Source organism: Hemibagrus wyckioides, linkage group LG29 (assembly GCF_019097595.1).
Source record: "Hemibagrus wyckioides isolate EC202008001 linkage group LG29, SWU_Hwy_1.0, whole genome shotgun sequence".
NCBI classification, from domain to species: Eukaryota; Metazoa; Chordata; class Actinopteri; order Siluriformes; family Bagridae; genus Hemibagrus; species Hemibagrus wyckioides.
In genome coordinates, this window is record NC_080738.1 from 18,151,221 (window position 1) to 18,219,995 (window position 68,775).

The following is a 68,775-nucleotide window of genomic DNA, read 5'->3' on the forward strand; positions in this document are numbered from 1 at the left end:
TCCAGGGTTCCCGAGGGTTCTTCAGCATTCCTCTGTCTTTCTTAAGGATTTTAATAGAAACTTAGTATTGGTGAAATCTATCATTTCCTGCCCTTAGCTTGATATATATATATATATATATATACACACACACTATATTGCCAAAAGTATTCGCTCACCTGCCTTGACTCGCATATGAACTTAAGTGACATCCCATTCCTAATCCATAGGGTTCAATATGATGTCGGTCCACCCTTTGCAGCTATAACAGCTTCAACTCTTCTGGGAAGGCTGTCCACAAGGTTTAGGAGTGTGTTTATGGGAATTTTTGACCATTCTTCCAGAAGCGCATTTGTGAGGTCACACACTGATGTTGGACGAGAAGGCCTGGCTCTCAGTCTCCGCTCTAATTCATCCCAAAGGTGTTCTATCGGGTTGAGGTCAGGACTCTGTGCAGGCCAGTCAAGTTCATCCACACCAGACTCTGTCATCCAAGTCTTTATGGACCTTGCTTTGGTCACTGGTGTACAGTCATGTTGGAAGAGGAAGGGGTCATCCCCAAACTGTTCCCACAAAGTTGGGAGCATGGAATTGTCCAAAATGTCTTGGTATGCTGAAGCATTCAGAGTTCCTTTCACTGGAACTAAGGGGCCAAGCCCAGCTCCTGAAAAACAACCCCACACCATAATCCACCCTCCACCAAACTTTACACTTGGCACAATGCAGTCAGACAAGTACCATTCTCCTGGCCACCGCCAAACCCAGACTCGTCCATCAGATTGCCAGATGGAGAAGCGCGATTCGTCACTCTAGAGAACGTGTCTCCACTGCTCTAGAGTCCAGTGGCGGCGTGCTTTACACCACTGCATCCGACGCTTTGCATTGCACTTGGTGATGTATGGCTTGGATGCAGCTGCTCGGCCATGGAAACCCATTCCATGAAGCTCTCTGCGCACTGTTCTTGATCTAATCTGAAGGCCACATGAAGTTTGGAGGTCTGTAGCGATTGACTCTGCAGAAAGTTGGCGACTTCTTCGCACTATGCGCCTCAGCATCCGCTGACCCCGCTCCGTCAGTTTACGTGGTCTACCACTTCGTGGCTGAGTTGCTGTCGTTACCAAACACATCCTATCACAGTTCCACGCTGGAATTCACTGAGCTCCTGAGAGCGACCCATTCTTTCACAAATGTTTGTAAAAACAGTCTGCATGCCTAGGTGCTTGATTTTATACACCTGTGGCCATGGAAGTGATTGGAACACCTGATTCTGATTATTTGGATGGGTGAGCGAATACTTTTGGCAATATAGTGTATATATATATATATATATATATATATATATATATATATATATATATATATATATATATATATATATATACACACACATACACACACATAAATATTATATATATATATATATATATATATATATATATATATATATATATATATATATATATATATATATAAAATATATACTTGTATATATATAAAAATATACTTGGTCTGTATTTTCTAGTTTTGGGTCCTTTTATTTATTTATTTTTTTATTTTTTTGCTTCTTGCCATTTTAAAGTGAGCTTCAGTTTGAGCCTGTGCAAAATTAAATATTACTCATAATTTTTTACTGTTATGTTTATGATAAGGACAGACTGTTCTGATTAAATTGCTCTTTAAGCTTTGGTCATTTTGTCTAAGAGCATACCTGCTAGCTCACAGAGACGATAAACTAAAACTGGGGTTTGATGAAGCTCACAGTTCTCCTGATCCCAGGCTGCAAAAGATGGGTCAAGGTTTCTTCTCCAAAACAGTGGATTTCCTTCAACACTTATCTTCATTTTGCTCATCCAGGTCTGAGATCTACACAAACACAACTGATCTGAATAGTGAAAAACCAAAGAAATCTTGTTATGCAACAATCAGACATCAGTCATGACTTTCAAGCAGTTTTAAACTTCTCCTTGTCCAACAATCTATAGATTTAACTCAAATACAGAAGTAATAATAATAATAATAATAATAGTGATGAGGAAGCTGAGTGCAGCCAGAACGCTCAGCGTTTCATCCTTTATCATCACTGAGCTCATTTAAACACCATCTATTTCACACCTTCAGTGACGTTCCATTAAAAACTGGAAGTAGAACGGCAATTACCGCCAAAATGAGTTTAATTTCTACGGTAGTTACATTTCTCCTGCACTGTCGCAGGTTTTATGCTTCTTGCAAGAAAAAAAAAACACAGAAAAGTAGCAGTGAGAGGAAAAAGAAGTTTGAAGTGATGTAGGCGTAATAACCCTGATTCATTAGAGCTGTCGAGTTTCCTGACTAAAACCACGGCGTGTTGTGTTTAAAGGCCACTTAAGTCAAATGTAAACAAAATGAAGAGTTTATATTAAAAAACTTAATATTTATAAATGTTTTACTGTAAATATCTACTGATAAAATATTATATAAATTAATATGTTGCCAGTTTAACCTCTTTATGTACCTGTTGTATATATGGAAGCTGTTTTGATGTTTATTGATTAAGTACGTTACTTAAAATTCTCTTTTTTTTTTTTTTTAATAATAAACTCATACAGGAAACCTCAGAGATACGGGACCCAGAGGCTTCGGCTGACATTCCTGCAGTTCGGAGCTGTATTTGTGCCAGAACTTTATGAGGTTATGAACTTCTGGTTGCTGTGGTGCTTAAAACCCACCAGAGACGGAGGAGTATCTCCAGCCGATGCGCTACACTGAAGCTCTCTGAGCTGGAAAACAAATAAAGCCTCACGTTCCACTGGCAAAGTTAATTATGCTAATTCCTTTAGCGCCGATTAGGAAGTCAGTGATGCTGCTGGCTGCAGGGAAAACGCTGATAACGCAGAGATGTGACGAGGAAGAGAACCAGGAACACACTCGTGCTCCGTAACCAAACAGGTTTACTCAAAAGACAAGAAGTTGTTGTTGTGAAGAAGACGCCATTTTGGAGAAATTGCACTTCATGTCTTTAGACACATTTCAAATACGGCACGTGATGTCAGTCAGATGAATTCTGTAGCAGACGAAAGGCTGAAGGTTGGAGTTAAACCTCCAGGAAGGAAAATAAACGTGGTATGATGAAGCTCTGAGATAAAGAACGTCTAAAGATGAGAACTTTTAAAGTGTTTATCATCAATGCTAACATTAGATTCCACGCTAGAGCTAACTACAGCTCAGATATTGTTTTTTGCAAATTTGATAAAAACCTGCAACCTCACAAAACGTAGCTGGATTGTAGAATTATCGTAACTAGAATTACGTGAATAATTAGTAGCGGCTGTGAGGACGCAAAATGTCCTGTGAGTGAACTGACAAATATTTTTGGTGAATATAATAAAAGAAGCCAAAAATACTAAAACACATTATTGATAAAAAATTTGAAAATCATTTGGTGAAATGTCTTAAAATGTCTTAAAATGTCCATTTTTTTCCCAATATTCCACTGAGTTAAAGTCAAAAAGATTTTAAATAAATAAGTAAATAAATAAATTAAAAAAAAACATAAGATGCTAATAAAATCAAAGCATGTCTAAGCTATTCATATAGCTTAAGGGAAAAAAACGAACAGAAGCCAAACACATCACAAATGAGATGAACAAAAATAAATTTATTTAAAAAAAAAAATAAAAAATAAAAATTTCCACAGGTTCTAGCAGGAACCGTCTGTGGAAGTGTTCCAGAAAACCCTTGAGAAATATTTCCTCTAGAACAAAACTTACCTGAGAGCCGATGCACTGAAGACGTGAAAAAGAGCAGAATTCTGAAGTCTGATCACAAACTTAAGATTTTTTAAGGACAAATGTAATTAAAGAGTGACATCATGAATTAATTGGTTGAAAAAAATGTATATATACTTTTTAAATCTCATCATTTATTAAAAAGTGATAATATTTTCCTCTCATTATTATTAATCATTAAATTTAAATAAATAATTTTCTAAGACCCAATGAGTGACTACTCATTACTGACTTTATTTTAATAAAAATAAAATATTGCAATAAATTAATATCTGTTTTTTTATATTCCTTGATTATTTTTGGCTCATCAGGAATAAAAGCGTTCCTCTCTGGATTATCATCTCCAGTTGCTCTGAATCGCTGGAGTAAGAGACACACAAATTTATCTGTAGAGAAAAAAAACCCATAAAGACGTAGTTGCATGCGACTCCGGATGAAAACGGCTTCTGATTATTAAACTCCTTTTTGCATTTTTCAGGTTTATGATCATCAGAATCCCTGAAATGTAACGATTAAAGGTTGAGTAAGGGTTTATTCTGACCGAGCTGTGGAGCTTGGTCTGATTGTTTTGACCATAATTTAATCTTTTTTTTTTTCCTTATTATTTCTTGAACTGCACAATTTTTGTATGCAAATCAGCCATTTTATTTATTTATTAATCAATTTATTTATTTGTGAGGAAAGCCAGGGATGATCTGGGATTTCTGTATCAAACATTTAATTATTTACTTTTAGTTTATTTTGTTTTAACTGAACATTTGTTTTTTGTTTTTTTTTCCTTTTGGAGCACATTTTATTTACTTATTTTATTTATTTATTCTCCATTTTCATGCACTTGTCGTCATCTCACACACAATTACTTTTTTTTAAAAAAAAAATCATAATTAGCAGGTTTTCTTCATCTTTAAATGACTTTAATCAGATTTTGTGGAAGCACAGCGCTCCTGTAAGAGATGGAGGCGTGACTGATTTCAGTTTCCTTCTTCAACCACAATGAGGTTTTAAAATCACATTTTAATTCACTTTTATCTTCCGCGGACAAAAGGACAGAAAGCGTTTGGTTCTCACGCTGGTATGAAAATGCCACATCGCTTCATGATTACAGGCCGTTATTTTCCCGTTCCGTAGGAATCGAAGCTTTTCCTCGCGTCTTTCGGTGCAGAAAGGCAACAATAAAACGGCGTGAACGTCGCGGACGTCTGATTGCTATCATAGCTCCGCAAATTTGATTTTCAGATGTTCAGAATTTTTTTCTGCTGACATTTTGATGAGTGGTTTTCTAAAACACGCTTGGCAAAGATCAAACCGGAGCTTTCATTCCTCAGCAGAGGAAAAGAAAAGAAAAAAATGGGAGGGAGGAAAAAAAAAGAAAAGAATAGTGAATGCATGTCATTAAGAGAGGAAAATCGAGACAGTTTATGGCAGCGCAGCATGTCAGAATTAATAAACACGTATGTGAGAGCGCAGAGGCATTCTAAAAGCCTCCAACACACGGGGCAGGAGGCGGCCATTTTCAATAACACACTCCAAATTGGTTGGAATTGAGAGTGAGCGTGAGTGACGCCGCTAAATGGCCTTGTGAGCTGACAAATAAGTTCAGAGACAGGTTCGGAATTGGATAAAAACACAGGCGCTACGGGAAAGCGTCCCGGAGTGATTAAAGCAGCACTAGTTTGTGTTTTCCGGCCATTTAAATTGCGACTGTTTCTGAAGAGATTTTTTGAGCACCGTAAATATATCATGGGGCCGCGAGGAAACGGGAACGGAGAGACAAAAAGATTCACGACTCGGGGGACGAGGAAGAAGAGAGAACTCGACACACACACAAGGCAAAGGAAGAAAACTCGGAACACGGAGCAGGAGGAGGAAAGAGAGTTATATTATATTTCAGACTGTGCAGAATGGTGTGATGAGAGACGAGGTGGAGGTGAAGATGGAGGTGATACACACCGTACACGCCCCGCCCCTCTCCCCCTGTGCTCACCTGTACATCAACGGATTTAACTTCACACAGGGACTTATTATGACTGTCACGGCTCGCTGTGTGATTAGGAACATTCTGGACATTTTTTTTTCCAGAATTCGGAATATCATGGCTGGAAAAAAATATAATAAAAGACTGGTGCGGCTTCGACGTGGCTCATCCGGCTTCTTGTTCACGTTACAGCATCCTCCTCTTCTCGAATTCCTGTGGAGGAAAGAAAATATAAGAGAAACAGAAACTCAAATCAACTAAAGTTTCAATCTGACATTTTCTTGCAAGTCAGGTTTATATCAATGCCCTCGTTTAATACGGTATGGTTTCTATAGCAACAGCTCAGTCACAGGGTCTCGTCCAGCGAGTGGTCCACAAAAACAGTTTAAGAATAGAAACACGTGTAAGGAGAGGTCTGCTTAACATTTTTTGAAACAGAACTATAAAAATTACGACTCTAATAAAAACAGAAGTCTATATTTTTTGGTAAAAGAGCATTCGCTCGTCTCAGTCGTTGATTACTTTCCTGCTGAGGCACATCCTGCTATCAGCTTCTCCAATTTTCCAAAGAGCGAGTTTTGCTGGTGAGTTCAGGTATTTATTTATTTATTTATTTTTTAACCCTGACTGCCGTTTTAGCAGAAAAAGCAGAAATGTCACGTTTTCCAGCTCTCTACACATTTCACTGTAATAACAGCTTTAATAAAAACTACAGCACAGCGTAAATTTTATAACAAAGTGCTGAAGTTAATACAGAAAATCACAGACCTTTTTTTGTGGCTTGAGGTTCGAGTACAGGATGAGTCTTATGGATTTAGAGCTGTACATTTTTATCACCAGGGGGAAAGCAAAAAAAATGAAAGTGGTACTCTCATAGAACATCAGTTATAAAACTGAACCTCCATCCCTGAGGTACACCCAGGATGAAAGCGAGACTCTGCTGGTTTAATGTGTTTGATTCCCGAACATGAGTGGAAGCACAGAGACAGAGAGAGAGAGAGAGAGATGACTGGAAACCATTAAGCTGCAGTGCAGTTATTTACATAGTCAATTTAGTAAGAGTAACAGCTGCGGGGCGAGCCGAGACGCTTCTGAAAACACATTTTCCCCAACTGGCTCGGGCGGAATTGTGCATTTCGGTCGAGAATTCCCTTATGCAAATGCCATTTATCAGGACAGGAGAGTACGCTGCATAGAAAATGGAGAAAATGGAGAGGACGTCTGGGGTTCTACTGCCATCTAGTGGACGTCCGAGAAACGGACAGAGCCACGGTGAAGGAGTTCTGGAGCAGAATTCAAAGCTGAAGTGGGAGTACGTGGGTTACAGTGTGTGTGTGTGTGTGTGTGTGTGCGCGTGTGTGTGTGTGTGTGTGCGCGTGTGTGTGTGTGTGTGTGTGTGTGCGTGGAGAGAGGTCAGAGATAAAGTGTGTTATTACTGCAAGCACAGAGATTCAGAGAGAGAGTCAAAAAGGGAATCATAGCAAGTCAGTGCGCGTGTGCGTGAGACAAACACCTAATTAAGATGAATCTAACAGAACGCATTGGTAATTCATTCCGGTTATTAGCACATGCCCATGTTTTGCGGAGATTAACCCGGCCAATGAGATTAAGAGAGATCTATGAACACGACGAGGCGCTAAATAAATAAGCGGGAAAGCGGTTTTCATCACCGCTCGCAATGTTTACAAATCAGAAGCCGGAGAGAAGTGGAGAAATCGAGCGAGACGCTATCGACACGCTGGAACTCACGGGCCGCTCATAACGAAAAGCGCGGGATGATGAATGGGTTTAATACACGCCTTCTCTTTTTCATCCTTCTTGTTAAAAGAGTAAAAGATGAGATAAAGATGTCCCCCCCCCCCCGAGGCTTCTCTTTTTCCGTTTTCCTCAAAACTCAACATTCACCGTCTGAAGCTGCTCCATCGCTTAACTGCTGGGGACTTCACCCGGGTTTTTACACCCAGGCTTTTATTTCATTATTTCAAAAAGATTTTTTTTTTTAAACTGAGTGAAAACAGATAGATAGATGGATAGATGGATAGATGGATGGATAGATAGATAGATAGATAGATAGATAGATAGATAGATAGATAGATAGATAGATAGATAGATTTAAATAAATAATAAAAATAAAATCTGTGCTTTTGGAAATCTGTGAGGGGAAAAACCTCTGGGGGAAATAAATAAAATAAATAACAGAAATAACAAGAACAGTAATAATAATAATAAAGTCTGGAAATAATTGTTACTTTCAAAAATCTGAATTTTGACTAGAAATAAAAGGTCCATAATTTTCTGGAAATTTTAATATTATGACTTGTGTTGGGAGTCTGGAGTTTGTAGATGATGTTAATGAAGTGTGTTAATGTTCAGTCCCATCTCACCTTGAAGATGGTGCTTCCCAGCTGGGCGGGGGACATGCTGACCACCACGCCGGCCGACTGCAGGGCGGCAATCTTCTCTTTAGCCCCGCCCTTTCCTCCTGCGATGATGGCACCAGCGTGACCCATCCTCCTGCCGGGTGGTGCCGTGAGACCGGCGATGAATGACACCACTGGTTTAGCGTTGGCACCCTACACACACACACACACACACACACACACACACACACACACACACACATCAATTAGGAATAGAGGATGTAATTATTTGAACTCCTGCGTGTTCTTGATATACAGACCCGAGATCTGAGTGGAAACTGAACTGGACGAGAATATCTGAGCGACTGAAAATGAAACCTGAATAAAGAGACGGATCCTCCGCAGCGATTCGGCTTCATCTTTTCTTTTCTTAAGCGTTTTTAAACACAGATAGCATTTCTCCATTATTCTTGCGAGAGGCTATTGAGCATAATACCTCTCCAGGCACTCGAGATCCAATCTAAACGCCGTAAATCTGCGGAGAAACCTTGATTGATTGCCATACGAGGCCAAATTGCTTTTTCCACTGTTCGAAAACTCATCGGAATCTCTTCGCTCAAAAATTCCATCGCTGAAGTAAAAATACGAGACTGAACAATGTGTGTTGGACAGCGCGAGCCGATAGCGCCTTCGGTCCGGGGGTAATTAGTCACATCCGAGCTGATTAGCTGCTGGTCTGCGTTTGTGCTGCTGACGGATCGTTACGTTTGACGGTCGATCTATTGTTTTCCTCTAACGGCCAACGTTCCATTCGCCATTCACGTGGTGGAGTGAGACGTGAGCTCAGGCCTTAGAGAAGCTTGATGAGAAGATCCATTTCCAAGAAACTAGTTCCTGATTCATCTCCAAGCTCTGAAAACTGATTTCTCTGATCGTAATTACGACTTTTGGTGGTGCTCCTGTGCGTAAGACTCGTAAATACAATCTATCTGGGATGACCGTCAGCACAAAGCCTTCTACAGAAATCTAACATCTTCCTCAAATCAGACGCGGAGTCTCGGGTTCGTTTTCCCACCTAATTTTCCAGCAAGTCAATCTAAACAGGTGGAGAATTAATGAGACCCCCACCGGTGGTTCCTCAGCACACACAGGGAGCTCAATTAGCATTAAAATTCCAGCCTTTTGTTCTCTTTAGCAGCTAATCAGAATTGCTTTAATTATAAAACACAGAGGCGAGGTGTTCTCCTTCTCCTCCTCCACCTCGCCACCAGAGGACCGCTCGCACCGCCTCACTTTAATCTGCCCAAGATTAACATCGTAACCAATTACAGGGCGTGTGCACCGAGCGCCGAGGGAACGTCTGCAACAAAACACTGCCGAGTTTCGCTCCTTTCTTCTTTTAAACAGCGTCTGTTGTTCGAGTCGCTCCACTCAACCGAGTCTTGTTTGGAAAATGAATTACAACAGGTTTTAAGGAGAACAACCAGGAGTGTGAAGGAGCAGGATTAAAGACGACTCATGTGGAGGAGAAGCACATAGACGATAATAACGCTACGAGCGCCCACGGCTTTCCTTACAATAAACAAAAAAAAAAGAAAAAAAAAGAGGCAGAGACGTTATATCAACAAAGCTTTATTCAGATCGGGGATACGAGAACCTCCTGACGAGACGGGAAAATAGCACCTCGCGTTCTGGCGAAGAATAAAGACGTCATACAGAGACGGAGCGAGCGACAACACACACACCTGTCTTTGTTAAGTTTTCAACAAAAAAATAAAAAATGTCAAACTCCAGCGAAAGAATCGCTGGCCAAAAAGGCTTCAGAAGGAATAAATAAGTAATAAATGAATGAATAAATAAATAAATGGACAAACTTGTTTTTTTTTCCTTGTTAAACTGTCACAAAGACACTTCTCCAAACACCATACCAGAAAGAGAAAAAAAAAAAAAAACTATTAGTCAATTCAGAGCCATTTCATTCACATAAAGTCCTCCAAAAAGTTTTGAGAGCAAACATCTTCATAGACTTCAGCAATATTTACAGCAGCCTCATCGTTACACCATGCTGGAGAAAGCTGGAAGGAAGGAGGAGAAGGAAAAAAAAAAAAAACCTGACTGTGATTAAACCGTTACTATAGAAACGATAACATAACTTCAGACCAATCAGAATCCAGAATTCAATACGTTTTATTCCCAGTCCCTCACATCAGCAGGCAGGTTTCCTTTCCGCAAACGAATTATTACCCAACAGCCAGAAAGGCATGATCAGTGGAACTTAACGTTAACGCTAACGAGGACACGTCAAACCGATCGCTCTTCACTTCCTCCACATCTGCGAGCCGTCCTGCGGTAACGAGCTTCAGAAACTAAACGCCACGTAGGTGTGAAAGGGTTTGGAGCGTTCCGAGTGGAGCCTGGAGTTATTCTGCTATTGAAAGGACATCATTCTCCTGCTCGGGTGTTTGACAGACTCAATAATTAACGACAAAGAAGCACTAATGCACTTTTCTCCATTTCCTTTTCTTACGCTGAAGCAGAAAAGGCAGAATGGTGGGAGTTCTGACAGGAGAGAAGTCCATCACCTGGGGACATGTTCTTCGTGTTAAAGAGCTTCGTTTGCATAACAGTGACGGAGTCTGGAATCCGACGGCTTTAAACTTCTCATGAAAGAAAAGTTGATGAAACTTTAAAGGCATTCTTTACCTGAGCTCCATTACAGTCAGAGGAGGTGGAGTTTAGAGTGGGTGGGGTTTAGAGACACAAACATAAAATTGTCTAAAGCGTTCCTCTGAGTTCACTCTGAGCTCTTGATGGAACTTCTACACAGAACTGAGAGGAACTGCTCTCATAAACCACAGAGTTACCAAGAAACAAGGGAACAAAGCAAGAAAGACAAGAAAGAAACCGAATAAAATCAAATAAAAACAGAAATTGGAAGAATGGAAGAAAATATTGGAGAGAGAGAGAAGAAAGAAAGAAAGAAAGAAAGAAAGAAAGAAAGAAAGAAAGAAAGAAAGAACTGAGAGGGGAAAAACAGAAATTGGAAGAGAGAGAAGAAGAGAAGAGAAGAGAGAGAGAGAAGAGAAGGAGGAGTGAGAGAGAGAAGAGAAGGAGGAGTGAGAGAGAGAAGAGAAGGAGTGAGAGAGAGAAGAGAAGGAGGAGTGAGAGAGAGAAGAAAGAAAGAAAGAAAGAAAGAACAGAAACCAGGAGGAAGAAAGGAAATATAGAAGAGAAAAGAAAAGAAGAGAAGAATAAGGGAAACAAAGAAAAAGATAAAGGCACAAAGAAATAAAGACAAAAAACCCCCAAAACAAATAAAAGCAGAAATCTCAGAAGAAAGGAAAGAGTGAAGAAAGAGACAGGAAATATATAGAGAGAGAGACAGAAAGAAGAGAACAGTATGAAGAACAGAAGCAGCGTCCCAGAGAGTTTTATTAATTTGAAGGAGGAATCTCAGGAGGGTTCGAGGAAGCGGTTGTGTGGAAGCTCCAGACGTCAGTGACGTGAAGTTAAGACACATGAGGAGGATAGAGTGGAAGCCGAGTCGGGTCAGAGGTCAGGTCTATGGAGCGGAGCGTCTCCTTGGCGCTGAACAGAGGTCAGAGAGGAAGCGGAAGCTGGAGGTGAACTCTTCATCCTCAGAAACCCTGCGGTGCACAAGACTTCTGGCCTTTAGAAGAATAACGGATCCCGAGGTGGATCTCGCACCGCTTCACTTCTCAAACACGTGTCGGTTTATTCTGAAACACGGGGAACGTCTCGGCGCTGCGCTCGGAGCTCGCCGCCTTTAAATTCAGACTGTGGTTCGAATAAATTTACTCCGTTCTGTGTGGAGATCGATTTAAAGGTCAGACTGCAGCCACTGAATAAAACCTTAAATCCACACGTCAAACTCCATTACTAAGAAACTCTTATTCAGCAGTTATTAATCATTAATTAACACTAATTACTCAACAGGGGATTTGCTGTGGAGCTCCACCCCCTCCTCTCCTCACACTCACTCTATAGCTCGACTTTTCCTTCATTATCACTCTCTTTATTCCGTTTAAACTGGAACAGCACCGCTTTCTACAAGGAGCAAAAGTTTTGGCACCTTAAATCACCACAATGTTTTCTGCAATTTATATTTTAGTTTTTAGAAAGAGAGAGAAAGAGAAAGAAAGCTAAAAATAAGAGAAATGTAAATGTATAAGAAAAATACAAAAAACAGAACAGAAAATTAAAAGAAAGAAAGAAAGAAAGAAAGAAAGAAAGAAAGAAAATAAATAGGAAAAGGCAGAAGAGAGACAGAGAGAGAGAGAGAGAGAGAGAGAGAAATAAAAAAAGAGATGTTCGAGTGTCTCTCTGTAAGAAGAATATTAAGAGTAATTCAGTGTCTCGTCTTCGTTAAGGTGTATTAAATGACTGATAGATATTTCAGCCAATAAGAGCTCACGCTTCATCAGAGACTCTGGTGTGGACATCTGACCGCTGACCGCTGAACAGGAGAGGCGTGGTGAGTGTGTTGTGTTGCGTTGCTGAGACTCACAGTGTTGTGTTGCGTTGCTGAGACTCACAGTGTTGTGTTGCGTTGCTGAGACTCACAGTGTTGTGTTGCGTTGCTGAGACTCACAGTGTTGTGTTGCGTTGCTGAGACTCACAGTGTTGTGTTGCGTTGCTGAGACTCACAGTGTTGTGTTGCGTTGCTGAGACTCACAGTGTTGTGTTGCGTTGCTGAGACTCACAGTGTTGTGTTGCGTTGCTGAGACTCACAGTGTTGCGTTGCGTTGCTGAGACTCACAGTGTTGCGTTGCGTTGCTGAGACTCACAGTGTTGCGTTGCTGAGACTCACAGTGTTGTGTTGCGTTGCTGAGACTCACAGTGTTGCGTTGCTGAGACTCTGTTTTGATGAATGCAGTGTGTTGTGTTGCTGAGACTCACAGTGTTGTGTTGCTGAGACTCAGTGTTTTGGTGAATGCAGTGTGTTGTGTTGCTGAGACTCAGTGTTTTGATGAATGCAGTGTGTTGTGCTGCTGAGACTCAGTGTTGTGTTGCTGAGACTCACAGTGTTGTGTTGTTTCAGGAACTCGGCAGCGTTCTCCTCAGCGTTTCCTCCGATCTCTCCGATCAGGATGATCCCCTCAGTTTTGGGGTCCTGCAGAAACACCTCCAGACAGTCGATGAAGTCGGTGCCGTTAAACGGATCTCCACCGATTCCTGCAGTTAAACAGAGACTTTCAAATAAACAGAAATAAAGTGTGTGAAATAAAGTGGAGTGAAGGAGTGTGAGCTGCTGCGTACCGACACACAGAGACTGGCCGAGTCCCACCTGCGTCGTCTGGTGCACCGCTTCGTACGTCAGAGTACCGGACCTCGACACGATGCCTGGACACACACAATAATACAAGAGTTATTTTGTTTTTAAGAGAGAGTTTTGTGTTGAAGGCCATGTTGTGTGGAGTTAAACTCACCGATTCTTCCTTTCTTGTGAATGTGTCCGGGCATGATCCCGATCTTACACTCTCCAGGCTGTGAATCGGGTCAGAAAGATATTCAGAACAGCGTGGAATTAGACTTAAAGACGTGATCTCAGATCATTCATCAGATTCTGACTCTAACACTGTGGAGAACTTTACAGGAACCATCAGAGGAGACGTGTCTGATTTTACAAATCACACAAAAATGTTTTTATTGCAGCCTGAATTAGTATAGACAGAAAGAAAGAAAGAAAGAAAGAAAGAAAGAAAGAAAGAAAGAAAGAAAGAAAGAAAGAAAGAAAGAAAGAAACAGAGGGAGAAAGCGAGACAGGCTAACAGACTAAGAGTGAGACAGAGGGAGAGACAGGCAGAGAGAGAGAGAGAGAGAGAGAGAGAGAGAGAGAGAGAGAGACACAGAGACACAGACTGAGAGACTCAACCACAAGGTGGCATTGCAGCTCTTACATTAATGACCCCGGGGCAGTTGGGGCCGATGAGGCGGGTGATGTTCTGGCGCAGGAGCTTGTGTTTGACCCGCACCATGTCCTGCTGTGGGATTCCCTCCGTGATACACACTGCCAGCGGGATCTCAGCGTCGATGGCCTCGATGATGGCGGCCGCCGCAAATGGAGGAGGAACATAGATCACCGTGGCATCGGCTCCTGTTCCCGCCTTCGCCTGGAGATGCAGAACAAACACCTCAAACACACGCTAATCCACGCTGACCCGCTGTAAGTCGCGTTAGCTTCGTTGTCACGGCTACAACACACACACACACACACACCCCATTACCTCCTTCACTGAGTTGAACACCGGCAACCCCAGGTGAGTTTTCCCGCCTTTTCCAGGAGACACACCTCCGACTAACTTGGAGCCATAATCCAGAGCCTGCTGACTGTGGAAGGTTCCCTGCAGACAGGAAACAGAAGTAACACGTGAGGCTCTAGCGGTTTTTACCTTGCGCCCATTTAGCACGAGAATCATAATTTTATTCCTCTTCTCTGAGTGGATTATAAAGCCGCAGCGTGGCTAATCTTTAGCGCTCCTGTGTCGTGTGTGTTAATCATTACAAGTTCAGCTTGTGTCAGGCGAAGTGTGCAGCTCATAAACCTACAGCTGTAATCACTCGTCCTCAAGGACGGAAAAATAAATAAGCAAGGAAAGAAAGAAAGAAAGAACGAAAGGAGAGAGAGAGAGAGGGAGAGAGAGAAGGAGAGGGAGAGAGAGAGAGAGAGAGAGAGAGAGAGAAAAGGAGAGAGAGAGAGAGAGAGAGAGAGAGAGAGAGAGAGAGAGAAAAGGAGAGAGAGAGAGAGAGAGAGAGAGAGAGAGAGAGAAAAGGAGAGAGAGAGAGAGAGAGAGAAAAGGAGAGAGAGAGAGAGAAAAGGAGAGAGAGAGAGAGAGATAGAGAGAAGGAGAGAGAGAGAGAAGGTGTGGGAAGTCATCACTTTCTCATCCCCCCTCATTTAGAGTTGCTAACGCTGCCGATTTTCCTGAACGTCTCCCGCCTTAATGACGCCGCCGCAGACCTGAGCGATGGTCCGCTAACGGAGGAGACGAGCGACACCAGTGACACCAGAACCGTCGCTCATCTGCCTTCTAATTATCCTGAGTGCCCGTTAGAGCTTCATCTAATAACCTTCTATAATGGACACAGAGAGAGAGAGAGACACACACAGACAGAGACAAAGACAGAAGGGGGGGAGACACAGAGAGGAGAGAGAGAGAGAGAGAGAGGAGAGAGACCGAGAGAGAGAGGTATATATATTTGCACTGTTTATATTCAGGAGTTCTTCAGCACCCCCTGCTGGTGGTTTTCTGTAAACTCTCCTGATTCATTAGCAGATTTTGTACAGGATCTGATCTCTACACTCTCAAACTTCTAACATTTATAAAATCACATTCTCCAGCTGCATGACATTATTTATAAATAAATCTGAATAAACTCTAAAGTGTGCTCTCTAGATTTATTTTATGAAACTTGAACCGAAACGTTTTAATTTTATAATTAATAAAAGACTGAATTATACTGAATCACATTAGTGTTGTGCGTTTGATTCTCCGCCTCTCATAATCCTGTAGTGGGTCTTATACACAGTGACATATTTAATTGTGTGTATGTGAGTGTGTGTGTAAATATATTATATATATGTCCAGTGAGGGAAAAAATGATTTGATCCCCTGCTGATTTTGTACGTTTGCCCACTGACAAAGAAATGATCAGTCTGTAATTTTAATGGTAGGTGTATTTGAACTGTGAGAGAAAAACGCAGAAAAACGCATTTCAGAAAAGTTCTACATTGATTTGCATTTTAATGAGTGAAATAAGTATTTGATCCCCTATCAATCAGAAAGATTTCTGTCTCCCAGGTGTCTTTTATACAGGTAAGGAGCTGAGATTACAGTAGGAGCACTCTCGGGGAGTGCTCTTAATCTCAGCTCATTAACTGTATGAAAGACACCTGTCCACAGAAGGAAGCAATCAATCAGATTCCAAACTCTCCATCATGGCCAAGACCAAAGAGCTGTCCATGGATGTCAGGGACAAGATTGTAGACCTACACAAGGCTGGAATGAGCTACAAGACCATCGCCAAGCAGCTTGGTGAGAAGGTGACAACAGTTGGTGCCATTATTCCTAAATGGAAGAAACACAAAAGGACTGTCAATCTTCCTCGGTCTGGGGCTCCATGCAAGATCTCACCTCATGGAGTTTCAATGATCATGAGAACGGCGAGGAATCAGCCCAGAATTACACTGGAGGATTTTGTCAATGATCTCAAGGCAGCTCAAGTCACCAAGAAAACAATTGGTAACACACTACGCCATGAAAGACTGAAATCCTGTAGCGCCCGCAAGGTCCCCCTGCTAAAGAAAGCACATGTACAGGACCATCTGAAGTTTACCAGTGAACATCTGAATGATTCAGAGGAGAACTGGGTGAAAGTGTTGTGGTCAAATGAGACCAAAATCCAGCTCTTTGGCATCAACTCAACTCGCCGTGTTTGGAGGAGGAGGAATGCTGCCTATGACTCCAAGAAGACCATCCCCACCATCAAACATGGAGGTGGAAACATTATGCTTTGGGGGTGTTTTTCTGCTAAGGGGACAGGACAACTGCACCGCATCAAAGGGACGATGGACGGAGCCATGTACCGTCAAATCTTGAGTGAGAACCTCCTTCCCTCAGCCAGGGCATTGAAAATGGGTCGTGGATGCAAAGAGGAGTGGGCGCAAATTCCTTGAGATGTGAGATGTGTGCAAACCTGGTGGCCAACTACAAGAAATGTCTGACGTCTGTGATTGACAACAAGGGTTTGCCACCAAGTACTAAGTCATGTTTTGCAAAGGGGTCAAATACTTATTTCACTCAATAAAATGCAAATCAATGTAGAACTTTTATGAAATGTGTTTTTCTGGATTTTTTTTGTTGTTATTCTGTCTCTCACTGTTCAGATAAACCTACCATTAAAATTACAGACTGATCATTTCTGTGTCAGTGGGCAAACGTACAAAATCAGCAGGGGATCAAATCATTTTTCTCCCTGACTGTGTGTGTGTGTGTATATATATATATATATATATATATAAATAAATAAAAGTGTGTGTTTTGAACCTGTTTCCCTGTGAAGCCCTGACAGATGACTTTAGTGTCCTTGTTGATGTAGAGACTTTTCCGTGTGGCCGTGTAACAGCGCCGGACTCCAACCTGCTGCTGCTGCACTGTACACACACACACACACACAGTAAGTAAGTAAGTAAGTAAATAAATATATGTATATTCTTAAAAAGTAATAGTAATAATAATGATAAATATGAAAAAGAAAAAAATAATAATTAAGAAAGAAAGAAACTACTACTAACAAGAACAATAAAAAAACAAAAACTAACAGTAATAATGATAAAAACAATAAAAATAAATAAAAGCAAATAATAATAATAATAATAATAAGAAAGAAAGAAAGAAAGAAAGAAAGAAAGAAAGAAAGAAACTACTACTATTACTATTAATAGGTCTGCAACTCTACCCGGGGTTAAAGGTTAAACCTTGTCACCGGCGCACTGGTCAGTTTACTGTACAATTCAGGACAATCTCTAACAATAAAAACATTTCTAAAAAAAATAAATAATAACTGATTAAAATAACGTGTCGCTAAAGATCTGGTTCAAATCTAAACAACTCTTTATACTAAAATAAATAAATAAATAAATAAATAAATAAATAGCCAGGCTTTTGAGCAGATTTAATATTATTTAAAATAAATAAACTAATAATATTCTCCTGTGTGACTGGATTATTTTTTTTTTATTTTTCTAATCAATAAGTAAACATTTTATACTGAACATAAAAAAAATACAAAAAAACATTAGTCTTAATTTTTTTAATCAATTAATTAACAATAATTCAATTAATTAATAAATGTATTTCTCTTATGCATGTTTGATAATCAATTAATTAATTTATATCTTCTTATTTTAAGAATAATTTTCTGCTTGGTTGAAATTTCTGTATTTTTTTAATATTTAAAATAAATTTAATTAAGCTAAAAATAAGTACATTAACAAAAACAACAACAACAACAATAATAATAATAATATCTTAGATAAGAAGATTTTTTACTGATTTGTTAAATGAATAATAAAATATTTTGCTGTTAATTATTTGTGAGTTTCTAAGCCGCTCTGTGAAAATGTAATCAGCGCACTTTCTTGGTGTGTGTGTGTGTGAGAGAGTGAGTGAGTGTGTGTGTGTGTGTGTGTGTGTGTGAGTGTGTGAGAGTGAGTGTGTGAGAGTGAGTGTGTGTGTGTGTGTGTGTGTGTGTGAGAGAGTGAGTGAGTGTGTGTGTGTGTGTGTGTGAGAGAGTGAGTGAGTGTGTGTGTGTGTGTGTGAGTGTGTGTGTATATGAGTGTGTGTGTGTGTGTGTGTGGGTGTGTCAGAGGAATAAAATCACCTGGAGCTTGAGCTGCTGCAAGAAAATCCTAAGAGAAACTTATACTGATAAGAGAAACTTCAAGCCCAAAGTCCAGAAAGTTACACAAGAGTCCCGAAGACTTTTCATAATAAGAGCCTTTATTTATTTATTTACTAATATTTTTATTTAAAAAGTATTTTCATTCACTATATTAGTCTTTTTTGTATATATTCCTACTTCTAGTTTTATGTATTAATATATTTATACTTAAACACAAAGATATAAAACAAAAAAAATCATTTTATACTTTTTTTTTTATTTAACTCAAATGATAATGATTAAGAATTAATAACAGTAATCTATTTGATATAGTAGATGGGCTTGATCCCAAATACCTCGCTGCTCCCTACACTTGTGCACGAGCCCCTCACTTCAGCTGCTACATTCCTGAGCCCTATCCAGTGCACTAGCTGAAAACACGAGCCGGTTCGACACTCTGCCTTTCAAGCTAGCAAAAAATGACAGTAAATCGCTAGCTAGTAATGAGTTAGCTGGCTAATGATTGATAATACGTATTTTAAAATAATGACATTAATTAAGCATGTAAGAAAATGTGCATTTAAAAGCAGTTTATAAGAAAAAAAGGATAAAATCTCAGCAGTAAAGGTGAAAGTTCACCAGTTCACCGTGGCCCAAGTAGCGCTTAGCCGGTTAGCAGGTCAGGCTAACAGAAGTTATGCTAATCGTGTAGCTGCGCGGACTTTCTGAAATAAATGACGGCGAGGATCAGGAATAAAACCCAAAGCTGAACTGCTGCAGAAGTGTAATAAACATGTTATAAACTTACACAGGAGCCGCGCGAGCAGTCTGCAGTGAGACATCCTGGGTCACTCAGCAATGACACACACGCACACACACACACACATATATACACACACACTACTACACACTCTCACACACACGCACGAGTGTCTTTTCAAGTGCCTGATCCGTTTGCTGTTTCTTTTCCCACCCGTTTTCGTACGTAGCCAAGCCTTTTCCATTACGGTTGCCAGTGGAAATAATTTCGCACAATTAACGGATCCTTCATCCTGTGAGAGCTTTTTTTTTTTCTTTTTCTTTTTGTTATAATTATAATTTGTTTATTTAATTATAATGTCCGCTTTTTGTAAACTGGATCATATCTATATTTTATTATAGTTTAATTTAACTCAGCCCAACTTTATAAAAAAAGATAGAAGATATTTTAAAACACAATAAATAAATATTTTATTTACTACAATTTCCATATCTCTTCCTTTTTCGCCTCTTCCTTCCTTCCTGACAGACAGACAGACTGATTGATTGATTGATTGATTGATTGATTGGTTGATTGATAGATAGATAGATAGATAGATAGATAGATAGATAGATAGATAGATAGATAGATAGATAGATAGATACTTTATTAATCCCAAGATACAACACGTACAAAAATATATAATATACATCAGAATCAGAAAGAGCTTAATTGCCAAGTATGTTTGCGCATACAAGGAATTTGTTTTAGTGTCACAAGCTCCAGTGCACAGAGACAACAACAATACACAGAAAATAAAAAATAAAATAAGAAATAGAAATACACATTGAAATAGAAAAATAAAATAAATTACAAACAGAACAGAATAGAGTAAGATAAGATGTACCAGGATGTAGGGTGCTAACAAATAAATATAATGTTATTTCACATTTTTTTTTAGAGTAAGATGAGATGTAGGAATGTAGTGTGATAACAAATAAATATAGGGTATTGCACATATTTTCATTGCACCGTGGGGGGAACATTTAACTGTTCATGAGGTAGATTGCTTGGGGGAAGAAACTGTTCTTTTGCCTGGCTGTCCTAGTATTTGGTGCTCTGGAGTGCCGGCCAGATGGCAAAAGTTCAAAAAGGAGATGGTTTGGATGTGAGGGGTCCAGAGTGATTTTCTGAGCTCTTTTCCACACATTGGATGTATACAGTTCTTGAAGGGTGGGCAGGGGAGCACCAATAATCCTTTCAGCCATCCGAACTGTTCTCTGTAGTCTTCTGATGTCTGATTTTGTAGCTGAGCCAAACCAGACAGTTATAGAAGTGCACAGGACAGACTCAGTGATGGCTGAGTAGAACTGTTTTAGCAGCTCCTGTGACAGGAACTTCCTCAGCTGCTGAATATCAATCTATATATTTATATAATTAATCTGAAGAATTATATATTATAATTTTATGATGAGATGATATTTTCACAACAAACAGCTTCTTGGTCCAATTTAATCAGATTTAATTAAAATTATAATGTAATTATTATTGTTATGAATCTTTAACTAAATCTTATGGTGAATGAGTTTATCTAAGGTTCATTTTAAAATGATAATATTATTTCTTTGTTAGTAAATAAATCACATTAACCAAAAGCTAACTGTAACTGCAACAAAACATGATACAAGAGGTTTCTACAGTTTAACTGCTGAAAAGATTTTGGATAAAACGATAATAATAATAATAATAATAATAATAATAACGACTTCTTGACACCTTTTATAATACATATTATGCAGATTAGTTTTAATCCAATCAGCGCGAAGCCACTCACGTTCTCTCAGCCAATCCTAGCACAGAAGGCGGGATTTGTCTGAATACGGGTGTTAAATAAAATACGCTTCAATATTAACGTTCCTTGTTACAGACGTGTTTAATTCCGTCTTATAGTCTTTATTAAACATTATTAAGCTATTTTTGTTTTGGATAAATTATAGAAAACTGTGTAAATAAACTAAGAAATTATCGATACAGGAGCTCTGAAAAAGACCCAAAAAGCGCAAAGGATTGTGGATAATGAAGGCCAATGACGGTTAAATATGATTTTTAGCTGAATTATTCATGGAAAACATTTACTTTACGGCAAAAAAACTGCTTCGTGTTCTTTTAAAATGAACGGAACATTATATTGATTCAGCACTATTTTCTCTAGAACTAAAAGCAATCAAATCTCTAAGGATTTGTACTCTTTTAATATATTTTTTTTAAATAGAAATGAACTAAATGTCGCCGCCTCGTGTACAAACGTGTGTACTGCATGCTTCATGTTCGTAAGCGTGTATATAACATGCGAGGTTTGTTAATTAAATAAAACAAATATTGGAAACATTCAGAAAAAAATCGCAGAGATTTATAGAAAGTTGGAAAAAAAAGACAATTAATGTCCATAAAACAGCTAGATATATTTTAATACATCTTAATATATTTTTATATATCTTGGTTGCCAGTTCTGGGTGAAAACTGTAAAAGTATAGTTAAAGTATATTTACTTTAAAATGTATGACATGATTTTATAATACATATCATAATATAAACCCTATTAAATTACAAATAACATAATCAAATAAATAAAAAAAATCAACATCAAAAACAAATGTTATTATTAAAATTAAAATCGAACTAAAATGTATTTTGCTTTTAATTATAGACGTTATATCGATACAGTTTATTTTACTCTAAAGTATAAAATATATAAAATTGTTTAATTTTGAATACGTTTTAAAATATAAATATATTTAGATAAAGGGTTATTCACGCGCACCTGGCAACCAGACCCTGACACGATGACAAAAAAAAGGTGGGGCTTACCAGATAATCTAAACCAATCAGCATCGACCAGCTCTGTGGCCTCTGATTGGTTGGCGGTTTTTCCGTCGTGTCCGCGACACTGGTCGATTCTCTAACGGAGTTTGCGCTCGCGCGTCCAGTCCGTGTGGCAGGAGATACGCGAAAAGCGCGAGCTGCGTGGCGGAACTGACGTCATGACGTAGAAAGTGACAGGAAGCGTCTCGCTGTTAGGTGTGAATTTAAAAGTGGACACGCAAAGAAAGTCCTTCAAGATGGTTTTAGAGACGATTTCCAAAATTATTAAAGTGCAGCTTCCGGCATATCTGAAGAAGTTACCGCTGCCGGACACCATCGGAGGATTCGCGAGACTCACAGGTGAGAGTGTCTGTGTGCATCATGATGGGGTTTTGTTTTCACTTCAACTAAAACTTTCAGCTCCATTTTACCTTCAGCTCAAAAACATGTAGAGGAAATAAATCTCCTTTCCTCTCTTTCCTCTGCATGCATTTTATTAAGAACATTAAAACGCTGTTTTCTTCCCCCTCTTTGTTTACTCTTTACAGTGATCTTTAATGTGTGCAAGCAGAAATATGCAAATGAGGCGACAGCTTATTAAATATTCATAGTCGCGGATTTGCATATCGCATCGCTGTTTTCAGAAACTTTGCTTCGCTTCACTTTACTTTTATTATTATTATTTTTATCTCGTTGCGTTTTAAAGGTGGAGTAGACATTTTAAAAATATTTGTTATTGGACCGAAGACTTCGAAAGTGTGTGGAATAGGATAATAATCAAATAGCGGTATGCAAATGAAGGCAGGATCGCGCTAGAAAGTGGGCGGGGCTTGTGCTGAATTTCAAATGAGGGTCAAACATTTATCTTTCTTTATAGACCCTCGACTTGATCACAGTGTATTTATTGTGTGAATGTTATCGGAGACTACTTTTCTGGATTGACCTGTGTGTGTGTTCAGTGTCAGAGTGGCTCCGCCTCCTCCCCCTGCTCGGGATACTGGCTCTGCTGGGTTACCTGACCATCAGGCCTTTCTTGCCCAAGAAGAAGAAACAGAGAGACTGCCTCATCAACCTGAAGATCCAGAAGGAGAACCCGAAAGTGGTGAATGAGATCGATATCGAAGACCTGAGGAGCACCAACGTCTGCTACTGCCGCTGCTGGAGATCCAAAACGGTGAGAGAGAGAGAGAGAGCGCACTCGAGTACAGTAATCATCTGGGGAGCAAATCTGTAGAGAATCAAATTCACACTAAACTGCTTCATACATCATCAGTTCCCTTTAGAACGATTTGTCTTTATAAAGTTTTGGGTTTTTCTTTGTATTATATAATAAATCTGATCCTGAGGCATGAAGCTACATGAGATCTCAGACTGTGATGTCACAAAGTAATCACCAAGAACCAACCACAGTCACCATGCAGATCCTTCGAGGCTCTGCGGCGCATGAACACTTTTATTTACAGAAACTACATGCTCAACTAGCTAGCCGTGTAACTTCGCTAATTTTAGCGAGGAACAGTCAGTGGAGGTCGTGGGAACGAAAGAGTTTCTAATAAATCCTAAATGAGGAAGTTTTCTGCTCCGAAGCAGTGCTGATGATTTGCATGTCAGCAGCGCAGAAGACTGTTAAGTTTCCTCTTCTAGCTGAACAGCCTGCGACTGAAATAAACAGAAATTCCCCTTCCACAGAGTTCGGGTTCATCATCTATAATGACATGAAAGACATTGATTTGTTTATTATTAGCTGTGTATTTCTGATTTTTCTGGGGTTTTTTTTCTGTTTCAGTTTCCTGTTTGCGATAAATCACACATAAAGCACAACGAGCTGACGGGAGACAACGTCGGGCCTCTGATCCTCAAGAAGAAAATTCTATAATCCCCTGATAATTTTATTCCAGTGGGAGCTTTTGCTTCTTTTAAAAAATTTTTTTTCATGTTTACCTTTGTAGAAAATGATTGTCTTTCTCTACAGTGAGCCTGTTGTATAGTGTTTGGGAGGGATGTTTAGACTTTTTTTTTGCCATTGTGTCACTTGTATACGAAATATTAATAATTTGTGCCTTAGATTTCATCTTGTTCTGCTTTAAGATATTTCTGTTCTTGTTAACTTGCTGTGTTCAATAGAACTGGACCACAACTTTCAGTGGAATCACATTGCCATAAACTAAGAAAAACTGTGCTGATCATCAGGAAATCGTTAGTGTTTTTGTTAAACAGTGGACCGAGATCGCATTAGGGGGGAAAAACTAATAAATTAAAATACAAAAATAAACTTTACTCTGTGTTGTGTTTTGTTTACTTTCTTGCTCACATGCTCATGCTAAAGATAATTGCATTAATAAATCTATTTAAACATGATCTGTACTTCATAACTAGATGATAAACTCCAACATTTTTTGGTGCCTTTATTTCAAGTGTTAAGCGATGACACTTTCCTCTTCTGCTGCTACACGACTTCTGCTTCTGCTGTGTAGTGAAGACGCTCATACGAGTCTAACGCTCAGACTTCCTCATAATTTCAGCCACACAAGTCATCCTTTTTTCTTTCTTTCTGTTTTTCTCTTGATTTCCTGTTTATTTTCCGTCAATCCTGTCTTTCTTCCTTTTTTTTTTTTCTCATCCGTCCAATAAACCCTGTGTGAAAGCTTCAAACGCAGCAGGTAAGACGTGTGGATACATCAAGGTGAGAGACAGAAACACATCCAGGTTTGTTGCTCGGCATGTAAAAGAGGGAACAATAGCACTGTGGTGGTGATGGAGGTAAAATACAGCTCCTCATTTGACTCTGATTTACATTCTGTGATGACTTTTAAATAACAAAACGGGGTTTTATGTCTCTATGGCATCAACATGTGGGCTTAAAGAACATCAAACACACACACACACACACAAGATGTTTATCTGTTGATCTTTTTGATAGTTGTAGATCTGATAGAATTGTATGTTACTCTGTAGTGTGCAGATGGTCTGTAAGTCCCAAACGACTCCTTGTTGGACATGTAGTGCACTATGTAGTGTGTGATACTACATGAAATACACTTAGAGAGAGAGAACAAAGCCTCAGTGTTATCTTAATCGACTCTCAACATGTACAAGCACCACAGAGCATGTAGACGCCTATATAAAAAGTAAATTGGGGAAGTGGTGGCTCAAGCAGTTAATGCTCTGGGTCACTGATCAGAAGGGGTTGCATCCCTGAGTAAGGCCCTTAACCCTCCATGGGTGCCGTATCACGGCTGACCCTGAGCTCTGACTCCAGCTTCCTAATAAACTGGGATATGCAAAAACATTTCTGCATTTCATTGGCTCTGTACATGCTCTCTGCACAAAGACAATGAAGTTGAATGTTTGGTTGCATATCCCTCACCTGCGATAACTGCTTTAAGTTGGAGACACACACATCATCAACCTGCTACATCTCTTCTGTAGCTTTTTCCCGGTTTTGTATCGCAGCTTCTTTCAGTTGTTGTGTGTGTTTTTTCCCCGTCTCCTGATCAGGAGGGGAAACAGTTTGGTTAAGGTCAAAGGCTTTTATTTTTAACTCATTCTCCAGAGGTGAAACCTATTAACTGTTTAAGCAATCAATCAAACATGACACACCTGAGCAACAAGAAGCACCTGTCGGTCACATGTATTACTCACACTGTTTCTGATCATCTGAAAAGTGGGTGGGTTCAAACAAAGCTGCGATGTCTAAAATTGTTTAACAAATTTAGATGGAAAGGTCAGGAAATGATCTACGTCTTATATGAACATTTGATCTCAAACTAAATGTCTTCTGTGTTTAACAAACAAACAAATAAAAAAAAACGTATAAGAATTACACCTGCTGACTGAAGACTGAGTGTTTTGTTTGTAGAACAATCCTCCGGTTCCAGTTCATAAATTGCGCTCTGGTTCCACCTGGTGGTCAGAGTGTGAATTGCACATTAAAGCATTAAAAACGGTGCTGATGAGCTTTTACTCCAGAATGGAGTGCATTAGCAAAAGGATTAAAGTACAAAACTGCTTCTGGTGAATTTTATTGGTATTTTTATTTTTAGCTTAATGAAGTACACAGATTAGGAATATTAATGTTGTTTATCCAACTTCTATTATTCAGTTGTTATTTAATAAATAGCGAACATTACTGACCAATTAAAGGAATTATTTTTTAAATAATTTTGTATTGAATTATGTGAGTCTCTTCACAGCTGAATACATCACGAAGGTATACTGCTCTTGATCATCCATTATTCTGGAGTTTTCTTCCTGTAAGACACAGCAGTATATTTCAGTATCTGAATCAGAGACTTTATCACTCCTGTGAAACAATCAGATTTTTTTTCTTTAATAAATTTCACATCATGATCATTTTCAACAGTTTGATTTGGATGTTTACCTTTTTAACTCTCTCTGCACTGTGAGCTGTAATTTTCACCTCAGTGTAAGTCAGTTCCTCAAGTTTCCTTACAAGCTAAAGACAGAAAAATCAGATTAATTCTTCTAAACATAGTAAACCAGTAAACTATCCTAAACTCACAGAAACAGAAAGAAGAAGCATTTTCTTGCCTTGATGTTTTTCCTTTTCAGCCAAACCCACACAGGCATGGATATTATTACTAACAGGAAAACTCCAGCTGATATCAGGGCAGGAAGCAGTGAAAGAGAATGATCAGTTTTTCCTGTGAATATTATGATATAATGATAAATGTTTATTCTTAAACATATAACTACAATACACAATATTTATGATTATATTTAGGCTAAAAACCCTGAAATCAGTGAAATATGAATCCTCTATGTACTTTGTCATGTCATTACACTACAGGAAGTTTACACACAGGCATTTCAGTTATAAACAATATTTCTGACCAATCAGATCACTCCATCATCAATATTCATTATTTTTTCCCTAACTAGAGCAAAGTGATGAGAGTTTGGAGTCACTGACGTACCTGAGTTGTGATAACAGAGCTGTGTGGTGTTGAGAGAAGTTGTTTTATAGCTGACAGGGTTTGCAGACACACAGATGTAAGTGTTAGTGTTCTTGTCATGGTGTTGTATTTGAAGTGAGAGATTGAGGGGAACACTGAGATCTGTGTTATTGGTGATGGAGATTCTCTCATTCTCTCTGTACCAGGATAAATTCACATCTTCTCCATTCTCCACAGTGCACAGGAGGAAACACGGCTCTGTGGAAATCGCACTTCGGTTTCCTCTTTGATTTCTTATTACTGGAGCTGATACTGGAGCTAAGAAACAGAAACAGATTAAATACTTTAGTCATGTGAAGCAGAAAGAAAGCCACTGTTTGATTATACAACAGAAACAACAGCTTCTTATCTGCTCAGACATTTAAACAACATGTCATCAGCAGAATTCTCACTCAGTGTAGAAGATCATTTTCCAGGATTATTCCACAGCTGGATTCCCAGTTTATTCCTCATGACTCCTAGGTGTCCCAGTGTAATTATGAAGTTAGGAGACTGAACATGGACAGGAAGGCAAAATGAAACACTTTTACTCACCATAAACACTGACACTGAAAGTCCTAGATGAAAAACGTCCAGTAAGAACTTGGAATAAATAAACTCCAGAATCAGTTCTGCTGATGTTCCTGATGGTTAAAGCTCCACTGATTCTGTCCAGCTGCAGTCGCTCTTTAAATCTCTCACTGATTTCTGTAACAGTTTCTCCTTTAAACACCTGACTGAACAATATTGTTTCCTCTGCTTTCTCAGGTCCATAAATCCACTGAATCTTAGCATCACTCTGAATTCCAGTTATCCCAGTATGGAGAGTTATAGTGGTTCCTTCCACTTCCTGCAGTGTGACCGTCTCGTCTCCAGCTTCACACAGTAAACCTGCATCACAGATTCAGCTTCATCATTTCACTCACAAACTATACTGTGATCTGTGATTGTGAAGGAAAAACACAAACTTACAGCACAGCAGGAGAAGAAGAGTCCTGAGAGTCCTGATTTCTGTTAAAATATTCAGCAGCATGTTTCCGTTTCTCCTCAACATCATTATCAGTGAAGAATGTTGTGTTCAGTGCAGTTCTGTTGCTGCTCTACATTCATCAGAGTGCTGGGTGGAAGTCCTGTCTCAGTGTGTTCAGTTTCTACACGCTCACTACACACTTTCCTCTCACCAATGACACGTGTGTTTGATATGAAGCGACTTTTTCAAATGTATTTAGTGAAGATAAAATTTAAAATTATCTGCTCTTTGTTTGATTAAATTACATTTACAGGAGAGACAGTAATTTTAGTAAAGTTCATTAGAACCAAAACTGAACTGAGTAAAAGTTTGTACACCCTCAGGTAGCCATGCTGTTACATGTTTTACTCTTACAATTTATGAGCCACTTCACAGGCTTTGTGTAAAAATATTAAGTGATGATTTTGTAGTGTAGTCGTCCATCACCACTTCCCCTTTACTGTGTGAGAGACAGAGTTGAACACTGAGAACCAACCACAAACCTCTACACCAACTAGGACAACTGTCACTGTTTTGTTATTTTCTTTTCTCTGCTAATAGTTTTGTGTGTATTTGGAGGCTGTTCATTACAAACACATGGACAGTGAATACTAGTCAGTATTTATATAAAACATTTAGGTACAAATCAGTCCTATATTTAGGCTTAAACGTGTATCTCTGTTGAATTAGTTATACAGTAAACATTACTGCAAAGCAGCTTTACAGAAATCCTGATCTAGTCAAGATTCCAAATGAACAAGTCAGAGGTGATCGTGGTGAGGGAAAACTCCCTGAGACAACATGAGGAAGAACCTTCAGAGGAACCAGACTGAAAAAGGAAAGCATCCTCTTCAGGGTGACATCAGACAGTGATTCCTCTTCTACAGCTGTATGGTATAAAGTCAAACAGCACTGAGTGTTGAAAGGATGGTCATTATGAGTATCAGGGTTTTTATGATTCCAAGTGTTTTAATTTTTAATCTTCAGTCTCCAAGTGAATTTATTATATATACTGAATAAGGTTTTTCCAGTGACTTTGGTATAAACTGTTTCTAATAAGTGCAGACTTTAGTCCAGCCAAGTGGTTCACTGCTGTCCAGTTAATAAAGAAATCAGTAAAATCAACTAAGTTTTCCTCTTTAAATTAATTTTACTGGAGTTGATACTGAAGCTAAGAAACAGAAATGCTTTATTCGTGTACAGCAGGATGGATGTGTTTTTTAAATTATGCAACAGAATTAGTTATCAGAAATTCCAGTCAAAAATAATTTTCCAAGATTCTTCTATCGGTCATATTCCCAGTAGTTTACGTTTTGGACTGAACATAGACAGTGTAAGAGATCCACTGTAGGAGGCATATTAGAATTTATATGCAGAGTTTATTAAATTAATCACAAGCAGGCAATCCGAACAGGAAATGAGAATCAAAAGGTAGAATCAGCCAGAGGTCAGTACATGGGTAAACAGTCAGCGTGGCTAACAAATCCACGAATCCATGAAGAGGAAAACAAATGAATACACATTAATGCAATACAGACAATAAAGAAGGCTTGCTAAGCAAAGAAACTGAGAATACTTCACAACATGGTGAATGTGAGCATCACTTAAATATCTAATAAACAGGAAGCCTGCCCCATTGACCAAATTCTTGACGTCCCACCAGTGCATTGGTAGTTCAGAATCTGCCGTACTGTAAAAGCCGGGGCTCTGACCATGAGAAGGGGAGGGGTTGGGTCGCCAGGGGGCACCAAAGGTCTACAAAGAACTGGCTTCAGTCTAGGGACACAGAATGTGGAGTTGATTTTCATGGAGCAGGGAAGCTACAGGCGGTATGCCAAGGGATTCATCTGCTGCAAGATCTTAAGAGGCCAAATATACCGTGGTGCCAATTTCTTGGACTCCACTCGCAGGGGCAGATCTTTGGTCACCAGCCAGACCTTCTGGCCCTGACGGGATGTGGGTGCTGTGCACCTTTTGTGGTTCATAGTGTGGGTGCTCCTCTGAGTGGCTGCCTGGAGGGCCGGTTTGACCCTCTGCCAGACTCTACAACAACGATCCACCATTTGTTCTGCAACTGGGACCCCTAGCTCCCCATCCTGCTCGGCAAACATGAAAAGAGTAGGCGAACTCACACTCAAAAAGCGACATGCCAAAAGTCGAATGCCATAGTGGGCTATGGGCATACTTAACCCACATCAGGTTTTTGACCCATGTTTCAGGATTGGAGGAGGACAGGCAATGAAGGGAGCATACCAAGTCCCGTTTCAGCCTCTCTGGCCATTTGACTCTGAACCAGTTAGAAAATTAAGGACCCCGATTGCGGCCCCCCACATTATAGTTCTCTCTGGCTGAGTCAGTCCATGAGAAATATGCACAGGGATGCAGCTCCTTTGTAGGCTCTGATTGTTGGTACAGGATAGCCCCTACTCCTATGTTGGAGGCATCAACCTCCATTATGAACTGCTTCTCTGGATCAGGCATCTGAAGCACTGAGGCCAGTTCTTCATAACCCTGATGCCCCGAGTGTAACCCTGATGCATAACCCTGCAGGGCAAATGGGTGTGTGCCCCCCTGAGGCAACACTAGGGGCACTGGGACCCCCAGACTGAAACCAACCCCGTGGCCCAATTTGTGCGGGGTTATGCTGATGCAGCCAGGGAAAGCCCAGGACGAGACATAGCTCAGGAGCTGGGTCACATAAAGCGACACATGTTCTGTATGGCACCCAGTGCATAGTGTAAGTGGAGCCATCTGCATAGTTAAATAAATCTGAAGTTAACATCTCAGTGGTTTACTTTAAACAGTGAATCTTTATAACTAAAAAATAAAAAAGAATAAAATAAGTATGTATTGAATTATGTGAGCCTCTTCACAGCTGAATACATCACAAAGGTATACTGCTCTTGATCGTCCATTGTTCTGGAGCTTTCTTCCTGTAAGACACAGCAGTATATTTCAGTAACTGAATTAGAGACTTTATTACTCCTGTGAAACAAATCTGATTTTTCTTTAATAAATTTCACATCATGATCATTTTCAACAGTTTGATTTAGATGTTTACCTTTTTAACTCTCTCTCCACTGTGAGCTGTAATTTTCACCTCAGTGTAAGTCAGTTCCTCGAGTTTCTTTGGACGCTAGAGACAAACATCAGATTAATTCTTCTAAACATGGCAAACAAGTAAACTATCCTAAACTCACAGAAACAGAAACAAGAAGAATTTTCTTGCCTTATTGTTTTTTCTTTTTAGCCAAACCCACACAGGCATGGATATTATTACTAATATTAAAACTTCAGCTGATATCAGGACCGGAAGCAGCGAACGAGAATGAGCATTTTCACCTGTAAAGATTATGATATAATCATCAATGTAGAAAAATATATATTGTGAAAACCCAATATTCACTGACGTACCTGAGTTGTGATAACAGAGCTGTGTGATGCTGAGAGAAGTTGTTTTATAGCTGACAGGGTTTGCAGACACACAGATGTAAGTGTTAGTGTTCTTGTCAAGGTGTTGTATTTGAAGTGAGAGATTGAGGGGAACACTGAGATCTGTGTTATTGGTGATGGAGATTCTCTCATTCTCTCTGTACCAGGATAAATTCACATCTTCTCCATTCTCCACAGAGCACAGGAAGAAACATGGCTCTGTGGAAAACACACTTCGGTTTCCTCTTTGATTTATTATTACTGGAGCTGATACTGGATCTAAGAAACAGAAACAGATTAAATACTTTAGTCATGTAAAGCAGAATAAAAGCCACTGATTATACAACAGAAACAACAGCTTCTTATCTGCTCAGACATTTAAACAGCATGTCATCAGCAGAATTCTCACTCAGTGTAGAAGATCATTTTCCAGGATTACTCCACAGCAGGATTCCTAGATTTCCCAGTGTAATCATGAAGTTATGAGACTGAACATGGACATGAAGGATACATGAAACACTTTTACTCACCATAAACAATGACACTGAAAGTCCTAGATGAGAGATGTTCAGCAAGGACATTAAGGACAAGTAATAAATAAACTCCAGAATCAGTTCTGCTGATGTTCCTGATGGTTAAAGCTCCACTTTTTCTGTCCAGCTGCAGTCGATCTTTAAGTCTCTCATTAATTTCTGTAAAAGTTTCTCCTTTAAAGACATGACTAATGAATATGTTTTCTTCTGCTTTCTCAGGTCCATAGAAATACAGAATGTTAGCATCACTCTGAATTCCAGTTATCCCAGTATGGAGAGTTATAGTGGTTCCTTCCACTTCCTGCAGTGTGACCGTCTCTTCTCCAGCTTCACACAGTAAACCTGCATCACAGATTCAGCTTCAGCTTAATCATTTCACTCACACACTATACTGTGATCTGTGATTGTGAAGGAAAAACACAAACTTACAGCACAGCAGGAGAAGAAGAGTCCTGAGAGTCCTGATTTCTGTTAAAATATTCAGCAGCATGTTTCCGTTTCTCCTCAACGTCATTATCAGTGAAGAATGTTGTGTTCAGTGCAGTTCTGTTGCTGCTCTACATGACCTTCCCTTACTGTTAGCTTAGCGTCTTTACCGTCCCACATCCATCAGAGCGCTGGGCGGAAGTCCTGTCTCAGTGTGTTCAGTCTCTACACGCTCACTACACACTTTCCTCTGACCAATCAGTCATGAGTTTGATATCAAACAAATTTTTTTAGATTGATTTATTGGAAATTCATGTTAAAATTCTCTTCTGTAGTAGGAAATTTCAGTAACTAAATCCTGAAGAGTAAACTGGACAAAGCATAAGTCAATATAAATTCATTCTGAATATAATGTCATCATAAGATATTATCAGTGAGTATGATATAGTTTTAGAATTTGCTTATGGAAATTAATTATTAAGATTAAGAAGAAACAACATTAATAATTAGTTTTGTTTGCAGAAAGTCATTATCTTTTTGGTCCTTTGAATACTTCACAGGCCTTGTGTAAAAATATTAAGTGATGATTTTGCAGAGTAGTCGTCCATCACCAATTCCCCTTTACTGTGTGAGAGATGGAGAGCTGAACACTGAGAACCACAAACCTCTACACCAACTAGGACAACTGTCACTGTTTCGTCATTTCCTTTCTCTGCTAATAGTTTTGTATGTATTTGCAAGTTGTTCATTACAAACACGTGGGGTACATGTGAATCTGTGTCTAATTATCTAAACACTGTACAGGTAAAATGAAGAAAAAACAGACTGAAAGGGAATCCATCCACTTCTGGATGACACCAAACAGTGCAAATAAATCATGAAGGTTTATTCAGGTCCATGAAGGGTGCCAATAATTCTGAACAATACACAATGTGTGCAGCTTAACAAAACCCACAGTTCAATTCCATGTTCTAATTTCAGTTTGCTTTATTTTCAGCATAGATAATATTATATATATCAGTTTAGGCTGTGAAATATGAACCATGAATCTTTAAATGTGTTTTTGACTAAACTGGACAAATGACTCTTTTACTTCAAAGATTCATTTAAAAAGATTCAGTTGTATGGTTACAGCGCGTGACTAGAAATTTCTGTAAGATTCTTACCAGAAGGTCGCGAATAAAATGTCTGAATGTCTGATCATGATTTTGTTTATGCTCTGCTTCCACCTTGTGGTCATACTCTGTATTGCACATAAAGCATTAAAAAAACATTTTTATTGTGTAATAAAGTAATCAAATATTAATAGAATATAAACTTTTATATACAATAACAACAAGAGTGACATTAATTTAGCTAACCATAAAGTCACTAATCATGATTATATAGTGAGAGTGTGACATGACGAGACAAACACACAACAATATTAGTTCATACAAGATTCAGAAAATAGAATCTGAAATATAATTCCTCTCTAATGGTTATTAAACATAACGAACACCATGTAAAGTTATAAATGTCTCACAATACATACTGAGTATTTACGACCAAATTAATAAATCATTTAAAGTTCTTTTTGAAAAATAATTATGTATTGAATTATGTGAGTTTCTTCACAGCTGAATACATCACGAAGGTATACTGCTCTTGATCATCCATTATTCTGGAGTTTTCTTCCTGTAAGACACAGCAGTATATTTCAGTATCTGAATCAGAGACTTTATCACTCCGGTGAAACAAATCTGATTTTTTTCTTTAATAAATTTCACATCATGATCATTTTCAACAGTTTGATTTGGATGTTTACCTTTTTAACTCTCTCTCCACTGTGAGCTGTAATTTTCACCTCAGTGTAAGTCAGTTCCTCAAGTTTCCTTACAAGCTAAAGACAGAAAAATCAGATTAATTGTCATGAACATGGGAAATGTAAAAACTAAACTAAACACTGGAACAGAAAGATTCATTTTCTTGCCTTGATGTTTTTCCTTTTCAGCCAAACCCACACAAATCCTGTTAGTATTAGTAGCAGGAAAACTCCAGCTGATATCAGGACAGGAAGCAGTGAAGGAGAATGATCGTTTTCTCCTGTGAATATTATGATATTATTATAAATGTTGATTCTTAAACATATAACTACAATACACAATAATTATAATGATATTTAGGCTACAATCCCTGAAATCAGTGAAATATGAATCCTCTATGTACTTTGTCATGTTATGGTTGATATAAATGTCACTGAATGATGTCATTACACTACAGGAAGTTTACACACAGACACTTCAGATATCAACAATATTCCTGACCAATCAGATCACTCCATCATGAATATTCATTATTCTTTTCCTAACTAGAGCAGAGTGATGAGAGTTTGGAGTCACTGACGTACCTGAGGTGTGATAACAGAGCTGTGTGATGCTGAGAGAAGTTGTTTTATAGCTGACAGGGTTTGCAGACACACAGATGTAAGTGGTAGTGTTCTCGTCATGGTGTTGTATTTGAAGTGAGAGATTGAGGGGAACACTGAGATCTGTGTTATTGGTGATGGAGATTCTCTCATTCTCTCTGTACCAGGATAAATTCACATCTTCTCCATTCTCCACAGAGCACAGGTGGAAACACGGCTCTGTGGAAAACACACTTCGCTTTCCTCTTTGATTTCTTATTACTGGAGCTGATACTGGAGCTAAGAAACAGAAACAGATTAAATACTTTAGTCATGTGAGGCAGACTGGTTGCTATTTTTTTATTATGTAATATTATTTCTAATTAGAAAATTTAGTCAAAAATCATTTTGCAGAATTCTTCCATTGACCGTATTCCGAGAAGTTTATACTTTATGACTCCAAGGTGTCTGAACTCTGATTGAACATAAGGACTGATCATGGACCTGAAGGAGACATGAAACACTTTTACTCACCATAAACACTGACACTGAAAGTCCTAGATGAGACACGTCCAGCAATAACATGTAATAAATAAACTCCAGAATCGTTTCTGCTGATGTTCCTGATGGTTAAAGCTCCACTGATTCTGTCCAGCTGCAGTCGCTCTTTAACTCTCTCACTGATTTCTGTAACAGTTTCTCCTTTAAACACCTGACTATTCAATATCTTTTCCTCTGCTTTCTCAGGTCCATAAAACCACACAATCTGAGCATCACTCTGAATTCCAGTTATCCCAGTATGGAGAGTTATAGTGGTTCCTTCCACTTCCTGCAGTGTGACCGTCTCGTCTCCAGCTTCACACAGTAAACCTGCATCACAGATTCAGCTTAATCATTTCACTCACAAACTATACTGTGATCTGTGATTGTGAAGGAAAAACATAAACTTACAGCACAGCAGGAGAAGAAGAGTCCTGAGAGTCCTGATTTCTGTTAAAATATTCAGCAGCATGTTTCCGTTTCTCCTCAACGTCATTATCAGTGAAGAATGTTGTGTTCAGTGCAGTTCTGTTGCTGCTCTACACGACCTTCCCTTACTGTTAGCTTAGCGTCCCACATTCATCAGAGCTCTAGGTGGAAGTCCTGTCTCAGTGTGTTCAGTCTCTATCCGCTCACTACACACTTTCCTCTCACCAATGAGACATGAGTTTGATATGAAACAACTTTTTCAGATGTATTTAGTGGAGATAAAGTTTAAAATTACATTTATAAGATCTGGAGTAAAAGCATCTAGAACAATTTCAGTACAAACAGTTCATTAGAGCTGAAGACCCTCAGGTAGCTCTTCTATTCCATACTTCATTCTTATATGTGACAGTTTTCACTGCTATTTTTGTCGATCTGAATCTGGACATTTATTATTTAAAAAAGATTAATTTGAGTCATAGCAATAACAGTTTAATTTGGACAGAATGATTAAGACTTCACAGGCCTTGTGTAAATACATTAAGTGATGATTTTGCAGTGCAGTCATCCATCACCACTTCCTCTTCACTGTGTGAGAGATGGAGAGCTGAACACTGAGAACCAACCACAAACCTCAACACCAACTAGGGCAACTGTCACAGTTTTGTCATTTCCTTTTTCTGCTAATAACCTGCTTTACATGCCACTGATTGCTCCTCCTTAGGAGACAATTCTGTGGCAGCCCACTCTTCATCATCATACACATCAAGCTCCTCAGAGTCTGATGCAGACAATAACAACATTTCATTCAGATCAGAAGAAATAACAGCGCGAGCTCCCAAAGCGGAAGCAGAGATGTAGGAGTCAGGAGTTTCGTGTTCCATTTCCTCCAACTCAACATGTGATCCCTATGACTGAAGTCGACATGCTACTTTGGGCAGATGTGGGACCTGAGCCATGAGGTGCAGAGCAGAGCTTACAGAAAAGAAAATGCTTACAATTATCACGATCGGCTTTCTTTAAGAGCCGTGGTCATAATGGTCACCAAAACAAACAAAACAAAGAGAATGTGTGTCATTTGCTGTGTTATAGCGTGGACACAGATACACACTTCTTTAAAGTTTTTTAGAAGACATAATAAATGCATAGTATTTTATATCTAACTCTTTTCCCAATCTTTGACAGACAAGACAGACAGACACCAAATCATAGACAGAGTGCTTCCTGAAGACAAAGAAGCTGGAGTGATGTTATGTAGATGATCCTACATGGACTTGCAGGCACCCATTATTTGATCACATGACCCCCACAGAGCTTCAGACACTGCTTATGCAAAGAGGCAGCATTGAGTTCCCTCGAAAGGAAACTGTTTCTAATAAGTGAAGGCTTTAGTCCATCCAAGTGGTACACTGCTGTCCAGTTAATAAAGAAATCAGGAAACCCAACTTTGTTTTTCTCCTTGATTGATAGTATTCCCATAATTTTACATCTAATGACTCCTAGGTGTCTGACCTCTGATTGAAGTTTTGGAATGAACATAGATATGAAGGAGACATGAAACACTTTTACTCACCATAAACACTGACACTGAAAGTCCTAGATGAGAGATGTTCAGTGATGACTTGTAATAAATAAACTCCAGAATCAGTTCTGCTGATGTTCCTGATGGTTAAAGCTCCACTGATTCTGTCCAGCTGTAGTCTCTCTTTAAATCTCTCACTGATTTCTGTAACAGTTTCTCCTTTAAACACCTGACTGTTCAATATCTTTTTCTCCGCTTTCTCAGGTCCATAAAACCAAACAATATGAGCATCACTCTGAATTCCAGTTATCCCAGTATGGAGAGTTATAGTGGTTCCTTCCACTTCCTGCAGTGTGACCGTCTCATCTCCAGCTTCACACAATAAACCTGCATCACAGATTCAGCTTAATCATTTCACTCACAAACTATACTGTGATCTGTGATTGTGAAGGAAAAACACAAACTTACAGCACAGCAGGAGAAGAAGAGTCCTGAGAGTCCTGATTTCTGTTAAAATATTCAGCAGCATGTTTCCGTTTCTCCTCAACGTCATTATCAGTGAAGAATGTTGTGTTCAGTGCAGTTCTGTTGCTGCTCTACACGACCTTCCCTTACTGTTAGCTTAGTGTCTTTACTGTATCACATTCATCAGAGCGCTGGGTGGAAGTCCTGTCTCAGTGTGTTCAGTCTCTATATACGCTCACTACACACTTTCCTCTCATCAATGAGACTTTTGTTTGATATGAAATGACTTTTTCAGATTTGTTTATTGGAAATAAGTGTTAAAATTCTCTTCTGTAGTAGAAAATTTCAGTAACTAAATCCTAAAGACTGAACTGGACTAATCATGATTCACTATAAAATCATTCTGAATATAATGTTATCATAAGATATTATTAGTGAGTATAATATAGTTTTAGATGAATTTGCTTCTGGACAATAATTATTAAGATTATGAAGTAACAACATTAATAATTAGTTTTTTTTGCATGAACTCATTATTTATTCTGGTCCTTTGAATACTTCACAGGCTTTGTGTAAAAACATTAAGTGATGATTTTGCACTGTAGTCGTCCATCACCACTTCCCCTTTACTGTGTGAGGGACAGAGTGTTGAACACTGAGAACCACAAACCTCTACACCAACTAGGACAACTGTCACTGTTTTCACATTTCCTTTCTCTGCTAATATTTTTGTGTGTATTTGCAGGTTGTTCATTACAAACACGTGGGGTACATGTGAATCTGTGTCTAATTATCTAAACACTGTACAGGTAAAAAAAGAAAAAAAAAACAGACTGAAAGAGAATCCATCCACTTCTGGATGACACCAAACAGTGCAAATAAATCATAAAGGTTTATTTAATTTCATTAAGGGTGCCAATAATTCTAAGATTCATTTAAAAAGATTCGGTTGTTTGATTACAGCTCGTGACTAGAAATTTCTGGAAGATTCTTAACAGAAGGTTGCAACTAAAATGTCTGGATTTCTGATCCTGATTTTCTTTATGCTCTGCTTCCACCTTGTGGTCAAACTCTGTATTGCACATGAAGCACTAAAACGCTGTTAACGTGCTTTTGCCACAGACAGACTGAGTATATTTCTGCAATAACTGTCAAAAGTTTTTAAAAAAACATTTTTATAATGTAATAAAGTAAACAAATACAGAATATTAACTTTTATCACACAATAACAACAAGAGTGACATTAATTTAGCTAACCATAAAGTCACTAATCATGATTATATAGTGAGAGTGTGACATGACGAGACAAACACACAACAATATTAGTTCATACAAGATTCAGAAAATAGACTCTGAAATATAATTCCTTTCTAATGGTTATTAAACATAACGAACACCATGTAAAAATATAAATGTCTCACAATACACACTGAGTATTTACGACCAAATTAATAAATCATTTAAAGTTCTTTATAAAAAATAATTATGTATTGAATTATGTGAGTTTCTTCACAGCTGAATACATCACGAAGGTATACTGCTCTTGATCATCCATTATTCTGGAGTTTTCTTCCTGTAAGACACAGCAGTATATTTCAGTATCTGAATCAGAGACTTTATCACTCCTGTGAAATAAATCTGATTTTTTTCTTTAATAAATTTCACATCATGATCATTTTCAACAGTTTGATTTGGATGTTTACCTTTTTAACTCTCTCTGCACTGTGAGCTGTAATTTTCACCTCAGTGTAAGTCAGTTCCTCAAGTTTCCTTACAAGCTAAAGACAAAAAATCAGATTAATTCTTAAACATAAGAAATGTAAAAACTAAACTAAACACTGGAACAGAAAGATTCATTTTCTTGCCTTGATGTTTTTTCTTTTCAGCCAAACCCACACAAATCCTGTTAGTATTAGTAGCAGGAAAACTCCAGCTGATATCAGGGCAGGAAGCAGTGAAGGAGAATGATCGTTTTTTCCTGTGAATATTATGATATTATAAATGTTGATTCTTAAACATATAACTACAATACACAATAATTATAATTATATTTAGGCTAAAATCCCTGAAATCAGTGAAATATGAATCCTCTATGTACTTTGTCATGTTATGGTTGATATAAATGTCACTGAATGATGTCATTACACTACAGGAAGTTTACACACAGACACTTCAGTTATCAACAATATTCCTGACCAATCAGATCACTCCATCATGAATATTCATTATTCTTTTCCTAACTAGAGCAAAGTGATGAGAGTTTGGAGTCACTGACGTACCTGAGTTGTGATAACAGAGCTGTGTGATGCTGAGAGAAGTTGTTTTATAGCTGACAGGGTTTGCAGACACACAGATGTAAGTGTTAGTGTTCTCGTCATGGTGTTGTATTTGAAGTGAGAGATTGAGGGGAACACTGAGATCTGTGTTATTGGTGATGGAGATTCTCTCATTCTCTCTGTACCAGGATAAATTCACATCTTCTCCATTCTCCACAGAGCACAGGAGGAAACACGGCTCTGTGGAAAACACACTTCGGTTTCCTCTTTGATTTCTTATTACTGGAGCTGATACTGGAGCTAAGAAACAGAAACAGATTAAATACTTTAGTCATGTGAAGCAGACTGGTTGCTATTTTTTTATTATGTAATATTATTTCTAATTAGAAAATTTAGTCAAAAATCATTTTGCAGAATTCTTCCATTGACCGTATTCCGAGAAGATTATACTTTATGACTCCAAGGTGTCTGAACTCTGATTGAACATAGGGACGGATCATGGACACGAAGAAGACATGAAACACTTTTACTCACCATAAACACTGACACTGAAAGTCCTAGATGAGAAACGTCCAGTAAGAACTTGTAATAAATAAACTCCAGAATCAGTTCTGCTGATGTTCCTGATGGTTAAAGCTCCACTGATTCTGTCCAGCTGCAGTCTCTCTTTAAATCTCTCACTGATTTCTGTAACAGTTTCTCCTTTAAACACCTGACTGTTCAATATCTTTTCCTCTGCTTTCTTAGGTCCATAAAGCCACAGAACCTGAGCATCACTCTGAATTCCAGTTATCCCAGTATGGAGAGTTATAGTGGTTCCTTCCACTTCCTGCAGTGTGACCGTCTCGTCTCCAGCTTCACACAGTAAACCTGCATCACAGATTCAGCTTCAGCTTCATCATTTCACTCACACACTATACTGTGATCTGTGATTGTGAAGGAAAAACACAAACTTACAGCACAGCAGGAGAAGAAGAGTCCTGAGAGTCCTGATTTCTGTTAAAATATTCAGGAGCATGTTTCCGTTTCTCCTCAACGTCATTATCAGTGAAGAATGTTGTGTTCAGTGCAGTTCTGTTGCTGCGCTATACGACCTTCCCTTACTGTTAGCTTAGTGTCTTTAATGTTCCTCATTGTACAGCCACAGAGGCGGAAGTCCTGTATCACTGTCTTCAGTTTTTTTTCAAATAGATTTAATGGAGACATTAAGATTAGATTGGGCAGAATCGTGTGCAAAAAAATATTAAGTGATGATTTTGCAGTGTAGTCGTCCATCACCACTTCCCCTTTACTGTGTGAGAGACAGAGAACTGAACACTGAGAACCACAAACCTCTACACCAACTAGAACAACAACAGTTTAATCTAAATTAAATGTACACTAGTTAAACAATGCACAGGACAAATGGTAAATGTACATTATCATTTTATTATTACATCTACTACATAATCCAGAATAAACCAAAAGAGACAGTGGTAAGAAAAATAAAAAATTTCCCTGAAGTGAAATGAAAAAGAAACTGAGAGAAGAAAAGAAGAAACCAGGAAGAACCAGACTGGCACCAGTTCGTGTGATTAGTTTTTAGTCATTATTTTTCTGTGCTATAAAGTAAAAAAAAAAAACTATAAAATTAAACAGGGCTGAGTGAAATTAACAGCCTAACTAGCTAAGTAACAAAATCTTCCATGCACCGACACCATTCACCTTAAAGAGCTGCAGTTTCTATGTTCCCGTTTTTCTTTGTACAAATGCCAAATAGACCGTAACCTGATGTAATGAAACATGAAACCTACATCAGTGTTTTTCCTGCAGTAATTTGTAGCACAACTTTTAGTAGTTTAATTATATTTACTAATAAATTTATTATTACCAAATACTTCCAATAATACCAAATAAGTTGTAATATGTGAACTGACTAGTTTTTAGATCTGTAAAGTACAGAAACATTTCATCTGATTTGTGTCTTTATTTTTTAGAAAAATTTGAGGAACTGACTTACGCTGACGTGAATATTAAAGCTCACACTGCAGAGAGAGATAAAGAGGTAAACTTCTGAAGAAAAGGATTTGGTATAAAAATCACAGGAGTGATAAAGTGATAAAGTCTCCCCCTGATTCAGATACTGAAATCTACTGCTGTGTCTTACAGGAAGAAAACTCCACAGTAACGGATGGTGAAGTGGAGAGAGACTCTGTGATGTATTAATTCAACACATCACTGAATCCTTCTTGTACTACTATTTTTGTAACAACAACAACAACAACAACAAAACAATAATAATAATCCTAAATGTCTGAAGGAGCGATGCAGAAGGTCTTTTCTCCCTACTGCTATTAGACTTTACAATCAGAGCTGCTCTCAGTGAACCGGTCACCATAATACACACTGTTCATATTGATTTTTATACTGTGTTCTAACTGTGTAATAACCTGTCATCATAATACACACTGTTGTATGTGATATTCTTAAACTGTGTAATTAAAATCCAGTTCAATACAAGAGTGCAATAACAACAATTTAAGATGTGCAATAACCAAGTGCAATTGTTTGTGTTTTTGTGAAATTATTATTATTGTTATTCTTATTTTTCTTCTGTATTTATATAGATTTCTTTATCTTTCTGCTTCATATTTGCATTTTCTTTCTTTTGTTGCTGCTGTAACGTGGAAATTTCCCCACTGTGGGACGAATAAAGGTTTACCTTATCTTATCTTAATAATAATAATAATAATAATAATAATAATAATAATAATAATAATAATAATAATAATAATAATAATAATGAGGACACTGAGACATGTGAATCCAGCCGACCTCATGTTTTTGCACTGCTGCTAATGCTGTGTCACAGGGCAGAGTAACACACTCGAAGGAAAACTCTATCTGCCCTCTTCTCATGCTCATAGGCACGTGATTGGCTAGTGCTGTTGTGAATGACCGGGAACAGAGTATCCTCCTCCCACCCCGAAAACACGTCCAGATTTCTCTTGCACTGGACATCCTGATGATGAAGGTTAGGACTGATGAAGTTGAAGATGTTTTAATCACTGAACACTTTATAACTTACATGATACAAGGAATGACTTCAGATACAAGAGACCTAAACTTCTATTTATTTATTTATTTATTTAAATTCTATTTTTAATCACGTTTAAGGTTTATCTCTCATGTTGTCTCAGGGAGTTTTTCCTTGCCACCGTTGTTAAGTGTGGCAACGTTAAGTGTATATCCAGACTTTAATGTAAAGCTGCTATGGATATAAATCCAGATTGTTGTGTAATTTATATGGTTCATGCTTGTAGTGTACTGCCCAAATAAAGATCATGTGGAGTAATATGCAGTAATGTCTATACAATAAATACAAAAATCCTTTAAAAACAAGAATGGCATGGTCCACACAGGCCAATGATCAGAGCTCTGAGTGGAGCAGTGATGAGGATGGAGAGAGTTGTACTGTGTATTAGACTCCATATGAAGTGTTTATTAAAGGAATCACAAGCAGACAATCCAAACTCAAAACATGAATCGAAAGGTAGAATCAGGCAGAGGTCAAAACACGAGCAAACAGTCACCATGCCTAAAAAATCCAAGAAACCAGGAAGCGAAAAACAGGTCAATATACAAATGAGGCAATATAGACAATAAAGAAGGATTGCTACGCGAGGAAACTGAGAACACTTCTCAATATGGTGAACATGTGCATGACTTATCTTACAAACAGGAAGTGAACTTTGACATGTGAATGGGTTCAATATTCAGGGCAATGGATACCTCTGGTGTGAGGATGGGTGATGCGAGGGGAGCAAAGGTACAGACATGAAAGACTTTGACATGACGAGACAAACACACAACAATATTAGTTCATACAAGATTCAGAAAATAGACTCTGAAATATAATTCCTTTCTAATGGTTATTAAACATAACGAACACGAATGTAAAGATATAAATGTCTCACAATACACACTGAGTATTTACGACCAAATTAATAAATCATTTAAAGTTCTTTTTGAAAAATAATTATGTATTGAATTATGTGAGTTTCTTCACAGCTGAATACATCACGAAGGTATACTGCTCTTGATCATCCATTATTCTGGAGTTTTCTTCCTGTAAGACACAGCAGTATATTTCAGTATCTGAATCAGAGACTTTATCACTCCTGTGAAATAAATCTGATTTTTTTCTTTAATAAATTTCACATCATGATCATTTTCAACAGTTTGATTTGGATGTTTACCTTTTTAACTCTCTCTGCACTGTGAGCTGTAATTTTCACCTCAGTGTAAGTCAGTTCCTCAAGTTTCCTTACAAGCTAAAGACAAAAAATCAGATTAATTCTTAAACATAAGAAATGTAAAAACTAAACTAAACACTGGAACAGAAAGATGCATTTTCTTGCCTTGATGTTTTTTCTTTTCAGCCAAACCCACACAAATCCTGTTAGTATTAGTAGCAGGAAAACTCCAGCTGATATCAGGACAGGAAGCAGTGAAGGAGAATGATCGTTTTTTCCTGTGAATATTATGATATTATTATAAATGTTGATTCTTAAACATATAACTACAATACACAATAATTATAATGATATTTAGGCTACAATCCCTGAAATCAGTGAAATATGAATCCTCTATGTACTTTGTCATGTTATGGTTGATATAAATGTCACTGAATGATGTCATTACACTACAGGAAGTTTACACACAGGCATTTCAGTTATAAACAATATTTCTGACCAATCAGATCACTCCATCATGAATATTCATTATTCTTTTCCTAACTAGAGCAGAGTAATGAGAGTTTGGAGTCACTGACGTACCTGAGTTGTGATAACAGAGCTGTGTGATGCTGAGAGAAGTTGTTTTATAGCTGACAGGGTTTGCAGACACACAGATGTAAGTGTTAGTGTTCTTGTCATGGTGTTGTATTTGAAGTGAGAGATTGAGGGGAACACTGAGATCTGTGTTATTGGTGATGGAGATTCTCTCATTCTCTCTGTACCAGGATAACTTCACATCTTCTCCATTCTCCACAGTGCACAGGAGGAAACACGGCTCTGTGGAAAACACACTTCGCTTTCCTCTTTGATTTCTTATTACTGGAGCTGATACTGGAGCTAAGAAACAGAAACAGATTAAATACTTTATTCATGTGAAGCAGAATGAAAGCCACTGTTTGATTATACAACAGAAACAACAGCTTCTTATCTGCTCAGACATTTAAACAACATGTCATCAGCAGAATTCTCACTCAGTGTAGAAGATCATTTTCCAGTATTATTCCACAGCTGGATTCCCAGTTTATTCCTCATGACTCCTAGGTGTTCCAGTGTAATTATGAAGTTATCAGACTGAACATGGACATGAAGGAGACATGAAACACTTTTACTCACCATAAACACTGACACTGAAAGTCATCATTTCACTCACAAACTATACTGTGATCTGTGATTGTGAAGGAAAAACACAAACTTACAGCACAGCAAGAGAAGAAGAATCCTGAGAGTCCTGATTTCTGTTAAAATACACTCTATACACTCACTACACACTTTCCTCTCATCAATGAGACGTGTGTTTGATATGAAACAACTTTTTCAGATGGATTTTGTGGAGATAAGGTTCTTTGATTGAATTACATTTACAAGATCCAAGATTTCTAACAAGTGATACAGTAATTTTAGTAAAGTTCATTAGAACTGAAACTGAACTGAGTAAAAGTTTGTGCACTCTCAGGTAGCCATGATGTTACATGTTTAACTCTTACAATTTATGAACCACTTCACAGGCCTTGTGTAAAATCATTAATTGATGATTTTGCAGTGTAGTCGTCCATCACCACTTCCCCTTTACTGTGTGAGGGACAGAGTGTTGAACACTGAGAACCACAAACCTCTACACTAACTAGGACAACTGTCACTGTTTTGTCGTTTCCTTTCTCTACTAATAGTTTTGTGTATCTTTAGAGGTTGTTCATTACAAACACGTGGGGTACATGTGAATCTGTGTCTAATTATCTAAGCACTGTACAGGTAAAATGAAGAAAAAACAGACTGAAAGGGAATCCATCCACTTCTGGATGACTCCAAACAGTGCAAATAAAATAATGAAGATTTGGTTCACTTCGAAGATTCATTTAAAAATATTTGGTTGTTTGGTTACAGCACGGGACTAGACATTTCTGGAAGATTCTCAGCAGAAGGTTGCGAATAAAATGCCTGGATGTCTGATCCTGATTTTCTTTATGCTCTGCTTCCATCTTGTGGTCAAACTCTGTATTGCACATGAAGCATTAAAACGCTGTAACGCGCTTTTACCAAAGGCAGATTTTTGTATTTTTTATTTAAAAAAAAAAGTTTTTATTGTGTATTAAATTAATGAAATAGAGAAAATTAGCTTTTATCACACAATATCAACAAGAGTGACATTAATTTAGCTAACCATAAAGTCACTAATCATGATTATATAGTGAGAGTTCTTTTTTGAAAAATAATTATGTATTGAATTATGTGAGTTTCTTCACAGCTGAATACATCACGAAGGTATACTGCTCTTGAACATCCATTATTCTGGAGTTTTCTTCCTGTAAGACACAGCAGTATATTTCAGTATCTGAATCAGAGACTTTATCACTCCTGTGAAACAAATCAGATTTTTTCTTTAATAAATTTCACATTATTATTCACTGTGAGCTGTAATTTTCACCTCAGTGTAAGTCAGTTCCTCACGTTTCTTTAGAAGCTAAAGACAAAAAATCAGATTAATTCTTAAACATAAAAAATGTAAAAACTAAACTAAATACTGAAACAGAAAGATGCATTTTCTTGCCCTGATGTTTTTCCTTTTTAGCCAAACCCACACAGGCATGGATATTATTACTAACAGGAAAACTCCAGCTGATATCAGGGCAGGAAGCAGTGATGGAGAATGATCAGTTTTTCCTGTGAATATTATGATATAATGATAAATGTTTATTCTTAAACACATAACATCAATGCACAATATTTCTAACATTATTTAGGCTAAAAACCCTCAGTGAAATAGGAATCTATGTACTTTTTTCATGTTATGATTGATATAAATGTCACTGAATGATGTCATTACACTACAGGAAGTTTACACACAGGCATTTCAGTTATCGGCAATATTTCTGACCAATCAGATCACTCCATCATGAATATTCATTATTCTTTTCCTAACTAGAGCAAAGTGATGAGAGTTTGGAGTCACTGACGTACCTGAGTTGTGATAACAGAGCTGTGTGATGCTGAGAGAAGTTGTTTTATAGCTGACAGGGTTTGCAGACACACAGATGTAAGTGTTAGTGTTCTTGTCATGGTGTTGTATTTGAAGTGAGAGATTGAGGGGAACACTGAGATCTGTGTTATTGGTGATGGAGATTCATACACATCAAGCTCTTCAGAGTCTGATGCAGACAATAACAATATTTCATTCAGATCAGAAGAAATAACAGCGCGAGCTCCCAAAGCGGAAGCAGAGATGTAGGAGTCACTTGTTTCTTGTTCCATTTCCTCCAACTCAACATGTGTTCCCTATGACTGAAGTCGACATGCTACTTTGGGCAGATGTGGGACCTGAGCCATGAGGTGCAGAGCAGAGCTTACAGAAAAGAAAATGCTTACAATTATAACGATCGGCTTTCTTTAAGAGCCGTGGTCATAATGGTCACCAAAACAAACAAAACAAAGAGAATGTGTGTCATTTGCTGTGTTATAGCGTGGACACAGATACACACTTCTTTAGAGTTTTTTAGAAGACATAATAAATGCATAGTATTTCATATCTAACTCTTTTCCCAATCTTTGACAGACAAGACAGACAGACACCAAATCATAGACAGAGTGCTTCCTGAAGACAAAGAAGCTGGAGTGATGTTATGTAGATGATCCTACATGGACTTGCAGGCACCCATTGCTTGATCACATGACCCCCACAGAGCTTCAGACACTGCTTATGCAAAGAGGCAGCATTGAGTTCCCTCGAAAGGAAACTGTTTCTAATAAGTGACGGCTTTAGTCCATCCAAGTGGTACACTGCTGTCCAGTTAATAAAGAAATCAGGAAACCCAACTTTGTTTTTCTCCTTGATTGATAGTATTCCCATAATTTTACATCTAATGACTCCTAGGTGTCTGACCTCTGATTGAAGTTTTGGAATGAACATAGATATGAAGGAGACATGAAACACTTTTACTCACCATAAACACTGACACTGAAAGTCCTAGATGAGAGATGTTCAGTGATAACATGTAATAAATAAACTCCAGAATCAGTTCTGCTGATGTTCCTGATGGTTAAAGCTCCACTGATTCTGTCCAGCTGCAGTCGCTCTTTAAATCTCTCACTGATTTCTGTAACAGTTTCTCCTTTAAACACCTGACTGTTCAATATCTTTTTCTCCGCTTTCTCAGGTCCATAAAACCAAACAATATGAGCATCACTCTGAATTCCAGTTATCCCAGTATGGAGAGTTATAGTGGTTCCTTCCACTTCCTGCAGTGTGACCGTCTCATCTCCAGCTTCACACAGTAAACCTGCATCACAGATTCAGCTTAATCATTTCACTCACAAACTATACTGTGATCTGTGATTGTGAAGGAAAAACACAAACTTACAGCACAGCAGGAGAAGAAGAGTCCTGAGAGTCCTGACTTCTGTTAAAATATTCAGCAGCATGTTTCCGTTTCTCCTCAACATCATTATCAGTGAAGAATGTTGTGTTCAGTGCAGTTCTGTTGCTGCTCTACACGACCTTCCCTTACTGTTAGCTTAGCGTCTTTACTGTATCACATTCATCAGAGCGCTGGGCGGAAGTCCTGTCTCAGTGTGTTCAGTCTCTATATACGCTCACTACACACTTTCCTCTCATCAATGAGACTTTTGTTTGATATGAAATGACTTTTTCAAATTTGTTTATTGGAAATAAGTGTTAAAATTCTCTTCTGTAGTAGAAAATTTCAGTAACTAAATCCTAAAGACTGAACTGGACTAATCATGATTCACTATAAAATCATTCTGAATATAATGTTATCATAAGATATTATTAGTGAGTATAATATAGTTTTAGATGAATTTGCTTCTGGACAATAATTATTAAGATTATGAAGTAACAACATTAATAATTAGTTTTTTTTTGCATGAAGTCATTATTTATTCTGGTCCTTTGAATACTTCACAGGCTTTGTGTAAAAACATTAAGTGATGATTTTGCAGTGTAGTCGTCCATCACCACATCCCCTTTACTGTGTGAGGGACAGAGTGTTGAACACTGAGAACCACAAACCTCTACACCAACTAGGACAACTGTCACTGTTTTCACATTTCCTTTCTCTGCTAATAGTTTTGTGTGTATTTGCAGGTTGTTCATTACAAACACGTGGGTTACATGTGAATCTGTGTCTAATTATCTAAACACTGTACAGGTAAAAAAAGAAAAAAAAAACAGACTGAAAGAGAATCCATCCACTTCTGGATGACACCAAACAGTGCAAATAAATCATAAAGGTTTATTTAATTTCATTAAGGGTGCCAATAATTCTAAGATTCATTTAAAAAGATTCGGTTGTTTGATTACAGCTCGTGACTAGAAATTTCTGGAAGATTCTTAACAGAAGGTTGCAACTAAAATGTCTGGAATTCTGATCCTGATTTTCTTTATGCTCTGCTTCCACCTTGTGGTCAAACTCTGTATTACACTTGAAGTATTAAAACGCTGTTAACCTGCATTTACCACAGACAGACTGAGTATGTTTCAGCAATAACTGTCAATAGTTTTTTTTTTAAAGGTTTTTAATGTGTAATAAAATAATCAGAGAGAGAATATTAACTTTTATCACACAATAACAACAAGAGTGACATTAATTTAGCTAACCATAAAGTCACTAATCATGATTATATAGTGAGAGTGTGACATGACGAGACAAACACACAACAATATTAGTTCATACAAGATTCAGAAAATAGACTCTGAAATATAATTCCTTTCTAATGGTTATTAAACATAACGAACACCATGTAAAGATATAAATGTCTCACAATACACACTGAGTATTTATGACCAAATTAATAAATCATTTAAAGTTCTTTATGAAAAATAATTATGTATTGAATTATGTGAGTCTCTTCACAGCTGAATACATCACGAAGGTATACTGCTCTTGATGATCCATTATTCTGGAGTTTTCTTCCTGTAAGACACACCAGTATATTTCAGTATCTGAATCAGAGACTTTATCACTCCGGTGAAACAAATCTGATTTTTTCTTTAAAAAATTTCACATCATGATCATTTTCAACAGTTTGATTTGGATGTTTACCTTTTTAACTCTCTCTGCACTGTGAGCTGTAATTTTCACCTCAGTGTAAGTCAGTTCCTCAAGTTTCCTTACAAGCTAAAGACAAAAAATCAGATTAATTCTTAAACATAAGAAATGTAAAAACTAAACTAAACACTGGAACAGAAAGATTCATTTTCTTGCCTTGATGTTTTTCCTTTTCAGCCAAACCCACACAAATCCTGTTAGTATTAGTAGCAGGAAAACTCCAGCTGATATCAGGGCAGGAAGCAGTGAAGGAGAATGATCGTTTTTTCCTGTGAATATTATGATATTATTATAAATGTTGATTCTTAAACATATAACTACAATACACAATAATTATAATTATATTTAGGCTACAATCCCTGAAATCAGTGAAATATGAATCCTCTATGTACTTTGTCATGTTATGGTTGATATAAATGTCACTGAATGATGTCATTACACTACAGGAAGTTTACACACAGGCACTTCAGTTATCGACAATATTTCTGACCAATCAGATCACTCCATCATGAATATTCGTTATTCTTTTCCTAACTAGAGCAGAGTAATGAGAGTTTGGAGTCACTGACGTACCTGAGTTGTGATAACAGAGCTGTGTGATGCTGAGAGAAGTTGTTTTATAGCTGACAGGGTTTGCAGACACACAGATGTAAGTGGTAGTGTTCTCGTCATGGTGTTGTATTTGAAGTGAGAGATTGAGGGGAACACTGAGATCTGTGTTATTGGTGATGGAGATTCTCTCATTCTCTCTGTACCAGGATAACTTCACATCTTCTCCATTCTCCACAGTGCACAGGAGGAAACACGGCTCTGTGGAAATCACACTTCGGTTTCCTCTTTGATTTCTTATTACTGGAGCTGATACTGGAGCTAAGAAACAGAAACAGATTAAATACTTTAGTCATGTGAAGCAGAATGAAAGCCACTGTTTGATTATTCAACAGAAACAACAGCTTCTTATCTGCTCAGACATTTAAACAGCATGTCATCAGCAGAATTCTCACTCAGTGGATTCCATTACTCCAGGATTATTCCACAGCTGGATTCCCAGTTTATTCTTCACGACTCCTAGGTGTCCCCGTGTAATTATGAAGTTATCAGACTGAACATGGACATGAAGGAGACATGAAAGACTTTTTCTCACCATAAACACTGACACTGAAAGTCCTAGATGAGAGACGTCCAGCGATGACATGTAATAAATAAACTCCAGAATCAGTTCTGCTGATGTTCCTGATGGTTAAAGCTCCACTGATTCTGTCCAGCTGCAGTCGCTCTTTAAATCTCTCACTGATTTCTGTAACAGTTTCTCTTTTAAACACCTGACTAAACAATATTGTTTCCTCTGCTTTCTCAGGTCCATAAAACCATTGAATCTTAGCATCACTCTGAATTCCAGTTATCCCAGTATGGAGAGTTATAGTGGTTCCTTCCACTTCCTGCAGTGTGACCGTCTCATCTCCAGCTTCACACAGTAAACCTGCATCACAGATTCAGCTTCAGCTTCATCATTTCACTCACAAACTATACTGTGATCTGTGATTGTGAAGGAAAAACACAAACTTACAGCACAGCAGGAGAAGAAGAGTCCTGAGAGTCCTGATTTCTGTTAAAATATTCAGCAGCATGTTTCCGTTTCTCCTCAACATCATTATCAGTGAAGAATGTTGTGTTCAGTGCAGTTCTGTTGCTGCTCTACACGACCTTCCCTTACTGTTAGCTTAGCGTCTTTACTGTCCCACATCCATCAGAGCGCTGGGCGGAAGTCCTGTCTCAGTGTGTTCAGTCTCTATATACGCTCACTACACACTTTCCTCTCATCAATGAGACGTGCATTTAATATGAAATGACTATTTTAGATTCATTTAGTGGAGATAAAGTTTAAATTACACTTACAAGATCTGGAGACAAACCTGCAAGAATCCTAACAATCAAAATAATAATTTCATGTACATACAGTTCATTAGAGCTGAAGACCCTCAGGTAGTTCTTCTCTTCCATGCTTCTTTCTTATATGTGACATTTTTAACTGAGGTTTTAGACAATCTGCATGTGGAGATTTATCATTCAAAAAAGATTTATTTGCGCCACAGCATTGGCAGTTAGGTTAATTGTTCACAAAATGATGAAGAATTCACAGGCCTTGTGTAAAAATTTTAAGTGATGATTTTGCAGTGTAGTCGTCCATCACCACTTCCCCTTCACTGTGTGAGAGATGGAGAGCTGAACACTGAGAACCACAAACCTCTACACCAACTAGGACAACTGTCACTGTTTTGTCATTTCCTTTCTCTGCTAATAGTTTTGTGTATTCGGAGGTTGTTCATTACAAACACATGGTGACGGAACACTAGTCAGTATTTATGTAAAATGTTTAGTTATATGAGCGGCTTGGTAAATTTTAGAGCACAACTCGCAGCTCTGTAGATTTTTGTCTCCTCATCTGGTATTCAGGCTTTAATGTGTATCTCTGATGAATTAGTTATGCAGTAAACATTGCAACAAAGTAGCTTTACAGATATCCATGTGTAGTCAAGATTCCTAATAAAGATGTCTGAGGTGATAGTGGTGAGGGAAAACTCCCTGAGATGACATGAGAAAGAACCTTCAAAGGAAACAGACTGAAAAGGGAAAGCATCCTCTTCAGGGTAAAACCAGACAGTGATTCCTCTTCTACAGCTGGATGGATTAAAATCAAACAGCACTGAGTGTTGAAATGATGGTCATTATGAGTATTAGGGTTTTTACGATTACAGAAGAGTTTTAATGTTCACTATCATTTTTATCCAGTGAAGAACAGCTGTCACTTTTTTAAAAAAAAAAAATTAGGTTATGTTTCTAACCCGATTCCCTGAGAAAGGAAAGAGACGCTTGCCAGCAAGTCTATAAAAAGTTATCTATGTCACATCACTCCAGTTTCTACTTGTCTGAGGGGAGCATGAGTAGATGTTCAGCATGTGGCAAGCAATGCAGCATACCTTTTCCTTCTCAGGGAACCGGGCTCCATACATAATAGGGAATAGTGTTCTTTTGAAGGAACTCAATGCTGCAACATGGCTTGATGCTATCTGAAAGTCAATATCAGTGCCACCCCATGCCAGAAGATGTCTGTCCTGCAGGGCCTTGAGAGTGTCAAAGGCAACTACAGAAGCAGAACACTAACTAGCCCCATAGGATGTGAGACCCAGAGTGGGGTCCAAGTCCAAACTATGTAATCTGATACAAGTGTGTGGACAGGACTCCTAGAAGAATACTTCTAGTAGAATGAGCCCTAATACCTCTGCTTGCCCTGTGTCTTATAAGCCCAGGAAATCGCCTCCACGACCCAATGCGCTAGGCGCTGTTTGGATACTGGATTGCCATTACTTTGGCTGCCAAAGCAGAAACATCATACTGGCAGGGACAACTCCAGACAGCAGAGCTAAAGAATGAGCAGGAGCTGCAGTGAACACAACTGCACCTCGGAAACCATAGGTGGAGGGGAAGACTGTGCTGTTAAAGGAAACCTGCTGGGGGTTTTGTGACTACTTGGAGCCCTAAACCTTAAGCGACACATTTCCTTTTCGGTCTGCCTACTTCAAGACCTCCATGGTGTGCAGAGCTGCACCAGCCTGGCCTGCTGCCATGAAAGTTTTGTTTGAAAGTGCTGATGTAGCCCTACAAGGATTAGACAGCAAAACAGGCTTTATCAGCTCTGCCAAGGAAGAGGAGAGATAGCTAGCTAACATTTCTTTAATTTACGACTGCCAAATAATTAGAAGAAGCTGGGGTACACATGCAAGTAGAATGCAGGCTTTTCCCTGACTTCAATACCTCAGTGTAGAAGTCTGGAAAGAAAGGGTGTTTTCTGCATGGAGGCAGCACACAGCCTGATGTCAGGTAGTGGTCCTTAAGTTTAGAATGGACGACAGAAGCCTGCTCACCAGACTAATCCGAACTAAGTTTGGAAACGGCATGTGTAATCACCTTCAGCGGCTCTTTACATGCCACTGATTGCTCCTCCTTAGGAGACAATTCTGTGGCAGCCCACTCTTCATCAACATACACATCAAGCTCCTCAGAGTCTGATGCAGACAATAACAACATTTCATTCAGATCAGAAGAAATCACAGCGTGAGCTCCCAAAGCGGAAGCAGAGATGTAGGAGTCACTTGTTTCTTGTTCCATTTCCTCCAACTCAACATGTGATCCCTATGACTGAAGTCGACATGCTACTTTGGGCAGATGTGGGACCTGAGCCATGAGGTGCAGAGCAGAGCTTACAGAAAAGAAAATGCTTACATTTATAACAATCGGCTTTCTTTAAGAGCCGTGGTGCATAATGGTCACCAAAACAAACAAAACAAAGAGAATGTGTGTCATTTGCTGTGTTATAGCGCAGACATGAATACACACTTCTTTAGAGTTTTTTAGAAGACATAATATTAGTATTAGTATACATAGTATTTTATATCTAACTCTTTTCCCAATTTTTCCTGAAGACAAAGAAGCTGGAGTGATGTTATGTAGATGAAGCTACATGGAATTGCAGGCACGCATTGCTTCATCACATGACCCCTTTGGGTCAATAGATTGGCATGTTTTCACACAGAGCTTCAGACACTACTTATGCAAAGAGGCAGCATTGAGTTCCCTCGAAAGGAAAATGTTTCTAATAAGTAATGGCTTTAGTCCATCCAAGTGGTACACTGCTGTCCAGTTAGTAAAGAAATCAGGAAACCCAACTTTGTTTTTCTCCTTGATTGATAGTATTCCCATAATTTTACATCTAATGACTCCTAGGTGTCTGACCTCTTATTGAAGTTTTGGAATGAACATAGATATGAAGGAGACATGAAACACTTTTACTCACCATAAACACTGACACTGAAAGTCCTAGATGAGAGATGTTCAGTGATAACATGTAATAAATAAACTCCAGAATCAGTTCTGCTGATGTTCCTGATGGTTAAAGCTCCACTGATTCTGTCCAGCTGCAGTCTCTCTTTAAATCTCTCACTGATTTCTGTAACAGTTTCTCCTTTAAACACCTGACTGTTCAATATCTTTTTCTCTGCTTTCTCAGGTCCATAAAACCAAACAATATGAGCATCACTCTGAATTCCAGTTATCCCAGTATGGAGAGTTATAGTGGTTCCTTCCACTTCCTGCAGTGTGACCGTCTCATCTCCAGCTTCACACAGTAAACCTGCATCACAGATTCAGCTTCATCATTTCACTCACAAACTATACTGTGATCTGTGATTGTGAAGGAAAAACACAAACTTACAGCACAGCAGGAGAAGAAGAGTCCTGAGAGTCCTAACTTCTGTTAAAATATTCAGGAGCATGTTTCCGTTTCTCCTCAACATCATTATCAGTGAAGAATGTTGTGTTCAGTGCAGTTCTGTTGCTGCGCTATACGACCTTCCCTTACTGTTAGCTTAGTGTCTTTACTGTATCACATTCAACAGAGTGCTGGGCGGAAGTCCTGTCTCAGTTCACTCTAACGAATTGTATGTACTGAAATTATTCTCTTGCTTGTTAGATTTCTTGCAGTTTTTTTTCAGATCTTGAAAATGTAATTTAAACATTATCTCGACTAAATACATCTGAAAACGTCGTTTCATATCAAACACATATCTTATTGAGATGGAAAGTGTGTAGTGAGCATGTAGAGACTGCTCTCATGTAGCTCTTCTATTCCATGCTTCATTTTTATTTGTGACATTTTTAAATGAGGTTTTAGCCAATCAGCATTAACAGTTACTTTAGTTTGTACAGAATGATTAAGACTTCACAGGTCAAAAATATTAAGTGAAGATTTTGCAGTGTAGTCATCCATCACCACTTCCTCTTTACTGTGTGAGAGATGGAGAGAACCAACCACAAACCTCTACACCAACTACGACAACTTTCACTGTTTTGTCATTTCCTTTCTCTGCTAATAGTTTTGTGTGTCTTCAGAGGTTGGTCATTACGAACACATGGACACTGAACACTCATTGGTATTTATATAAAATGTTTAGTTACATGAGTGGCTTGTTAAAGATAAGAGCACAATGTAGATTTGAGTCCCATTATCTGGTTTTCAGTCTTAAATGTGTATATCTGTTGAATTAGTAGTGCAGTAGACATTGATACAAAACAGCTTTACAGAAATCCTGATGTAGTCGAGATTCCAAATGAACAAGTCAGACATGATAGTGGTGAAGGAAAACTCCCTGAGACAACATGAGGAAGAACCTTCAGAGGAACCAGGCTGAAAAGGGAAAGCATCCTCTTCAGGGTGACACCAGAGAGTGATTCCTCTTCTAGAGCTGTATGGTATAAAGTCAAACAGCACTGAGTGTTGAAAGGATGGTCATTATGAGTGTCAGTGTTTTAACATTTTATCTTCCATCTCCAAGTGAAGTTATATATACAGATTTATTCAGTGACCTTGGTATAAACTGTGTCTAATAAGTGCAGACTTTATTCCAGCCAAGTGGTTCACTGTTGTCCAGTTAATAAAGAAATCAGTAAAACCAACAAAGTTTTTCTTTTTGAATCCAATTTACTGGAGATAACAAAAAACAGATGTTTTATTCATGTACAGCAGGATTGATGCTTTTTTTAAATTATGCAACAGAATTAGTTATCAGAAATTTCAGTCAAAAATTTCCAGGTTTCTTCCATCTGTCTATTCCCAGTAGTTGTAATGCTTGTAGCATAGTGTAGAAAAGAAAACAAAAGGTTTATTGAACAACAAGTTATTAATTGGACAGTCTTCAGGGTGAGGGTTCTTCAGCATGCAGGTGGTAACGGCAGCGGCCAGAATACAGGAGACAGAGGTTAGTGGAGGATTTCGGAATGTGGCTGAGACTCTCTCAAACAAATGATACTTGTCAGTTTCTTGGAGAATGAACACAGAAATGGTAGTGACAGCACACTGGGGCTGAGAACCAGAGAGTGAGGGCTGAGGGAATCCAAGATGGCAGACAGGAGAGAGAAGTCAACTGATGGCTTGGGAAACAGAGGGGCAGGCAGACAGATTCCAGGTGGCTGGCAGAGATCAGGAAGAAAATAGGTAAGAAATATAGCAAGATTCAGACGCTCACAGGACAACAGGTCAGGTCCAAGTCTCAGATTAGATTCAGATTGCTAGAAGGTGTCAGCTCTCAAGCACAAAGCACAATCTGGCAGAGAAACAGGCCCAGCGTAGCTGCTTATATAGGACAGAGAAAGGAGCACAGGCGAAAGTCATCAGGTAATTAGAGTGGCAGAGTGAGCAGACAGGAGAGGGAGGGGGATAGAGAGAGGGCAGGTGAAAACCAGGAACTGGAGTAGCAGGATCCGGGTGAGGCAGTGGAGCAGGGATCATGACAGTAGTTTACTTTTTGGACTGAACATAGACAGTGTAAGAGATCCACTGTAGGAGGCATATTAGAATTTAAATGCAGAGTTTATTAAATTAATCACAAGCAGGCAATCCAAACAGAAAACAAGAATCAAAAGGAAGAATCAGTCAGAGGTCAAAACATGGGCAAGTCAGTGTGGCTAACAAATCCAAGAAACCTTGAAGAGGAAAACAGGTGAATACACAATGAGGCAATATAGACAGTAATGAAGGCCTTGCTATGCAATGAAATTGAGAATAATTTGCAATATGGTGAATGTGAGCATGACTTAAATATCTTACAAACAGGAAGCCCTCCCCATTGACCAAATACTGGAGGCCCCTCCCGCACACCAGGGCTCCATCCACAAGTGTCCAGGAAGAGGTGGGGTCAGGTCACCAGGTGGTACCAAGGGTCTACAAAGAACTGGCTTCAGTCTAGAGACGTGGAATGTGGGGTTGATTTTCATGGAGCGGGGAGGCTGTAGATGGTCAAGTCAAAGTCAGAGTCAAAAAGCTTTATTGTCACTTCAGTCATATATAGCTGATGCAGTACACAGTGAAGTGAAACAACGTTCCTCCTAGACCAGAGGTGCTACACATACAAAGACAAAGTACAGTGACGCAGACAAACATAGAGCTAAACATAGAGATAGAGGTAAACGATACTTAAGGTGCAATAAATAAACTAGACATACAACAGAAGTGCACAGGATGACAAGAAAGAACAGTGCAGACAAACAACATATAGACCGACTTTTGTGCAGATAACAGTACATACAGTGAGTGCAAACAAGAAATTAACACTTTGTGCAAAGAACAGTGTTGACAGTGATTGCAAATAAGAAATTGACACATGTAAACAGGATTAATATAAAAAATGTAAAGTGAAATGTAAAGTGACATGTGCGTGCAAACAGGACAATTTAGTGTGTGTCTGTGTGTCTGTGTGTGTGTGTCTGTGTCCAGCACAGTTCAGTTCTTCTTGGAACACAGTTCTCAGCTTTTGTGCGTGTGTGTTATGTATGTGTGTGTGAGTACGTGTCCAGCACAGTTCAGTTCTCGTGTTGAGATCAGATCTTGGTTGTGTGTGTGTGTGTGGCTGTTTCTGTGTGTGTGTGTGTGTCCAGCTCAGCTCAGTTCTTTGTTGAGATACCTGATTGCCTGAGGGAAGAAACTGTTTAACAGTCTGGTTGTGTGGGTCCGAATGCTTTGGTACCTCTTTCCGGATGGCAGAAGGGTGAAGAGTGTGTGTGAGGGGTGTGTGGGATCATCCACAATTGTTGGCTTTGCGGAAACAGCGTGTGGAGTAAATGTCTGTAATAGAGGGAAGACAGACTCTGATGATCTTCTCAGCTGTCCTCACTATCTGCTGAAGGGTCTTGCGGTCCGAGACGGTGCAATTCCCAAACCAGGCAGTGATGCAGCTGCTCAAGATGATCTTGATGGTCCCTCTGTAGAAGGTGGCCAGGATAGGAGGTGGAAGATGAGCCTTCCTCAGCCATCGCAGGAAGTAGAGACGCTGCTGGGCCTTTCTGGTGATGGAGCTGGTGTTGAGTGACCAGGTGAGGTCCTCCACCAGGTGAACACCAAGGAATTTGGTGCTCTTGACGATCTCCACGATGGACCCATCGATGTTCAGTGGAGAATGGTCACTCTTTGTTCTCCTGAAGTCAACAACCATCTCTTTAGTCTTTTCGATGTTCAGAGACAGGTTATTGACTTTACACCAGGCTGCTAGTTGTTGCACCTCCTCTCTGTATGCTGACTCGTTGTTCTTTCTGATGAGACCCACCACGGTCGTGTCATCAGCGAACTTGACGATGTGATTGGAGCTGTGCATTGCTGCACAGTCGTGAGTGAGCAGAGTGAACAGCAGTGGACTGAGCACACAGCCCTGAGGAGCTCCAATGTTCAGTGTGGTGGTGCTGGAGATGCTGTTCCCGATCCGGACCGACTGAGGTCTCCCAGTCAGGAAATCCAGGATCCAGTTGCAGAGGGAGGTGTTGATGCCCAGCAAACTCAGCTTCTCGACCAGGTGCTGAGGAATGATCATATTGAATGCTGAACTGAAGTCAATAAACAGCATTCGTAGGTAAGTGTCTTTATTGTCCAGGTGTGTGAGGGCCATATGGAGGGTTGTGGTGATGGCATCATCTGTAGAGTGATTTGGACGATATGCAAATTGCATGGGGTCAAGTGAAGGTGGCAGTAGGTTCTTAATGTGTCTCATGATGAGCCTTTTGAAGCACTTCATGATGATGGGTGTGAGTGCAATGGGATGGTAGTCATTAAGACAGGACACTGGAGACTTCTTCGGCACAGGGATGATTGTGGTCGACTTTAGGCACGTTGGGACGACGGCGCTGCTCAGGGAGATGTTGAAGATGTCCGTGAAGACATCTACTAGTTCTTCTGCACATTCCCTGAGCACTCTGCCAGGAATGTTGTCTGGTCCAGCAGCTTTCCGTGGTTTAACTCTGCGTAGACTTTTCCTCATGTCAGCCGTGGTGAGACAGAGCATCTGGTCCTCTGAAGAAGGGTACTCCATGGGATTTATTCACTGCAAGATCCTAAAGGGCCCAGTATACTGCTGTGCCAATTTCTTGGACTCCACTCACAGGGGCAGATCTTTGGTCGCCAGCCAGACCCTCTAGCCCTGACAGAATGTGGGCACCACATGCCTTTAGCGGTTTGCCACATGGCTGATCATCTGAGTGGCCACCTGGGGGCTTTTTTGGCCCTCTGTTAGACTCTGAAACACTGATCCACCATTTCTTCTGCAACCAGGACCCCTACCTCCCCCTCCTGCTCGGCAAACATGGAAGGAGTATGCGAACTGGCATTGAAAATGCAACATGCCCAAATCCAAGTGCCATAGTGGGTTATGGGCATACTAAACCGACATCAGGTGTTTGACCCATGTTGCAGGATTGGAGGAGAACAGGTATTGAATGTAGCATACCAAGTCTTGGTTCACCCTCTCTGTCTGGCCGTTTGGACAAGATAGCCCCTACTCCTATGTTGGAGGCATCAACCTCCACTATGAACTGCTTCTCTGGGTCAGGCATCTAAAGCACTGCCAAAATCAGCCTCTCCTTCAAGGCCTTGAAAGCCCCCTGTGCTTTAACAGTCCATATGAACTTGCCCTAAGTCTTCTTAGTCAAAGCACAAAGTGTGATGGCCAAGGTACTAAAATTTTGTATGAAGAATTGGAAGAAATCGAGGAGGGCTGAGGCCATTCCCTAACTGCCTTGGTCTTAAGTGGGTCCATCCTCTGCCTGTCACATGAGACCATGAAGCCCAGGAAGGAGATAGTGCTAATGTAAATTTGTGGTTTCTAAAGTATGACATATAGGCCATTCTGGAGAAACAGTTGAAGGACACGGTGAACATCGACAATATGCTTTTGCAGAGAGCTACTGAAGATTAAGATATCGTCCAGGTACACAATTGCATAGTGGTTCAGCATTTCTCAGAGGGACTCATTAATGAAACTTTGAAAGCCTACCAGGGCACTCATTAGGCCAAAGGGCATCACAAGACACTCATAATGTCCTGAGGGTGTGATTCATCCCCTGCCCTGATGTGTTTAGACAAGACCCTGGCCTGCTGCAGGCGGTCAAAAGCAGGATTAATTGGGGCAGAGGGTGGCAGTCCTTTAGGGTTACTGAGTTTAGACCTGGTAGTCAATAGAGGAGCGACAAAGAAGAAGCCTGCTTTGCTGGTGACATGGACAGTCAGATATGTCCCAGAGATAAAGCCTCTTGAATATCCATAGCTTTATGCTCAGGTGGGGAAAGAGAGAATAACCTGCCCCTGGGGGAGGGCTGTACCTCGGAGCAGGTTAATAGGCAGTCAAAGGGCCAATGAGGTGGCAGGGCTTGGGCCCTTTGTTTAGAAAAAAACCTCTTGGATTTCCCAATAGTCCTCTGGGACTCCATCCAGGTCCTCAGGCTTCATTATGAGGGGTGAAGAGGTGTGTGCCCCCCTAAGGCAATACTGGGGACACTGGGACCCCCAGACCGATACCAACCCTGTGGCCCAATCTATGTGGGGGGTATGCTGATGCAATCTATGTGGGGGGTATGCTGATGCAAGCCCAGGCTGAGACATAACTTATGGGCCCAGGTCACATACAGCAGCACATGTTCTGTGTGGTGCCTGATGCGTAGGGGGAGTGAAGCCATCTGCATAGTTATGGGCCCAGCAGCTAATGCTTCCCTGTCCAGGGCAAGAACAGTTAGTGGGTGTGGGAGTGCTTCCAGCGGAACCTTCAATCTATGTGCCAAGACCTCATCAATAAAATTTTCTTTGGCCCCTAAGTCAATGAAAACCTTGAGGTGTACCTGTTTATCCCCCCTAGCAGGAGGGTGGCTGATAAGAAAAGGCCAGAATTGTGAGGGGCCACGTTTAGGACCGACCCAGGCACCTCTGCCTAGGAGGAGGTATGCCTAAGAGCATGTGCCGATGGCCACTGTTCAACAGTCAAAACAAAAAATCCGAAACAAAAACCCAATAACTGAGAAACTGAGAACAGGAAAACAGGTCAATACACAATGAGGCAATATAGACAATAAAGAGGGCTTGTTATGCAGAGAAACTGACAATATTTCACAATATGGTGAATGTGAGCATGACTTAAATATGTTACAAACAGGATGTGAACTTTGACATTGGAATGGGCTCAATATTCGGCCGATGGGGTCCTCTGGTGTGAGGATGGATGATGCGAGTGGAACAATGTTACATACAATTAGACATGAAACACTTTTACCCACCATAAACACTGACACTGAAAGTCCTAGATGAGAGATGTTCAGTAATGACTTGTAATAAATAAACTCCAGAATCAGTTCTGCTGATGTTCCTGATGGTTAAAGCTCCACTGATTCTGTCCAGCTGCAGTCACTCTTTATATCTCTCACAAATTTCTGTAACAGTTTCTCCTTGCTTCTCCTGACTGTTCAATATTTTTCCTCTTGGCCGGTCTCACCACTGTCTTCTACACCTTCCCCTTGATTCTTGCTGAAATATTTCTGTCACACAGAACTCCCGACACCTTTCTCCACCCATTCCAACCTGCCTGCACTCGTTTCTTTACCTCTTTCCCACACTCTCCATTACTCTGGACTGTTGACCCCAAGTACTTAAACTCCTGTTCCTTCTTCACGTCTTCACCCTGTAATCTTACTGTTCCACTTCCCTCCCTGTCATTCACACACATGTACTCAGTCTTACTATGACTGACTCATTCCTCTTCTCTCCAGCGCAAACCTCCACCTCTCCAGGTTTTCCTCCACCTGCTCCCTGCTACTGCACACCTCACCACTGTCCTGCTCCTCTCATACATGTCCTGCACCACTCTGACATACTTCTCTGCTACTCCTGACTTCCTCATACAGTACCACAGCTCTTCTCTTGGCACCCTGTCATATGCTTTATCCAAGTCTACAAACACACAGTGCAGCTCTCCCTGACCATCCCTATACTTCTCCATCAACATTCTCAGAGCAAATATTGCATCTGTTGTGCTCTTTCTGGGCATGAAGCCATACTGCTGCTCACAGATTTCCACTACCTTCCTTAACCTAGCTACCATTACTCTTTCCCATAGCTTCATTGTATGGCTCATCAACTTTATCCCCCTATAGTTGCTGCAACTCTGCACGTCACTCTTAAGTACTGACAATTTGCATGGTTAAATTTGGCAATGTTTTACACCGGATGCCCTTCCTGACGCAATCCTCTCTATTTATCCAGGCTTGGGACTGGCACAGAAGTCACTGGACTGTGATCCCCATCCCTAGATTTTTCCTCTGCTTTCTCAGGTCCATAAATCCACAGAATTTGAGAATCACACTGAATTCCAGTTATCCCAGTATGGAAAGTTATAGTGGTTCCTTCCACTTCCTGCAGTGTGAGCGTCTTGTCTCCAGCTTCACACAGCTTCAGCTTCAGCTTCATTATTTTACTCACAAACTATACTGTGATCTGTGATTGTGAAGTAACTGTGATCTGTGATTGTGAAGAGTCCTGAGAGTCCTGATTTCTGCTACAATATTCAGCAGCATGTTTCAGTTTCTCCTCAACGTCATTATCAGTGAAGAATGTTGTGTTCAGTGCAGTTCTGTTGCTGCTCTACACGACAAGTCAGAGGAGGTGACATGGGGAAGAACCTTCAGAGGATCCAGATTGAAATCCTCTTCAGGGTGACACCAGACAGTTCTACAGCTGAGAGATGGAGAGCTGAACCCTGAGTCCCAACCAAAGTCAAAGTCAGAGAAGCTTAATTGTCACCTCAACCATATATAGCTGATGCAGTACACGGTGAAATGAACCAACGTTCCTCCTGGACCAGAGATGCTACACAGAACAAAAACAAACTACAGGGTGACACAGACAAACATAGAGCTAAACTATATTTCCAAGGTGCAGAATTTTTTAAACTAAACACACATCATAAGTGCAGAGGATGATGAGACAGTGCAGACAAACAAGACAAATAACACAGACTGTGTGCAAATGAAAAGTGTTAGACAGTTTGTGCAAAAAGAAACAGGGTTAGGGACAGTGAGTAATAGCAGCAGAAATAGTTATTTTAGTTTTAACCACAATCATCTATACCAACTAAGACAACAGAATAATTTAAATAAAATTATTATGATTATTATGATCTTCATTATCATGAGGGGGTTTCATAATTACAGCAGAGTTGTTAGCTTTCAGTCTACAATATTTTAGACTTTACAGTATCTCCATGAGAGAAACCTTCAACAGCGGACAGAAAGTGGATTATTAGGATGGATCAGTCATCTACATTCAACTATCACTTCTTCCAATAAAAAAAACAAAAAGCTCTGAGATAATGTCGAATTAGCTCTGCCAAGCTGCCATTACTGGGCCCTTGAGCAAGGCTCTTAACCCTGTGATATGTGAAGAAAAAAATTTCATTGTGCTGTAAGGTATTTTGCGGCAATAATAATTAAGGATTCTTCTTTTTCATATAGTGTCTACAGGGGGCAGACTCACAATCTTTCAGTAAGACACAGAGGATCAGTGGCAGCTGGTGCTAAAAAAATGGAGGGAGGCCAAACAAACTTAAAATCAAACTGTTAGTAATGCAGGACTGTAAATAGCCATTTATCAGGTGATTATGTATCATTACCGCTAAGATAAAATATTGAAAATGTTACTGTTAAAGTCAACTGTTAAAGCATGCAATAACTCTACTATGAATCAGTGAATTTGAGTTCAATGTGAGTTTATTATCAGTAATGAACACACACACACACACACACACACACACACACACACACTGGAAAGTTGCCTAATCACAGGCCAGTGGCACTAATTTAAAATTTTGCTCTCCTTTTTTTCTGGCTTGCAAATTTCTCAGTGAGCTTCCGGTTAAAGTCAGTCATCTCAGTGACCAGTGTCTTTTTCAGTGACTGCATGGCCAATGCATTTAATAAAAAGTGCTGGAAAAGCACAGAGTGTAAGCTCCACCGCCATCACCTAACTGCTGCTGAATTTGCAGATTGGGTCAATCTGCTCCACGCTCCTTTATTCTTTTCTTTTCTTCATTTGAGCACCTTGTGAAAGGGTATTTTTTGTAAAGATAGAACCAAATTTTCTTTCATCTCGAGATATTTCGCTTGCTTCCACATTAATCAGTACCTGCCCATTAACTGATAATCTGCTGAGTGGTAATGAGACTCGTTGTGAATGGTCCAATCACATGAGGCCAAATACTGTATATAACAACAAAATTGATTTACTAAGAACAAAAGTGGGCAGAGTTTGATTTTTTTTACTTTAAATAAATGATAATAATATGACTAACAGTGGAATAGTACGATTAATGATTTTATTTCGTTATTAAAATATATAATTATTGTTAATGTGTTAAAGTAGTCTTCTCTGGCTAACTTTAAGGGGGCGGTAATTAATTAATTAGTTTTTATTATTATTAGAAATTATTAAAAAAATAGTTTTTATTATTATACAGTAATTAAAAAAATTATTTAAAAAAATGAAAAAAATTATACAGTTGATCATGTATTTGTTTAGCACCATATGAAGATTAGCTATTTATGTTTAGCAGTTTCAGCTGCAGGCAAGTCAGTGTTGCCTTATATAGAGTTATAGTGCATAGAATCATCATTTTCAGAAACACTTCAAGCTTGATCAATCTTCTTAATAATTATTTCACCTTTGCCTCAAATACAGCACAAGTAGCTGTTCTTACTCAATAAATCATCTAAAAAAATACTACAGCAACCTGTGTGTAATCACATCTACATATTCCTCCCATGTGACATCAGAACTAAACAAAAGACATCTTATGATAAATGTGTAATACTGTGTATATAAATATTAGCTTTAGATCAATCAAAGCACAGACATATTCACCTGTTATATCTTTATATCTGTAACACTGACTTCACTGTTCTGAGGGAAATACACACAACACATTACATTCACTAAAGATGAAAACGAAAGCATTTGTTTTGTACATGGCCAGGTAGGAAATGATGTCGCAGTCAACCGAAACTTACCACTCACTTGCAGTAGGTTTACAAGGCAAAATGTCTTTGTCCCGGAATTCAGAGTTTTCAACCTGAAAGGCAAACAGAGTTTTGAATGGTGTTATCTATACTCCATTATCCAATTCCACCTGGAAGTGTGTCTGATTAACGGTAAGGCTAAAGTCCAGTAAAGGTGTCGGGGATATAAATCAGGTTTAGGAGTTCGCAAATTCCAATAGAAATAATGACTGATGGTCTGTAAATACTGATTATGAGGATGAGCATGAAACATTAGCATGAATGTGCAATGCTGTACAACGTCTTTTAAGCCTTCATTTATGATCAGGGTCACCAAGCTTCAAATAAGGTCAGTAGTGTGTGTATATTTTGGGAAATATTACACACATTTAAATATGTCATAAAAATGAATGGTTGTAGATATGAGTATGAAATTTCTGGATAAATGTCTAGACTGATAATTATGTAATTTAGTCTTTGTATATAATAGGAGGCTGTTTGGAAGTGGAAGTATTTGGTAATCTAATTTTTTTTTTTTAATAAATTTTAATAAAATAATAAATTGTCAGTAATCTGATTAAAACGGATGAAAGTTGTGCTGCAGCAAATAAACCTTTTGATGTTTCCTGTTTTTTGTCACTCAGGTTAAGATCCAGAGCTCATCATGTTTGTTGTGATGGAACAAATACAAATATTTCTGAATATTTTAGCAGAGCTCAGGACTCTCAGGATTCTTCTTCTTTTCTGTAAGTTTGTGCTTTTTATTCACAATAGAAAAAACTGTAGCTTTAAATATTGGCTAATAATATTGGATAATATTTATATAGGGTTCTTATTGTAAGTTAATCATGAAGCAGGTGAATATTTGTTATGCTGGATGTCATGATTTTTTTTCCAGCAGTTTTGTTTCATGAGTGTCAGCACGCGCGTCCGTTTCACCCGTCGCGGCGCGCATTCCCAGGTTCACCTTCCCTGCACTGCTGCGAGTCATCCTGCCTTTTCGCTTGCCTCTTTTTCCCTTGCTGTTTTCCCAGCCGGGTTTTGGACTGTTCATTGTCACTGTTGTCGGATTATCCCGCTCAGATTTGTGCCTAGGACTTCTCCTTGTGATTTCTTTGCTGTGCTCTCTGCTGTTTTGCTCTGTGCTCCCATTTTTTCTGTGTTGTCTGCATACTTTTCTTGGTGTCGGATTTTTTGAATGAACACTGGCTGGGTTCCTGTAGTTGTTTCTCCGCTCTCCATTAAAGACTCTTCACTGCCCCTGTTGCGTCTTGCATTTGGGTCCTATTCGTGCACCCCTGACAATGAGACTTTATTTGACTTTTTAAAATAAATTCAATACAGTAGTAACAGGTTGTAGATTCAGAATTCTATAGACTGTGAATCCATGGTACAGTGAAATCATTTTAAAAATGAAGAGTTCATTTGTAAAAAACGATAAACGCCATATTTACAATAAATGACCAGACTGTTGTTAGTTACTCTCCACATATAGCATGATCTAAAACCCTAAACACGTTTTGTCAAAAAGCCGGTATTGTCCACTTTTAAGGCATCACAAGTTTAGGTTTTACTGCAAAAGCCGACAAGTGCCATTGTTGTTTGTGAGCAAAAAGGACAGGAGATTCACTGAATTAAGTATGGATAATTTTGACGGACTTGATGAACCTGTGATATCTTCCTCAGGGCGTAAAAGGAAAAGAAAAGCTGAAACCTTTTCACAGAACATTGCTAAAGCAGCATGTTACAGTGGTGAGAGAAAAGCTCCCTATATATTTGTGTAATCACAACAACAAAGATTGTCAGGTGTCTGCATGGTCAGCTGAGGAGATTACCAATAAGATTAACCGTTTTATTCAACCACAGATAAACCTAAACAAGATGCCACTGTGTTGTCAGACACGGATATCATGCCTGCAGTGCACATTGTGATGTCTTGTTCTAAACTCTGGATTGCTGATTTCTGTCATCTAGAATGTTTAATACTGCTTATTAATGGTCTGTTTTTACTGCTCTTTACTTAGACTGCTTGTTCTAAGTTAAAGAATGTTACATATTGCACTTAAATGCAATTACAAAGCATTTACTTGGATTTGTTTATCTCTGAAATATAAAACGTGGATCTATCTGCTTTTTCCAAAAAAAAAAAAAAGACTGTTGGAGTTGTTTTTGCTCAAAAACAGACTTTTAATAAATAAAAAAACATACTTTCAATGAACTTTAACTTTGTAAGTTACCTGTATTTTTTGAGTTATTATTACTTAATAAAAACCCAACCCAACTCCAGTTTGATTGATATTACTTGGAATGCACAATAAAAAAAACATGATTTCTGAAAATTAATAATCTGTAATAATTAATAAATCCGTTTTTGCATTAAACTCTTCAAATTCTGAATTGTGTATCAGATGATTTGGTCACTGTGGGGTTTTTCACATGTGTAACTAATCTGTTTCAAACTGAATATATAAAATGATGAA

The 68,775-nt window shown here is 38.9% G+C and overlaps 10 protein-coding genes across 11 annotated transcripts in view; 2 read left to right on the forward strand and 8 right to left on the reverse strand.

Moving 5' to 3' along the window:
• Positions 1 to 5,600: 5,600 nt before the first annotated feature.
• suclg1 (succinate-CoA ligase GDP/ADP-forming subunit alph) lies at positions 5,601 to 19,428 on the reverse strand. The gene is made up of 9 exons (XM_058384893.1): positions 19,291 to 19,428; positions 17,147 to 17,253; positions 14,327 to 14,443; positions 14,000 to 14,212; positions 13,529 to 13,586; positions 13,359 to 13,442; positions 13,123 to 13,274; positions 8,103 to 8,291; positions 5,601 to 5,931 (listed from the first exon to the last, which is right to left on the reverse strand). Exons 1-9 carry the CDS (start codon positions 19,322 to 19,324, stop codon positions 5,905 to 5,907), a joined length of 981 nt encoding a protein of 326 aa, XP_058240876.1. The 5' UTR covers positions 19,325 to 19,428; the 3' UTR covers positions 5,601 to 5,904.
• A 2,826-nt stretch (positions 19,429 to 22,254) lies between these two features.
• Positions 22,255 to 24,360, forward strand: cisd2 (CDGSH iron sulfur domain 2). Its single transcript, XM_058384894.1, has 3 exons — positions 22,255 to 22,443; positions 23,043 to 23,257; positions 23,870 to 24,360. Exons 1-3 carry the CDS (start codon positions 22,341 to 22,343, stop codon positions 23,957 to 23,959), a joined length of 408 nt encoding a protein of 135 aa, XP_058240877.1. The 5' UTR covers positions 22,255 to 22,340; the 3' UTR covers positions 23,960 to 24,360.
• A 1,948-nt stretch (positions 24,361 to 26,308) lies between these two features.
• LOC131349143 (natural killer cell receptor 2B4-like) lies at positions 26,309 to 28,132 on the reverse strand. The gene is made up of 4 exons (XM_058384556.1): positions 28,011 to 28,132; positions 27,594 to 27,929; positions 27,021 to 27,317; positions 26,309 to 26,334 (listed from the first exon to the last, which is right to left on the reverse strand). The coding sequence occupies exons 1-4, from the start codon at positions 28,093 to 28,095 to the stop codon at positions 26,309 to 26,311; spliced, it is 744 nt and encodes a 247-aa protein (XP_058240539.1). The 5' UTR covers positions 28,096 to 28,132.
• Positions 28,133 to 29,450: 1,318 nt separating this feature from the next.
• Positions 29,451 to 32,680, reverse strand: LOC131348939 (natural killer cell receptor 2B4-like). Its single transcript, XM_058384187.1, has 5 exons — positions 32,442 to 32,680; positions 32,010 to 32,354; positions 31,462 to 31,758; positions 31,109 to 31,389; positions 29,451 to 30,980 (listed from the first exon to the last, which is right to left on the reverse strand). Exons 1-4 carry the CDS (start codon positions 32,524 to 32,526, stop codon positions 31,244 to 31,246), a joined length of 873 nt encoding a protein of 290 aa, XP_058240170.1. The 5' UTR covers positions 32,527 to 32,680; the 3' UTR covers positions 29,451 to 30,980; positions 31,109 to 31,243.
• Positions 32,681 to 33,471: 791 nt separating this feature from the next.
• Positions 33,472 to 37,917, reverse strand: LOC131348938 (SLAM family member 7-like). 2 transcript variants are annotated; one of them, XM_058384185.1, is made up of 7 exons: positions 37,781 to 37,917; positions 37,364 to 37,699; positions 35,359 to 35,694; positions 34,828 to 35,124; positions 34,411 to 34,523; positions 34,246 to 34,320; positions 33,472 to 34,115 (listed from the first exon to the last, which is right to left on the reverse strand). In XM_058384185.1, exons 1-7 carry the CDS (start codon positions 37,863 to 37,865, stop codon positions 34,038 to 34,040), a joined length of 1,320 nt encoding a protein of 439 aa, XP_058240168.1. In that variant the 5' UTR covers positions 37,866 to 37,917; the 3' UTR covers positions 33,472 to 34,037. The 2 variants fall into 2 exon arrangements, with proteins under 2 accessions (XP_058240168.1, XP_058240169.1); XM_058384186.1 differs by lacking the exons at positions 37,364 to 37,699; positions 37,781 to 37,917 and adding an exon at positions 35,776 to 36,915.
• Positions 37,918 to 38,503: 586 nt separating this feature from the next.
• On the reverse strand, positions 38,504 to 41,160 carry LOC131349330 (natural killer cell receptor 2B4-like). Its single transcript, XM_058384933.1, has 6 exons — positions 41,011 to 41,160; positions 40,588 to 40,923; positions 40,057 to 40,353; positions 39,643 to 39,755; positions 39,481 to 39,555; positions 38,504 to 39,350 (listed from the first exon to the last, which is right to left on the reverse strand). The coding sequence occupies exons 1-6, from the start codon at positions 41,093 to 41,095 to the stop codon at positions 39,273 to 39,275; spliced, it is 984 nt and encodes a 327-aa protein (XP_058240916.1). The 5' UTR covers positions 41,096 to 41,160; the 3' UTR covers positions 38,504 to 39,272.
• Positions 41,161 to 44,790: 3,630 nt separating this feature from the next.
• Positions 44,791 to 48,804, reverse strand: LOC131349144 (natural killer cell receptor 2B4-like). Its single transcript, XM_058384557.1, has 3 exons — positions 48,683 to 48,804; positions 48,266 to 48,601; positions 44,791 to 45,167 (listed from the first exon to the last, which is right to left on the reverse strand). The coding sequence occupies exons 1-3, from the start codon at positions 48,765 to 48,767 to the stop codon at positions 44,791 to 44,793; spliced, it is 798 nt and encodes a 265-aa protein (XP_058240540.1). The 5' UTR covers positions 48,768 to 48,804.
• A 2,020-nt stretch (positions 48,805 to 50,824) lies between these two features.
• On the reverse strand, positions 50,825 to 54,556 carry LOC131349145 (SLAM family member 8-like). Its single transcript, XM_058384558.1, has 4 exons — positions 54,356 to 54,556; positions 51,534 to 51,879; positions 50,963 to 51,259; positions 50,825 to 50,829 (listed from the first exon to the last, which is right to left on the reverse strand). Exons 1-4 carry the CDS (start codon positions 54,554 to 54,556, stop codon positions 50,825 to 50,827), a joined length of 849 nt encoding a protein of 282 aa, XP_058240541.1.
• Positions 54,557 to 67,935: 13,379 nt separating this feature from the next.
• LOC131349146 (signaling lymphocytic activation molecule-like) overlaps positions 67,936 to 68,775 on the forward strand; it is a 3,966-nt gene continuing 3,126 nt past the window's right edge. Inside the window, exon 1 of the mRNA XM_058384559.1 lies at positions 67,936 to 68,047. Coding sequence (XP_058240542.1) covers positions 67,936 to 68,047 — 112 coding nt within the window. The remainder of the gene's footprint in view (positions 68,048 to 68,775) is intronic.
• Positions 68,549 to 68,775, reverse strand: part of si:dkey-162b23.4 (sodium/hydrogen exchanger 9B2) — an 11,945-nt gene continuing 11,718 nt past the window's right edge. The window contains exon 14 of the transcript XR_009204066.1: positions 68,549 to 68,775. This exon is cut by the window's right edge and continues 141 nt beyond it. The gene's annotated coding sequence lies outside the window, so the exon portion shown is untranslated.

Coding starts and splice junctions, on each gene's coding strand:
- LOC131348939 (XM_058384187.1), bottom strand. CDS start 32,526: ATGACGTTGAGGAGAAACGGAAACATGCTGCTGAATATTTTAACAGAA. Junction 32,355..32,441: donor TCTTCTTCTCCTGCTGTGCT/GTAAGTTTGTGT, acceptor TCTGTGATGCAG/GTTTACTGTGTGAAGCTGGA. Junction 31,390..31,461: donor GCTCTGTTATCACAACTCAG/GTACGTCAGTGA, acceptor TAATCTTTACAG/GTGAAAATGCTCATTCTCGT.
- LOC131349144 (XM_058384557.1), bottom strand. CDS start 48,767: ATGATGTTGAGGAGAAACGGAAACATGCTGCTGAATATTTTAACAGAA. Junction 48,602..48,682: donor TCTTCTTCTCCTGCTGTGCT/GTAAGTTTGTGT, acceptor TCTGTGATGCAG/GTTTACTGTGTGAAGCTGGA. Junction 45,168..48,265: donor TTTCAGTGTCAGTGTTTATG/GTGAGTAAAAGT, acceptor TCTGTTTCTTAG/CTCCAGTATCAGCTCCAGTA.
- cisd2 (XM_058384894.1), top strand. CDS start 22,341: ATGGTTTTAGAGACGATTTCCAAAATTATTAAAGTGCAGCTTCCGGCA. Junction 22,444..23,042: donor AGGATTCGCGAGACTCACAG/GTGAGAGTGTCT, acceptor GTGTGTGTTCAG/TGTCAGAGTGGCTCCGCCTC. Junction 23,258..23,869: donor GCTGCTGGAGATCCAAAACG/GTGAGAGAGAGA, acceptor TTTCTGTTTCAG/TTTCCTGTTTGCGATAAATC.
- LOC131348938 (XM_058384185.1), bottom strand. CDS start 37,865: ATGACGTTGAGGAGAAACGGAAACATGCTGCTGAATATTTTAACAGAA. Junction 35,125..35,358: donor TTTCAGTGTCAGTGTTTATG/GTGAGTAAAAGT, acceptor TCTGTTTCTTAG/CTCCAGTATCAGCTCCAGTA. Junction 34,321..34,410: donor TGAAAAGGAAAAACATCAAG/GCAAGAAAATGA, acceptor TTCTGTCTTTAG/CTTGTAAGGAAACTTGAGGA.
- LOC131349330 (XM_058384933.1), bottom strand. CDS start 41,095: ATGACGTTGAGGAGAAACGGAAACATGCTCCTGAATATTTTAACAGAA. Junction 40,924..41,010: donor TCTTCTTCTCCTGCTGTGCT/GTAAGTTTGTGT, acceptor TCTGTGATGCAG/GTTTACTGTGTGAAGCTGGA. Junction 39,351..39,480: donor GTGCAGAGAGAGTTAAAAAG/GTAAACATCCAA, acceptor TGTGTCTTACAG/GAAGAAAACTCCAGAATAAT.
- LOC131349145 (XM_058384558.1), bottom strand. CDS start 54,556: ATGGAACAAGAAACAAGTGACTCCTACATCTCTGCTTCCGCTTTGGGA. Junction 51,880..54,355: donor CATGTAAAGAGCCGCTGAAG/GTGATTACACAT, acceptor TGAAGCTGAATC/TGTGATGCAGGTTTACTGTG. Junction 51,260..51,533: donor TTTCAGTGTCAGTGTTTATG/GTGAGAAAAAGT, acceptor TCTGTTTCTTAG/CTCCAGTATCAGCTCCAGTA.
- LOC131349143 (XM_058384556.1), bottom strand. CDS start 28,095: ATGATGTTGAGGAGAAACGGAAACATGCTGCTGAATATTTTAACAGAA. Junction 27,318..27,593: donor TTTCAGTGTCAGTGTTTATG/GTGAGTAAAAGT, acceptor TCTGTTTCTTAG/CTCCAGTATCAGCTCCAGTA. Junction 26,335..27,020: donor GCTCTGTTATCACAACTCAG/GTACGTCAGTGA, acceptor TGTGTCTTACAG/GAAGAAAACTCCAGAATAAT.
- suclg1 (XM_058384893.1), bottom strand. CDS start 19,324: ATGTCTCACTGCAGACTGCTCGCGCGGCTCCTGT. Junction 17,254..19,290: donor ACTGCTCGCGCGGCTCCTGT/GTAAGTTTATAA, acceptor GTGTGTGTACAG/TGCAGCAGCAGCAGGTTGGA. Junction 14,444..17,146: donor AGGGCTTCACAGGGAAACAG/GTTCAAAACACA, acceptor TCCTGTCTGCAG/GGAACCTTCCACAGTCAGCA.